Source organism: Talpa europaea (assembly GCF_964194135.1).
Source record: "Talpa europaea genome assembly, chromosome: 3".
Lineage (NCBI taxonomy): Eukaryota > Metazoa > Chordata > Mammalia > Eulipotyphla > Talpidae > Talpa > Talpa europaea.
Window position 1 is genome coordinate 52508442 of NC_140069.1, and position 72089 is coordinate 52580530.

The window sequence follows — 72089 nt, forward strand, 5'->3', positions numbered from 1 at the left end:
AAATCAAATATAAAAAATACGCAAAATTTATTGGTATTCTTCTGTGGATTGAATTGTGCACCTTCCCACACTCATATGTTGAAGTTCTTAATCCCAGTACCTCACACTATATTTGGATATGGGATCTTCAAAGAGATAATTGAGGTAAAATAAGGGTATATGTGTGTGCCCTAATCCTATATGACTGCTGTCTTTATAAGAACAGATTAAGGCACTGACAGGCTCAGGAAAAATTGACTATGCGAAGATATAGGGAAAAGATCTTCATCTGCAAACCAAGGAATCAGTTCTGGCAACACCTTGGTTGTAGGCTTTTAGCCTCCAGAACTGTGAGAAATTTGTTTTGTTTTGTTTCTATGTTTCTATGTTTTGTTTTATTTGTTTTGTTTTTTTGTTTTGTTTTTATACTATGAAGCAAAAATCAGAACTATAAAAAGGGATAAAGAAAGAAAAAAAAGGTTGGAAGTTGAATTTATGGTTGTAATTTAAACTAAAGGAAGAGCTGGAGCATATTAAGAGACCTTCCAGAAAATGAATCCCAAACAAAGAGTCCTAAGAGGAGTGAAAATAGATAACATAGAGAGCCAATCAAAGGAAAGCATCTTATAATAGAAGTCCCAGAAAGCAAGAACAGAGAAAATGGAGGAATTTTTACAGAACCAATGCAAGAGATTTCCTCACACTTTAAGAACTAGAATCTCCCAATTAGAATGAATAAATGAAAAAAGACCCAACACCAATGTAAATTTCAGAATATTAACAAAGATAAGATACTAAAATTGTGTAGGTAGAATAAGGGGATAAAAACAGGTGCTATAAAGAAATAAGAAATAGAATGACATTGGATTTCTTATCAGTAGCTCTGGATGATAAAAAACAAAGGAACACTACGTTGGAAGTTGAGGTTAAAGATTATGTTCAACCTGGAATTGTATACCTTGTTAATGTATCACTCAATTATCTGAATTAAAAATAAAATCATTTACAGAAGTTCATGAACTTGCAAAATATATCTATTGTACATCTTTTCTCAGAAATTTGTCTTTGGATGTGCTCTAGCAAAGGAATAAACTCTGTGATTATAGACAGTGGATTCAATTCAGAAAAGCAGAAAAAAGAAGTCTCAGGAAGAGAACTATGCATCAGATTTAGAAAGTGGCCAGTCTAAAAGCAAAAATTAGAGTGCTCAAGGAGAGAGGTCTTTTCACGAGGGGGAGGGCTTGATGGATTACACATCATGATTGAAACTCTGGAAAAAAATAGGGAATAAAATTAAGGCAGTAATTCTAGGATAAACCAAACTGGGACTATTAAAAAAAACAATTAGTAACTACAGGAGAGCAAAAACAGAATATGACTTTGTGCAGCAGAAAACAACTTTTAAGTAGTCAGTAATTTAAAACTATCTTGCTTTTTAACTTTTAGATCAATCTATAGTCAGAGCAAAAAAAAAACTTAATTAGAGTTATAAGAAGATTAAGACTGACAATCTCAATGTAAAAGTACAGATGAGAGAACATGGAAGTTCATAGGGCAGGAAATTGTGTGAAAAGTCAAAGGTACAATAATATTCTCATTGTACAATCTGGGGTTGAGTTACTGTTTATATTGAAAAGATCAGGAATGATTCTGTGGGTATATTACTTAAACGCAAAATGTACAAAGGTAAAATAAAGAAGAAGAAAAAACATGTTAGTTATTAACCATGCAGTTAATAAAATAGATGTCACTTGATATAGAAAAATGTTTTAGTTATTATTTTAAGTGAAGAAAAGTAGATTATAAAATTTTGGTTTGTTATCTTTTTAAATATGGATGATAAGTTTATAGGTGATTTTTCTATACTTCAATACATTTTCTATAGTTCAATTATTCAAAAGATTTCATGGATATCTATCATGTTGTAGCACTGTGCTAGGAACTGGAATAATGAATATAGCAGTTTATAAAGACAATCAAGTTTCTGTCATGCTGTTTACAATAAAGCAAGGAAGATACATGTTATACTGGTAACTATTATGTAAAATGTGAAGTTTATGATAGAAGGGATTCATGATGTTGGGAGAACATAAGGCATAGACCCTAAACCTAATCTAGGAATCTGGGAAAGATTCGTCCATTGAGGACTTTTAAGTTTTAAATAAGAGGTTTCTTAAAGCAGATTTTTACAATTAGTGACACAGTATTACCCCAATTATGTAAAATTAATTGTGAAAAACTCTCTAAGGAAACAAAATATTAACAGGAATTATTTTTAAATTCTGGAATCTGAGGAATTTTTATAGTTTTCTGATTTTCTCAAGTTTTCTAGGAGGATAAATAATCCTCCTTTGATAATCAGGAGAGATTAATAAAATAACTCTTACTGGTGAAGTAGTTTGATATTTGTGCTGTTTGAGATCCTTTCCCTCACTGTATCTATAGACATAGAAGGTAGTTACTAATTTAGCTGAAGCACATTTACAATTTCCAAACTACTTGTTCACCCTAGGCATTTTTGTTTTTAGTGGAGATTCATAAACTTGAATTTATTCAATATAAAACCTCATCATTTTTCATTAAAATCAGATAACATATGAATGAAGAATTTAAAATTTGAATTTATTAAATTTTCTTATCTGCAAAAGGTTTATTTTTCAGTATTTTACATCAATTAAACAAACTATTTTGAATTATTTTAAACATCTTTTTCATTCAATTACTATTATTTTATAGCATGGTATTTGATATGGAGGTATAGGATAACACACTTCAAGCATATGTTACCACACTACACCCACCACCAAGGCACCCATAGACCTTTACCGTACTCCTCTTCCATAGCCCATGTCAATCCTCCATACGTTGTTCATCCCTTTCTCACTCAAGTAGCCTCGGTTCTCAGTGAGATTGCTAATTTGAGATTGGTTTGGTTTTATCCGACCCTTTATATTGTTTCTCTATATTCCACATATAAGTAACACCATCCAGTATTTGTCTTTCTACCTCTTACTAATTTTTCCAGTGTAACCCCTTGCAGTTCTATAAGAAAGTGAAAATCAAAATCAACAAAAAACTATGAACCAGAGACACTTTTAGGGGGGCGGGAGGGGAGGGATTGGGGTCAGAATGGGGGGCTGCAATTGTATGGGGAATATAACAATAAAATTTATAAAAAAAAAAAAAAAAAAAGAAAAAACAAATAGCAAGAGTTCATCTTTCTTTCATAATTGAGCAATATTCCATTGTGTATATATGTCAAATCTTCTTATATTCACCGACCTATCTTTGGGCACTAAGATTGTTTCCACAAATTAGTTATTGTAAATAGTGCTTAAATTAACATAGGAGTGCATATGTCCTATGAATTGAATTATTGGGTTTATTTTTTATTCACGTTGGAGTTCATAGGTTTGTTTCAACAAATGTTTCAGTTAGCAAACTTGGAGACTATCTTTGTGATGACCTTAGCTAATAGAAGCACCTGAAGATACAAAAGCACAAGAAGATATAGGTGATGAGAATAAAACCATCAGTTATCTATTACGATATTTCTTTATTCATTAGACTGCTGTGCCATGTCTACTTTAACTTAACCATACCCTATACTATATTGTTATTGCAAATATGGTTTAAAACATGAAGTAACCCCTAATCCCTGTTTTTGTTCCCATGTTTCTTGGATTGTATTTCTCTGTTCTAAAAGAATTTAAATTGACTCTTCAATAAAAGTTATTCTTATATTTAAGATCCAATCTGGTGATTTTTATGGATTTGTATATTTAGTTTACTACACATATAAGTAGTATATTACTTTTCCAATTACATAGTAGTATCCTTATATTGAGATCCCTATCACTCTATAATATTTTATCCAAAGATTTCTTTTTCCCCAAGATAGGCTAAGGTGGAAAATCATATTAAGGCATATTAAGTTAGCAATGCATTTTACAACCTCATGTTATAGTTATGAGTCAGCCAAAAGGTAAATTGCAGTGTGTGTACTCAGCGACTAAAAATAAGCATTCACAGAAAACCTTAGGAAATTTATTGATATAAGGAACAAAGAAAAGGTACCTCAGGAGTGATAGGTGAATATGTTGATTTACCTAAATTAATCTTCTCAATTTAGCTTATTTGTGTGTGTCTGATAAAAAAAAGGAAGTTCAAAATTATATGACAGAATATAGACTGATAGTCAAAAGAACTGGGTTCTAATTCTTACTTATCACTAACTAGGTGAGTGACTTTATTTTATTTTTTTAAAAAGATTTATTTTTACTTATGCATACAAGAGCTGGGGTATAGGCCAGAGGTGTGTGTGTGGGGGGTGGTGAGAGGATTCACCAGAGACAGAGTGGGGAACAGAACAGGCAGTACACTGCTGAGGGGAGCAGCAGGCAAGACAGGAGAGGTCTGCTGTGCCATGTGGGTAGCTCCCTGGCCAGCCAGGGATCGAACTCATGCTGCAGAGACTGTGGACAGCTTCATAGTGCAGTGCTTAATTCCTTGTGCCACCAGGGAGGCCCTGATGAGTGACTTTAGATAAAACACTTAAACTCTCTGGTTCTCATTTGAACCAAATGATAATTTCTAACGTGAATATCCAGTAATTTGGTGAGATCTACCTTTGGATAATCTGTGGTAAGTAGGTGCTTTCTGCACAGTCCACCCTTGTCTGGAACCCAGGCTTTTGTTCCTCACCCCTAATCAGAGCCACTTTGTCCTCCACCAACTATCTATTTCAGGAAAGCCTCAGAGCTGGGATTCAGCAGTGAGGAGGGGGTTATATAAAACATCATATCCATTGATCCAATAAGGTAGAGACCTGAAGGGGTATGGGATTAGTCAGAGCCCAAAACATGTTATGGAGGACTCCCAGGCCTACTCTGCTAAACTCATCCTCTTATGCCTTTCCTAGTTCTCTGTATCCATTTACCTGAGCTTCCCCCGTATGAATCTGCTTCCATATAAAGATTAACATCCAAGTTGAAATCTGCCAATGAAGACAGAGAAGCAGTCATATCGGAAAGTAAGCAAAGAAAGTTGAGAACCATTCCAACTGAAAGGGAAAAAAAACCCACAATAACAAAAACTAAGGTTCTGTATGTCCCCTATTAACATAAAACACATCTTTCCTCAGGAACTCAACTATTTTCCATAATCATGATCTTTTATTAACAACTCACATCTTCCCAGAAGACACATTTATTTTTCTGTTCTCTTATGTCAAAATTATCTTCTGGGGGCCTCCCTGGTGGAGCAGGTGGTTGAGCGCGGTGCTGTGAAGCTGTTTGCAGCCTCTGCAGTGCCGGTTCAATCCCCACCGGCCTCGGAGCAACCCAGATGGTGCAGCAGAACTCTCCTGTCGTGTCCACTGCTCCCCTCAGCAGTGTACTTCTGTCCTTCTGCCTGTTCTGTTCCCCGCTCTGTCTCTGGTGAATCCTCTCACCCTCCCGCGCATCTGGCCTATACCCCCGTTCTTGTATAAATAAAATAAATCTTAAAAAAAACTTCTGATGTGAAATAATACAGATATGGGCTGACTTTTATGGAGACTGCCAGAATTTCTCTTTCTACCTTTGCTTTGTTTTTAAGAGCAGTTGGTTAGTATAGATCCAAAATAGGAGTTGAAATATGCAATGTTAGCTACAGAGGAAGCAGCAGGGGTAACAAGAAATGAGAAACAGGAAATGTCTGGTAAACAACTCTGATGGTTATCTAAAAGTTAAATTGAATCACAGACACTAGAAATTAGAATTGGATCTAGAATTGCAGACTTAAGGATAACTAACTGCCTCCAATCTATATCACAGTGTCAACTTAATTTGTAATTTTTATATGATGTTATTGGCATTCTATTCTGTGGTAGCACCGGAGAGCATTTATTTATTTATCATTCTCCCAGTGAGCACATTAAATTTGGAAAGAGAAATGATTAAGGCAAAAAGCCTATGTGCCCCTAGTATGTTTATTATCATGAACATTGATTGCATTTGGAATTAAAATGAATGAAGTTACCTTTTCATAGTCTTCATATTTATAAGTGAAAATGTGTAACTGATGAATTTTGCCCTATTATTGGGCAATTTAAACCTTTTCCAATATAGGATAGGAAATTAGAATGAATGTTTCTTTCATAGCATTTACATTATGTAGGCTAAATAAATTGATTAACTAACATACTTCTCACTGGCTCTTTGTCTAATTTGGGAATAGTAAAGTCCATAGTTAATTTCAGATTCTGAGAGGAGAGACAAAGGAGGAGCCGGTACAATTTAAATTGTTCTGCAACAATTAAAAATCTTTGCCACCTTCCTGTGCAACTCTGGTTTGTGCCCCTTTATCATGGGAGTAACTCTTGCCATCATTAAAAAACCTTGAGCCACATTTCAGGATACTTATTAGTGAGGCCTCTGCAGATTTCTGATCTCTTTATTCTTGGGGGGAAAACAAATAGAAACTTAAAAACTGGGTTCCTTGCACTCCCATCCCCTCGTTCTTCATTCATATCCAGAAAGGTGATGGGACACTATTTCTCTAGCAAAGGAATGTTTTCACATACTAGCGTGTTGTCAGAAACAACTGGTTAAAGAAGTTAAGGGGGGGGGGAAGGGAAGAGAGGAATCCAGATCTACCTCCTATAGCTGGTTGTTGCTTTCCCCACAGGCCTCTGCATTGATAGACCCCCCCACACACACGCATTTCCCCTTCCTCTCTCCTCACATCTGCTCTCTTTTCTGACTCCCTGCCCCCTAGTTTGGCCTCTCATAGTAAGAGGTCAATATGTGTTCACACTCGGGAAATCTCATTGAAGAATTTTTGTCAATGGACAAGTCATAAGAAGCCCTTCCATTTTAGGGCTTGTTGACGTCACCAAGGAGGCGATAAATATCTGTTGATATAATTGGATGTGAGATTCAGTGTTGAGATAGCAAAACTCTGCCCCTCGCTCCCTGGCAGGGCCCTATGATTTATGCAGGAGCAGAGGCAGCACGCAATCGAGCTGTCAAGAGAGCGTCAGCTTATTAGGCAAATGCTGCGTGGTTTCTGAAGAGGGTCGACGCTATAAAATCCCACTCCAGGCTCTGGTGTGGAGAAACTCAGAGCCCAAGTGAAGAGGAGAAGAAAGAGTAGAAGCAGAAAAGAGAAGGAAAGAAAAACCCTGAAAAAGCCCCGGGGACGTCCCTCTGCAGAGAGGCAGAAGTGCCCGCTCATCTGCAGAAGCGCCTCAGAAGGTAGGGAGCTCTTAGACGGAAACATGCCTCCAACTTTGCACTACTGAGCAGCGGCGGAGCCGGCTGTTCTTGTGCAACTGTGTGTGTGTGTGTGTGCGTGTGTGTGTGTGTGTAGATTCCGATAGTAGCTGGGATGTGACAGAAGTAAACTTAGACGGCTGCTCATTGCCATCTGAACTGCAAGTGCCAGTTACTCCTCGCCAGTTGAGTATATGAGCCCCCCCCCCAAGATTCCCCAACTGTCCGGACCCCCGAGAGAAGGTCGCAAGGACAGGGATGGAAAAGGAGGAGGCGAGAGCAGCTCTCAGTTTGGAGGAAATTGCTGAAATATCGGGAAAGGGGTGGAGGGGCGGTTAAAGCGACTGAGATCTTAAATTTGTAATTCTCTAGAGCTCGGGGAATCGGTTTGAGGAATCATTAGCAAGGGGACTCAGGGACCGTCCCTTCGAGGGCCTCGTAAAGAAAAGGTCCACTCCAGCCTGGCGAGGGAGACAGCTTTGGCGCCGAACCCTACAGGCGACCCTTTTTCGACTCTCCCTCTCTCTCCAACTCTAAAAGTCCGCGTACAGGGAGTTCAGCACCGCGGACAGCGACCACCCCCACCTCAGAGCCTCGTCCGTGTCCTGTGGGTAGACCCCATCCTACACCTCCCTGCAGAGCTAAATTCTCACCAATTCTTTCTTTCTCTCTCCTCTCGTTCCGCCCTCTGTTCACCTCTGTGCGGCAGCTAGAGCCCCTAACATGCGCTTGCCGCTGCTCGTGTCCGCGGGTGTCCTGCTGGTGGCTCTCCTGTCCTGCCCGCCATGCAGGGCCCTCCTCAACAGGGGGCCCGTCCAGGGAGCCCGTCAGGCCCCACAGCCCCTGGATTTCTTCCAGTCGCCGCCGCAGCCCCAGCAACCCCAGCAGCCGCAAGCTCGTCCCGTCCTGCTCCGCATGGGGGAGGAATACTTCCTTCGCCTGGGTAACCTGAACAAAAGCCCTGCTACTCCCTTCTCGCCGGTGTCTTCTCCTCTTGCCAGTGGTAGCGGTAGCGGCAGCAGCACCGGCAGCCGCCTCTCTACCGACGAGGCTGCCGCCAACTTTTTCCGCGCTTTGCTGCAGCAGCAGCAGCAGCAGCAGCAGCTGCTGCTGCCTCGGCGCCCGCTCGACAGCCCAACTGGTCCCACAGGGCGCGGAGCCGAGAACGCCCTCGGCGGCCGCCAGGAGGCACTGGAGAGGGAGAGGCGATCGGAGGAGCCGCCCATTTCGCTGGATCTCACCTTCCACCTCCTCCGAGAGGTCTTGGAAATGGCTAGGGCGGAGCAGTTAGCGCAGCAAGCTCACAGCAACAGAAAACTGATGGAGATTATTGGGAAATGAAACGGTTCGTTTGGCCCAAAAGATTCTGTATTTAGCGCACACACACACAAATAAAAAAATTACAGCATTCTGTACCATAGCGTTGCGCCTATACCATTTGTTTATTTTTATATAGCTTGAAGCGTAGGGGATGTACAGCAAGAGAAACTATACTCCTTAACTAGCATGCACAGAGTGTATTCACGTGCAGAAAAACAACAAAATGTTATTTGTATTGTCTACTTTTAGTTTCCATTTCCAGGTGTCTTTATTGGTGTTCTCAAGAGAGTATGGACCCGGGAGGAAATGTTGTGAAGAAACGGACAGAAGTCATACAATTGATTTTGTTGTGGTCTGAGCCAAAGAAAATGTCATTCTCTTGGGTGGGTGAGACAAAAATCTGTAAGCTCTTTGAATCAAGTTTTCTTGTAAACATGTCAGTAATAAAACATCTTTCCAATCCTTGGTCAATTTGGTTGTGCAACAGAATGTTGAATATTTATATTTTTAATAAAAGCTGCAAAGTTAATTATGATTTTATTTTCCTCTTTAATACTAGTAGGGGAAATACTCTTGGCTCCTGGATTCTTCTTGACTTCAGTAGACAGAACTCCTTGCATTTTATTTTCTATTAATAATACAAACACATGTCACTGGCCCACACAAGCCCTGCAATAGCCTGGGGCTTACCTCTGTACCTCTGATTAGTCTGAGGTTGAGTGAAATAATTTGAAAATAGTTGCTTGCAGCTGTAAGATCATAATTCTACAAATGAAAGATTGATTCATGTGGAAATGACATCTAACTCTAAGATGTAAAATAATAGAGAGGAATAGAGAAGGAGGAAAGGAAAAGAGAAGCTTTTGGCAGGGCATTCCTCTAAGCACACAGGGCCAAAATGCTGCATTTTTTTTTTTTCTGTGAGAAAGGACTGCTTTATGAAGTCACTACTTTGGTACCATAAAATATTTTTTCTAAATTACTTTCCAGTGCCTACTTTTAAAAGGAGAAGTGTAATAGCACCTCCACTTTAAACAACCAAATTTAGTTGCTATAATATGGCATGTGGGAAAATATTTCTTATAAAGAATACTTTGACTTTAATAATTTCACAAATACCCTCCTGATTTAAATCTATGCCAACACTAGTCACTTTCATTCTTAGCAATATAAATTACCTCTATTCACTTCTAAAATAAAAAACACATCTTATTAGTTTGCAATGCATTCACCTTTGGTAGTTTGGTTAGAACTTAAGCATTTCAATCAAATATTTAACATTTCTCCTGGGACCCTTTAAATACAGTTGACTAATAGATTAATAAGATAATATGAAAACATTGAATAAATCATTATAAGACTGAATTGTTAAAAACAGTCTTTATTTAAGAGTTTATACAGAGAAGTTATACTTATATTCTGAAGAAGATATTATGGCGTGACAAATAAAGTATTATTTAAATATTCATATATATTAATATATATGTTGCGTGTGTGTGTGTGTGTGTGTGTGTGTGTGTGTGTGTAAGAACAACATGGAGTTGTCCTTACTGGGTTGGTACCTCAGTATACACAATGAGAAAATAGATAGTTTCTGTCGGAAAATCTTTTTCAATGACAGTGACTGATATATGCATATCTAAAACGAGGATTAGAAAATATGTCACAAGAATGTCCCAAACCTGCAGTTTTCTGGACTGTGAAAGTGTCACCAGAGTCAAAACATTTCTAGTATGCCTTCAGCAACATCTATTATGGAAAAGGGAAAACCTTTATGAAACATTTCATACCTTTGGTCAATGATTTACCTTTTGTCCATATATTAAGAAATTAGTCACTTCTGAATAACAATGAATTTCACTGACCATCTGCACTGTTAATGAAGAAAGAAAACAAAAACTACTATGCTAGAATAATTAAAACAAGCGCCTATCTGAGGATAGCATAGTGCCTACTTTTTTCAACACTTGCCACTTGTCATTGACACATTCACACACATACCACACCTACACACCCTTCCTAATATTTTCCACACAATAAAAGATAAGCTCAAGTTTCTTTTTTCCAATGCTTTTTGCAACTATTTTCTCAAAGTATTATTTTCCCTCTTTGTGTTAGATAAATCATCTGGAATTAGAAGTTTCTTTGTCTGCTTTGAATAAATCCTGTTCAGCTGTCCCTTTTATCATCTGTATCATATTGATTTTATTTAGACTCCCTATTGCCTGTGTACATTTCAGCCAGGCAGACAGAGGGGCAACTGTTGGAATGAATGTCATTCACTCGGGGAGTTCAACCAGGAAAAGGAGAAGACGTGGCGACCTGGCTCCGAATCATCTCCATTCCCACTCCCTGAAGCTGCAGTCTGTCCCTGCAGGGGCGGGTCCTCAAATCCAATCTGCAACAGAAGAAAATTGATATCAGAGAAAGAAGAGACTTTTTCTTTGTGGCTAGGCTCAGTCACTTTTCTAGTGAGGAGAAAGGATAATAATAGTTATTATTCTAGAGGACATAATTAATAGTAGGGATAGAAAGCAAGCTCCAGTTATCTTGCCTATGGCTAAGAGCCATGATAGTAATTCACACTCATGATCCAAAAGGGGAATAGTAATACATGCGGTGAAGGAAAGCTCTTGGGAAAAGTCCCGGGCTATTCTAATTTTTTGAGTCTACTTGTACATGATTTACTGAGATGAAAATTGCATTGATGTTAACATGAATTTGGGTTTAGAAAAGACTGCACAATAAATAAAATCTTAATTTAAGTGATATTTCTACGTCACATGTCATTCATGTTATGTCATTTCTTAACCATGAGAATAAGAATTTCCATCAGAATATGTATATGTGTGTATATGTATATATACATACTTATACGTATATGTGTGTATATATATATACATATATATTTTTTTCAAAACTGCTGGCTTAATTTTGAGCAAATCATGATTGAGAGGACTTTTTTCTGTAAGTAATGAAATCTAATAAACATCAATACACTTTTCTAAAGAATTATCTATCCTTTGCATAGCTATCTCTATAAAATATATTTATAAATAACTGACAGATATAACTTGTCCTTTTGAAGCAAGTGATTAATGTAACCTCACAAGTAAAATTTATATTGTTTTGAAATAAAAAATAATAGTGGAATGAGGGAGAATCATAAAGAAGCCTCGCTGAAATGCAATTGACAGATAAACTCCTTACATTTAAAGGACCGTGACAAACACAGTTCTTCCTAAGAGGACTTCCAGAACATCATATTCTGATGACGCTCCTGATAAAATCATCCCACCACATTAGAATATTATTGATTTCAAAGCAATGAGGTAGGCACATGCATTCAACTCAGAAGCCCCAGGTGATGAAGCTGCTATCTGGATGGACAATTTCAGCACAGGCAAAGCAGAACTTTGGTAAGCATGTTGTTGCTGCTCAAAAAATTGTTTCTTGAAAATAAGTGACTGTCCTATGCCGCCAAATTTTATCCTAAATATGTGTTTAGGGGTTATGTTCCAGGTTCTCAAGTACTTGTGGGTTTGGACTTACCCTTCCCACTGCCATGTTGTTTCCTGATAGAAAGTTTTAAAAAGCCATGAAATCATATTTTGGTAATAGTAAAATAAAACCAAATGTGATGTTTTCTATGAAAGAATAGTTGAGATATCAAGTGAAATTGGACATTTTTTAAAGACTGCAATTAGATTCTGTTGGTAATGGGTTAAATACCCTAGTGTCCTTGAAGATGGGGTAGAAAAAACATCCTGACAGAATTCCTGTCTCTGTACACAACAAACTCTTTTCTTCCCCATCATGATCACTTTACTCTCAAGAATCCTAAAAAAAATAAAATAAAATAAAATAAAATAAAATAAAATAAAATAAAATAAAACCCACAACAACAAACAAACAAACAAACAAAAACAAGTTACCTGGGCTTATCGTTGATATGTAAAAAACTTTTTCATTCTTTTTTTTAATTGAGGTAATGTTGGCTTATGTTGCTGTTTTTATTTTGGAAGTATAGGACCCCCTCCCTTCTGGTTATTTTACCACAATGCTACCACCACCAAAGCACCCTCAGTCTCACCACCACAGTCGATTTTGTGCTCACCCTCTTCTTTTCCCCCTCTGAATGCTTCAATTCTAAAGTCTGCTTTCAAGAACTAACTTTTGAGTTTGGTTGTAAAAGTGTTTTTTCTAACCATTCTATAAGAGTGAATTCTTACTGGATGAATAGACCCTCAGGATCTGTAACTCATCTTCCTTGAAGGTAACTCCTAATCTAGAGGCAACTTCCATGAAAACTGTTCTGAAATAGTTAAGGATAAAACTAGTTGAGTAAGAAATTTTTAAAATTTATTTATGCATACAAGAACTGGGGTACAGGCCAGAGGTGTGGGGGTGAGAAGATTCACCAGAGACAGAGTGGGGAGCAGAACAGGTGGACTGACTGAAATACACTGCTGAGGGGAGCAGCGGGCAAGAGGTCTACTGCACCATGTGGGTAGCTCCCTGCCCAGGGATTGAACTCGTGCTGCAGTGGCTGCCAATAGTTTCATATGTTGCGCCTTAATCCCTTGCACCACCAGGGAGGCCCTGAGTAAGGTATTTTCTGTAAAAGATAAAATCTCGGTGAATCTGCTGGTGTCTAACAAACTATTGGAGATTACATTTAGAACAAGTGTATATTGTTGTGCTTTTCTGTACTTGAGATTAAAAATCTATCTTCTATTTAAAATATTTCTGCTGTTAGTACTGTACAGTCTTCAAAACTTGGTATTATACAGTTTGAGTTTGTTTCTTTTATATAACCCTGTTTTCAGGCAATTATTAGATTTTTCCTCCAAACAATATAGACCAATGCAGTCCTTCAGAGAAGAAAGGTCAGTTCCACCAGCTACCAAGAACAGAGATTATCCTTTATATCTTTAGATAACATACACCATCTCCTTGATCATGTTTATGTAAACTTTAAAATCACCAATTATCTTAGCAAGGAAGTACTGTGTAAAGAGGCTTAGCCTGGTTTTGAAGCCCAGACTGTTTATTAGCTTATTATAAGACTTGGCCAAGTCACATAACCTCTCTGAATATTGGTTATCTATTTTGTAAAAAGGAGATTATTTCAAGGACTGAATAAATAAAGATACCTAAAATATTTTGCACATGAATCACTTATATTAAGTATTTTATAAGTTTCCTTCCTTCCTTCCTTCCTTTCATCTTACGTTAGTGAAGATGTTCCTCGGCCATGCAGAATCACATGAGAACTGTTATGAAGAACTACACACAATAGCAATGACCTCCAGAAAGAAATATTGCATATGCAATGTTCATCTTTCCAGAACTGAACAGCACTTATTTGATATAATCATAATTATCCATGACCCTTGTCAGTATACCTCCAACTTTATTTGTGCCTCCTCATAAAGGAAGAATGAGTTAAAAATTTAGAAACCTCCTTTCAATGAGCACAACCCATTAAATCATAAACAGACATTTTTCTTATAGCCTTCCCTAAATGGAACTGTATATATGTATTCTTTAAATAGTTTTCCAAGTGCTGGCTGTCCTCACAGGAAGTGCTGAACAAAGGACAGAATAATAAGCACTGCCCTCTTGCACTTGCTTTTGAGTTTGTCTTACATTCCAGTTTAGTTGATGGTGTATTAAACATGAAAAAAAGATTTTTTTTTTTTTTTTTACTTAAACAGCAGATTTATTTCTCACAGTTCTGGAGGTTGGGATGTCCACGACCAAAATGGAAGGATTTTTATTCCAATATTATTTCTGAACTTCATATATTTTCCTCAGGAGTCAAAATAAACTAACAACCATTTAATACTGTGCTGTATCATAGTGGAGCTTCAGATAATATGAGAAATAAAAAGTTGTGTCAAAAATAAAACCAGGAAATAGAATAGATAACTGTGAGACCCAAGTCAGTTAAGATCCACAAAGACTAGCAGACAAGAGTGATATACTTTTGCTTGGAGGAAGGACTTTTTCTCCAAGATGAATTTGATAAGAATATCTGGATATTCACAAAACAGACGCACTTGGAAACATAAAATCTTTTGATTTCTGTGCTTTTGCTATCAAATTTGTTTTGCAAAGGGAAAAATTACCAGATTATGAAACTCGTTATTGTTTCATTCCACAGAAGAGCAAGGTGATGAGTGACCCTTCCACCCAGAGCTGTGTGAAGTACAAACATCATCCTTGACAGGTTACAGTATCCAGAATCATTTTTTGTTGATGGAGACTAAGGAGCTTATGGACTCTGGTTCTGGGAGCTCTCAGGACAGGTCTAGTATAGGCCGTCTTGGCTGACTTAAACTGTGTATATGGTATTTTGAAAAAAAAATCTTGAATTAGTTGCAAACATTAAAATATCAGGAGCAAGAATGTAGAGAAATATTGTCCACTGTTGGTGAGAATACAAAATGGTGTAACCAATGAGGAAAATGTGGAGATTCTTCAAAAAATTAAACCCAGGATGACCATATGATTCAACAATTCAACTTTTGGGTATATGCCAAATGCATTGAAAGCAGAGACACACAGGCAGTTGCACAGCCATGTTAATGGCAGCACTGGCTGAATAACCAAGACGCAGAAGCAACTTGTGTGCTCAATAATGGATGAATGGATAAGCAAAACGTGGTATGTACATATAATGGAATATATTCAACCCAGGAAGGAAATTCTGAGACATGCTATAACCTTGGTGAATCTTTGGCTTAGTGACATAGCTGGTCACCAAAAAACAAAGACTTGTAGACTTGTAGGAGGTAGCTACAGTAGTCAAATTCATAGGAACAGAAAATGGAATGGTAATTTTCAGTGACAGGGTGGGGGTAGGGGAGAGGAAAATGGCAAGTACAGGGTTTCATTTTAACAAAATGAAAAATTCTGGAGATTGCACAGAATAATGAATACAATTAATACTACTAAACAGCTTAGAAATGGTTAGGATGGTAATTTTTTATGTTATGTATTTTTTAACCACAATTAAAAATTTAATTAGCAGATTTCACACTAAAATCTGAATTTGCAGCTTCCCTTGACAAAATAGACTTTAGCAACCCAGAGCTTGTATGGACAATTGAGCAGCAGAGCTCCTTTTTCCTCTTCTGCGGCGGGGTTCAAAGGCCACATGTCATTGTGCTTGTAGAGCTGTTATGCTCACAATAAAGAAGCAGCAAATGTTATCTTGTATTTATGCTTCTATCAACATTTTTCTTTTTACTTGGCCTGCCTTTTTATTAATGTTACATTCTTGGTGTCTAAAGGCATATAAATTCGTTGCTTTTAACAGAAGGTTAGCTTTTATATAGGAAGGTGTGAAAAAAGAGTAAAATGTCCAGTGCAGACTTTGGTTGGATTTATGCTAAATGTGATGATTTCTTCAAAAAGTCAACATGCTTCTGTGGCAAGATATTTGACCAAAGTATGAAACTGCTTTCAATGTTCAGTTGAGGTCAGATGTTTCTCTGGGTACTTGTTATAGGAAATATAGCTGGGGGTAATCTGGTGAACATGCTTTGGTTTGGGCTTGGGGAAATACCATAACCCCTTTTCCTAAGTGCATCTTGCCCCATGTGATTCCCTGACTGAGCAAAACCAAACAGATTCTTTTCTGATATTTACTCTGGCACAAATCTGGATAGTCATTTATGAGGGAAATTATTTTTCAGCTAGTCCAAAATAATTGAATGAGATCTGCATCTATGCTTTCAGGGCCTCTTTAAGGCCCCAGCCACAATCCTTCCCCAAATGATCTCTCTCTATGCCCAGAATTCTGATCCATTAAAATTTACCAGCATCATGCTCCAATCCCTCAGTTTTATCCAAATGATAGTGATAGATTTGATTGCCGAATTGCAACTAAGAAACTAGTGGAGGATGATGGCTTAATGGACATCCCTGAAAGATAAGATTTTACCTAGAATGACCATGCCTTATCCTGAAGGATGACTGCTTTGAATATGTTACCTACTGTGCCAGACACTTTAGGGGACTTGGGGGGCAGTGAGAAAATTTGTATCCAGGTCCCTACACCTCTCTCTGCTGTAGTGAATGCCAATTACAAATTCATTCTGACAGAAGACTCTAATTACCACTGCATGTTAAATGCCAGTCCTTCTAGACCAATTGAGAAGAACTCTTGCCCATTATAATAAAATCCATTTGCGTTAAAGGAATGTGGGTAGGAGGGGTAAGGCTAGACTTGATGCTGCTGAGTGGGCAAACACCCAACAGCTATCTTGCACCTGCTAGGCTGGGTCATAGAATCAAAGCCAGATGCTGGAAACAGGTGTGAGTAGGAATGCTGAGATCAGGTTTAGAATGTTTATTCAGAAAGACTAAATCCAAGCATTGGCTTATGTACCTACTTCGCATTCCTGAACCTCAGACTCTTAAATGGTTTAAGCACTATGGAATCCAGGCCAGAAAGGAGAGTAAGTGAAGAACATGAGCCAATCATCAATGACTGAAAAAGTAACTGAGACATGATCTGTGACTCCCAGCAAGGGTATAAGCCTTAGAAACCTGTTGGGCAGGTCTGTCTTCATGGGATTTGTTTCACAGAAATGAGGACATTTCTGCTTGGGGCAGAGCACCAAGATATGTTGGGAATGAAGCACAGAGCTGTGAAAATACACCACATTCTCCATGAATGTTAGCGAGAAAAGAAAATAGTTGCCTTGCCTCCCTCAAAGAAAAAAAAAAGACCCTCAGAAAGAAAACTTTCACTAGAATCATTTTTTCCTTGGGAGGAGTTACAGATGCACACAGTAAGTGATTGTAAGAGATGGGTAAAGGACGTTGATTTGGGGACTCACTGCCATTAACTACTTTCTTTGTGCCAAGAGAAGATCAGAAGCCAGAATAATTTCTTCAGACTTTTGGAAAAAGAAAAAATTAAGCTCACTTTTCCTTAACCTGGAGGAAGAGAAATGGTATATATTTTTTGGTTTGTCTTAAAAATTGGTGTCTAGGTATTGATAGGGTCAGGTTGGAGAACAGGAAAGAGAAACTAAAACATCGCTATCACTGCCTGGCAAAAACAAAGCCAGCCTGGTTCTCAGAAATGGGCATAATGATTGTGTGTCCAGTATAGAGTGTGTGTGTTCTCAGCCTTTCTGAAAGGAGAGCTGAATTACAAAGAAGTGCTAATTAGATCATTGATTGCTCCTTGACAGCAGCATCCTGTCTTTGCCTGTTGTTAAGCAAAAAGGACTAAGATTCTCCTCAGGAGCCAGGGGAAGTCAATAGCATTATTATGCCTAATTTATGGACAAGAAAACGCAGGCTCAGGAAGGTTGAGGAACTTGCTCAAAGTAACTGTAAGTATAAAGTTCTGAGAGTGTGTTAAAAGTGACCACAAGTCCAAAGAGGAAAGAGTAGCTAGTGCTTCTGAAATTATGAGGTGCAGGCAACAGGGCTGACTCCACCACTGATAGTCAGGGAGAGGTAAGTTGGTCAGCAGCAAGGGGTCCGACTAAAGGATTGGTGTGCTGTCATTGGCAATGAGCATACACATCCCTGCAAGGACTGGAGGCCTAGAAACAATCTCTCTGTGCTCTGCCAGGCTGTGCCAATGTGTCATGAGCTGTGAGTCAAAGCAGGGAGGCCTTGATCTCACTGTTTTTTCATTGGTCACATCGGCCAAATAAAGTGGGGATTCACTCACTTCCTCCATGGTGTGACCTGAACACACACACTCTGTGGTGGAGGACAAGGACTCACTAGACACCAAGTTCCCAGCTGCTCTGTGACTTTCAGCAAGTCATACATCCTCTAGGATCCTCCACTACAACATGGAAAAGTTTCATAACTCCTCCTGTACACGGTTACTGTGAGATTTCAATGAAAGAATGTCTATGAAAGAATGTGTAGTGATAGATCAATGCATGTACATTAGTTGCAGTCAGTGCCATGTGGTTTTTTAGATGCACTACATGATGGTGGATTACTTCTTTGCCTTGTGGGCTCTAGTGGAGAAAAGGCATTTTGTGGAAATCACTGAGATACATAAAGACAGAAAAAAATACTCAGAATGTACACCACTACCAAGGGTCTTAGGTTAAATCAGTAAAATAAACAATTTGATAACATAGGAAGCAAAACTCAACAAGTTAGGTCAACTCAACCAGAAAGCTTTCTCTAGTTCCTGCATTGCTTTCTCCAGTTCCTGCATTGCTGTTTTCAAGGGCCCAGGTTGCCAGGCAAAATGAATTCATTGCACTGCTCACACATGATTTACATTATATTTGTCTCTTTAAAATGCATACAGCCATTTTTGCTTCCATTAAAGTGATATCTACCAAGGATGCTATTATATCCTAAGACATATAGTTTACAATTTTAGTATAGATTTTTTTTACCTTTTAGAAAAGCCCCCAAATTGACAATTATTGGGATATCACTTTCCTAGCAGGAAAAAAATCCCCCAAAAAGAAAACTGCAATTGTAGGATACAAATGAAAAAACATCAATAATGTTAATGTAATGGCCTCATTAAGACTTGTTAAAGAAAAACCTTGCTCTCCTACAACTTTTAAATGTAAAAATGCCTGCATTTCATTATCACATAATTTCCAAAATTATTAAGCCCTGGAAACTGTTATGCAGTAAATATAGGCCAGCTCTGAACATTGATCAGTTTTCCTTTTTTTTTACCAACTTGAAATTCCAGCAGAGTCAGGGCTCCTGGCATATCAGCGATTTGTAAACTTGAATCTCCTAATTTGTAACATAAGCAATCACTCTCAGTAGGGATTTCTGTTTGAAAATAATTTGATACCCTGGATCCCTCAATTAAATTTAGAGAACATAGTTAAGTTTTCATTCATTTTAGTTTGTTTTGGAAAATTAAATAGACCATTTCAAAGAACACAGGACTTATAGTCACACTCATGGGAAATCATGTTCTTGGTCTCCTGCTTTATTTTTTAAAAAAATGTTCTGTAATACCTTGTGAAATTAATCTCACAGAGAAAAGAAGCTTTCTTGCTCTCTAGCCTCTAGGATCTCTCACTGCTTAGTATCTAAGGGCAGATAGAGTTGATATTTGCCCTTGAAATCAGAATGAATGGTTAGGTCTGAAAGGTCATCTGTATGAGAATAATTTAATCTTTTTGTCTGTGATACCTTATTGAAACCCAGGGATCCTTATGGCTGCTTCTACATAGAACTTTGGTTTATTGTTCAGCTAGCTTTGGGGAAATATGAATTATCAAGGGGACTTAATCTGGGGATGCAAAATTTGATAAGGTCTCAGATCTGGGGGCACATGTATTGGTTTCTGTGAGCCTAGGAAATAACTCCTGGCATTCCAGAGAAGACTCTTTGCTAGCTCTCATTTATCTTTTTAACCACTTAAATCATCAATTTGACCTCCTTCCTTTCTTCCATTGTTTTTATTTATTCATTTTTTATTTTTTACTTAGGTAACATTGTTTCACAACATCCTATGTGACTCAGGGACACAGGATCACACCTTCTCAAATGGATATCCTCATACTCTTTCATTATTTTATGAAATGTTTTTTATTTTTCTCTGGAGACATCTTTTTAACTTCACATAACAACATATAGAGCCAAAGCTTGGTACTAAGAACTGGCCATGAACTGGTTTCCTTTAGTCATAGTTTCCCCATTAGCCTTGACCTGTGTATATCCCTTATGATATTTTAGGTTATGAGTTGAAAGTTGTGGGTTTTCCTGAGGTTCTGTCTCTAAGCTTATGATATGCTAGACAGGGAGGATCTGGGATCACTTGGAATAGGAGAAGGGACCATCTTCAACGTCTCATCAACAACTGCGTTGACAACCTCATATCTTTTCAGGCAAGGGAATAAAAGACCAGTGCTGGAAGTCCTACCCATTACGGGGTGACGTCTACTGTTCTGTAGCAAGTGGTTAGACAGAACAGGAGTGTGTCATGAAAATGTACAGAAATATTGACTCATAAAGTAATTCATATCAAAACCAAAATTAGGGCCCCACACATCACTGACAACTAATAGGTTATAAAATTTAATCTAGTCACTTAAATATACCAGACACGTCATTGATTCTGGTCTTTGCATACTTGGCTCTGTGTGTGGCTAGGGGAGGAAGGGGAACCAAGCTTCTTGGACTTAGGCCATGAGGCCTTGCCCATGCCAGCCATTTGGAATGCCTTAAAGACTGTCAGCACCTTCTTCCCCACTTGCCCCCTAACTTTTCAAAACTACTTTAAAGATACTATATGTGAAATAGAGCCCTCTCTGTACCCATTTAGACAGGCAGAAACAAAAAGATAAACAGAAAATAGCTTTTTTGTTTTAACAGGTATCTTGAGATATATGATTCAAGAAAATATAATAATGTTCAATGTGATTACATCTACACAGGGTTTCAAAATACATGAGGCCAAAACTGATAGAACTGCAGGGTAAATGTTAAAATCCACAATTACAGTCAGATATCTCAAAATTCCTCTCTCAGAAGTTAATGAAGCAAGTAAACAGAAAATCAACTGACCTAATTATCACTTATAGAACACTCCACCCAAAAACAACAGAAAAACAAAGTTTTCCATTGCACATGGAACATATTCCAAGTTAGATCATATTTTGGCCATAAAAATCTTAATATTTTTGAAAGGATTAGAAGAAACATGTAAAAAATGTTCTCTCTTCTCAGTAGTCTCAAACCAGAAATCAATATGAAAATTACCTGAAAAGTATCCAAATATCTGAAAGTTAGGCGCCACTCATGTAAATAATCCATGGGACAAAGAATGAATCACAAAGTAAACTCAAAAATAATTTGAATTAAATTAAAACAAAAATATAAGTCAGTAGTATTTCAAATCTTATAGGATGCAGCTAAAGCAGTGAATAGAAGAAAAATTATAGCATTGAATGCTTATATTAGAAAATAAGAAATATTTCAAATCAACAATCCCAGTTTTTACCCTAAGAAGCTAGAAAGAGAAAAGAAAATTAAACTCAAAATAAGTATAAGGATGAAAATAATAAAGAGCAGAAATTAATAAAATAGAAAGTAGACAAAAATAGAGAGGGCAGTGGGTAAAATAGAGAAAACAAATAAAACCAATAAAGTCAAGGTTTTACATTACGTGACTTAGAAACTTCTATAAAAATCAAGGCAGTGTGGTATTGACAATATATACCATATATAAAGATATAGATATACACAAACATCCTATCAATAGAGTCCAGGCATAGCCCCATACATGCATGGTCATCTGAATTTCTACAAAGGCATCAAGATAATTCTCTGAGGTAAAGGTTAGTTTTTTCAACAAATAGTACTGGAACAACTGAATATCTACGTGGGGAAAAAAAAAATAACCATAAAACAAAACCTTGGGACTTACCTCATATATACAAAAGTTAACTTAAAATGACCTTAGATATTTTAAGAGTTAAAACTATAAAAATACGGAAGAAAACATGGGAGAGAATTTTTGTGATTTTGAGTTAAGCAAAGATGTCTTAAATAGAACATAAGAAAACAAATCATAAAGGAAAAATTGACAAATTGAACTTCTACAAAACTAAAAAGTTTGCTTTTCATAACACACAGTTAAGAAAATGAAAAGGCAAACAAAACACATGGGCAAAATATTTGCAAAAAACATCAGATAAGGGAGTATTATCAAAATACATGAAGACTCTCTAAGAAGATAAACAACCCAACCAAAAAAGTGAGCAAAGTGTGTGAACAGATACTTTATCAAATAAAATATAATGACTGATAAACACTTAAAATACGCTAAATATCATTAGTAATCTGGAAAATGTAAATTAAAACAACAAAATATACCATGTACACCCATTAGAAAGATTAAATATGAAAAAATGACCTAATACCAAGGGTCAGTTAGGATGTGGAATAACTAGAACACGCTAATATTTTTGGTGGAAACACAAAAAGAATAGCCACTATGGAAATCTTTGACAGTTTCTTATGAAGTATAGCATGAACTTAGCATACAATTCAACAATTCTACACCTAGGTATTTACTCAAGACAAATGAAAACATGCATTCACTTCTAGAAGACATATGTGAATGTTCGCAGCAGCTTGTGCTAACACAAGCATACAGCAAGTGATGAATAGATACACTGTGATATAGACATGCAATGGCATACTACTTGGGAATAAAAAGAAAGGGGGCTACTGATAGATACAACAAAATGTATCCATCAAAAAAAGCATTATTCTAAGTTAAGAAGGACAATCACAAAAATCTTACTACAGCTTATCATTTATGAGACCTTCTAAAATTGGTAAAACTACAATGATAAGCAAACATCAGCTGGGATAGAGGGAAAAATTAACTGCAAAGGTACATGACAGAATTTTTTTGGAGAGATGGAAATATTTGAAGTCTTAATTGTAGTAGTGGCTATATAATGCTACATATTTGTCAAAACTTACTGAATTGATGAAACAGGTAAATTCACAAAATCACAAATCTTTCATCTCTCTTCATTATTCTAATATTATGTGGCTGCCCCTGATGTGTACATTCTAAGTCTTTGTTCTATTGGGCAACAAGATCTTTAGAAGGTCTGAGTACCTTTGAGAAGGACTTCAGAATTGAGCCAACATGGATTTTATGGAGTTTATTGCACTTAAAGTGATAATGGCAGCTGTGTAAACATTCAGCTAAATGAGTGCCCAGGAAGAGATTTGGAATACAGTTTGGGATGTGGAGATTTATGTAAGAACTTCTTGGCAAGACATATTTTGAGAAATGCAATGGATTATCTATTTCAATGAGAATCTATTATTTTTGTCACTCAGAATGATTTATGTCAGGCCTCAGTCCATAATCCTCCTAATGAAAGCATCCTGAAACAAATTATAAGGTTCTTTGTACTAGATTTTTTTACTCTCTATTTTTGTGTAAATAAATGAATCTTTCATATTTGATTCATTTGATCAATGCGAAAACTGAGGCTCAAATAAATTAAGCATCCAGAGTCAGATGTACAAGAGACAGGACCAGAACAAAGTCCTTTCATTTAATTACATCAAATCTTTCCAGTGTCCTAAGCCTTAGCAGAACTTCTACTCAACTTGTCTGTTTTCAGATTTGAAGACTGGAATGTGAAAAGTAGGTAGTCTCGTCTTGAAACAATAAATAGTTATTATATGGTAAAGTTTTTAGGGACTTTTACAACTAATGCTCTAGTGAAATAATTTGAATTGTGGTTCTTTATAGAGGCAGAAATTACAAATATTTTAATGTCCAAGTTCCCTCATCCAAAGCAATTGGTTCTCATTAGTTGGGAAATAATAAAAGCAGGGGAGAGGGGGCCCTCTGACCTCGAAGCAGCTGCCATGGTTCAGCTCAAATATCAGCCAGAGCAGCTGCCACATTAGTCCCCCAACAGGGAGACTTTTCTCTAGAAATCCCTGTTCCCTAAACAGCACCCATGAAATGGTTTGGACAAATTCTTCCACATGAGGCCATCAAGTCTCATTTGGAAAAGGAGAAGGAAAAAGGAAGGGACTTTTATTATTGCTGTTTATACTGGGAAAATCTGATTACCACATATATTCCCAATAAAATACCAGTTGTCCATGGGGGTAGGGGTGGGGATGATTCGTGCATAATTAATCCCCAAATATAATTTGCTTGCAAGTATTACAGGAAAAGAAGGGATGGATGGAAACAAATTAGACAGGGGAATGACACAGGAGGACTCCCCAGGAGATGATGCTCAGAGATAGCTTTCTAAAGGCTGCTATTCTAGGTCCTTTTTCTTCACTTTATTTTAGCCCTGTCATCTGAGATTGACTAGGGTATAATGTAACTTTGTCAAAATAAATTTAAAAATTGCCACATGAAGTTGACCAAATTTTGTTTCCATCAAACTCTTTTTGCATTAACTGAGCATACAGCAGACATGGCCTAGCAGGGTGGAAACTTAGAGGGTGATTTTGTGTTAAAGACCAGGGATGCATAGGGGTTTTGCTCAGTATGATTTATGATGTCTTTCACAACGTTTTCTGGGAAAGATGGTATATGACTGGATTCAAAATACATCCTACAGAAATGAGTGGGAGCCAGGAGGTGAAATTTGATGTAGGACTGAGTTCAAATCTTTTTTTTTTAAAAGATTTATTTATTTATTTATACAAGCACTGGGTAGAGTCAGAAGCACGGGAGGGTGAGAGAATTCACCAGAGCCAGAGCGGGGAATAGAACAGGCAGACTGACAAAATACACTGCTGAGGGGAGCAGCAGGCATGGCAGGAGAGATCTGTGGTGCCATGTGGGACCCTCGCTGGTGGCCGGGGATAGAACCAGCGCTGCAGAAGCTGAGGGCAGCTTCACAGCCCAGCGCTCAACTGCTGTGCCACCAGGGGAGGCCCCTGAGTTCAAATCTTATTGGGAAATTATTTTCTCTTTGACAAGTAGGCTGGGGATGCAGCAATGATACTCTGATCTAATAAAAAGCCAGAATCTCCATTAACCACTGGTGGAGAGAGGTGATGTCTGGTTTTTGCCATGACCAGTTAATAAAAAAGAATCTGCCTATGTGACTAAGTGAACAGAGAAGAAAAATAATAAAACAGAGATTAGATAGCATCAAAAATCACAGTCATCAAAAGAAAGGGCAGGTTTCACTATATGAATAGCTACAAGGAAAGCACCCTGAAATAGAGCATTTATCTTAAAAGATTTGTGTTTCCAAAACCAACAAGCAACTATAAACCAGAGACATACAACAGGGGGGTGGGAGGGAGAAGGGAGTAGGATCAAAACAATGGTGGTGGGAATTGTGTGGCGACTATAACCAAGATGAAAATGCATACATTGTGCAAAAAATGAAAAATGATGTAAAAATATGTAAAATTAAAAAATAAAAAATGAAAAAAAAAGACTACAAAAAAAAAGAAAGATTTGTGTTTCCACTTATGGTGGCCGAAGTGGGTTTACAGTTCAGCAAGTGAGCCTCAGATGTTTATGAGCTTTTAAGGCAATCTTATTCCCTGCCATGGGACCACAGTTAATGAATCAAGGAGAACTTCTGTGTTACATCCTAAATGTTCAGAGAAAGACTAAGGATGAAGTGTGAAATTCCAACAAGGTAACCTTGTATTTGACACATATTAGATTAGTGCATTGTATTCTTAGATGATAAAGGGGAATCAGGCCTGTAAAAAGAATCACAGAGGCCAGGAATTTGATACTATGAGTAGGTCTCTATAGATCTATCCATGTCCCCTTTCAGGGATCAAAAATTGGTACTCTGTCATGAATGGATTTATTTCTCTATGTGAAAGTCCCTTTCTCAAACACTGAGAACTATACCAGCAAGTTTCTTTGAATATTGAAGATCCATCCATCCTACCCCACCACAATTGTCTCAGCTTCATCTTACCAGGTTGCCAGATGAATGTGAGCGCACATTACATGGGCTCAGTAAATGACAGACAAGAAGCATGACTCCCCTTTCAGCCTCAGAGAAGCATTGCAAGGACATGTGGTGACAAAGCCCCAAACCTAAATTTTCCAAATGTAAACTGAACTCTTCAAACAATTATTCATATCCACAATTAGGATATTCCACTAAAGCATGGAGTTTGCTCTCTTCCCACTTGCCCCACCAAATTCATAGCCAGTACATCCTTCTACTGCTCTTCATCACAAATAATGATAGGAGGAGGAGTTATGCACCTGAGCAGACTATAAGGACCCTCAAAAACTCTAGGATACACAGGTTATTGGCTGACTATTAGACACTGGGGGCAGGTCTCACTCCCCTAAAATTACAGACATGACAAGGACCTGTGGAGGTCCCACCACCATCACTGAATAGTTAATGAGGCAGAAAGGAACTATATGTCCAGTCAAAAAAATGGGCACAAGAACTTAAAAGACACTTCTCCAAAGAGGGAATGCAAATGGCCAGCAGTCTTTTGAAAAAATGTTCAACATCCCTGCTCTGTCTCTGGTAAATCCTCTCACCCTCCTGTATATCTGGTCTGTACCCTGGTTCTTGTATAAATAAATAAATAAATCTTAAAAAAAAAAACCACAATAAGACACCACTTTACACCAGGAAGATTGGCACATATTTAAAAACTAGCAACAAGAAATGTTGGTGAGGATGTGGTGAAAAAGAACTCTCCTACACTGCTGTTGGGAATGCAAACTGGTCCAACCACTATGGAAAGCGGTGTGGAGGTTCCTTAGACTACTAAAAATGAAACTACCATATATCCCAGCAATTCCACTCATAGGGATCTACCCAAAGGACACAAAAACATTAATTCAGAAGACTGTTTGCACCCCTATTTTTATTGCAGCACTATTTATAATAGGTAAGATTTGGAAACAAACAAAATGCCCCAAAATAGATGACTGAATCAAGAAGATGTGATATATATACAAAATGGAATACTATTCAGCAATCAAAAAAGATAAACTAATGCCATTCTCAGGAATATGGGTTGATCTAGAAGGGATTATGTTCAGTGAGATACATCAGAAGGAAAAAGAAAAATATCAGATGGTTTCACTTATAGGAGGAATATAGGGGAACCAAATAAGATCAGGGAGAAAAATAATAACAATAAAAACCACAACAAAACAAAACAAAAATAGCAGACACTATAAATCAGAGACATTCTGCAGGGGAGGGGGAGGGAGAAGGATCAAAATAAAGGCAGAAAGAGCACAAGTGACTATGGTGATGGAGCATGGGTGAACTGGTGGTGGAAATTCTATGGGAACTACAGCTGAGAAAAGAAAGCAAACACCAAACAAATATGAGCAATGATGCAAAATATATATAAATAGATTTTAAAAAATGAAAGGAACTGTATGGTGCAAGCTTCAAGAAAAGTCAATGTCAATCCAGAGAAAAGTCAATGAGCCAGAAATAGCCAAAGCCTTTCAGCATCAGTCACTCTGAATTGCTTCTCAGCTAAAGGCACAGGGAGCTGGGTCTCAAGTCCAGCAGGGTCTTTTACTCAAATGTACTTGGGGCTTGAATTTTTTAAAAACTATTAATTAAACTGATAATATTCAAATGTTATTAAAAGAGTATGAAGTCAGTTTGTAAGCAAGATTCATAACACTAAACAAGAAAAGGCTTGACTATGATAAATGTGACTCAAAAATAATATGCAGGGGTTGTTTGTTGACTTTGTAACCTTGCTTTGCTTTGACTTTCTTAAGGCTCCTAGATGAACCCTGATCTTTTGACTGTTAATTCATTCAGAGTTCAACTGACTACAACTGCCCTGATGTTTCTGTACACAGGCAACTTCCTCCTTTCTCAAGAGAGACTCTGAGGGTCTTGAGGGCTGAAAAAGAATTTACCAACCTACCAACGCAAAAACCGCCTACAACAGTATCCTTGAATGGGATCATCAGACCACTCCCTAGGAAATTCTGGAGTGAGCAGATGAAATGCTGCTACCAAATCTGCAGAAATCCTACATATTCCTGAGTGAGTCCTTTGCTGCTCCTCTTTATACATTAAGAGTAGGGAAACCTCACACTATATGAACACCTTTACAAACTGGCATGCCCTTATAACCATTATAATGAGTTTCCTCCAACTGGATTGCTGAATAATTGCCCACTGAGTCACTGTTGTGAGTCAGGAGTCCCCTCCATGCAGGATTAGATAATTGAGCAAGTCTCCTCCAGGAAGGTGTCTTGAGGCAATTGCATTGTCAGGGGCTTGAGGCCATGAGATTTGTCTAGGATCTTGGTTCATTTTAGATGGCTGAGGCTCAAGGTTGGGGAGAAATTCATCTCTGGGCCTACAGAAGAGGAACATTATGGAAGAAACTACATGAAATGTTAGTCAATGGAAAAGAAAATATTTCCTACCCATTAAAGTAAAAATCAAGCACTGAATCTGATGCCAGATGTGAAGTATAAGAAAAGCCAAAAGCGCTAGGCAGATTGCTAACTCCTGTGAGAAAACAAGAAGAAAACTTCACTGATATTATCACAAATAATTTTTCCAACATCATTTAGATGGACTTTGTATTTTGACTCAGAGCCTTATTACATGTTCCTCTGTGTTCAACTTTCATCAGCTATGTGGTCTTTTTAGAAATAACCTGTCTACTCCATTTTTCTAACTTAAAATATTTCTTCAAATCTTTCTTCAAATGTTTCCTCACACCATTTATTTTCAACTAGTTAGCACAAAACCCTATTACTTTTAATTTTCCAAAAGCCATTTCCTTTTATTACCTCAAGAAATTGAAATTCACTTGAGTAATTATCCAATTTCTGAAAAAAAAGTTTGTTGTTCATAATCACCTGATGACCCAGGAGTAGGGAATTAGAATATTTCTTTGACAGCACCTTGTTTGGGCAACACTCACACACACACAGCATTTAAGAATGCTCATGGGTATGGAGTGACCATGAACATTTTCCCTTGTGAAGAAGTCATAGATTTCTGCTATGGGATCTTCAAGTCATGCAAATATCTGCCCAGTGTTAGGAAGAAGACATTGACTTCAAACGTTCGTTATAAGAAGGAAAAATAAAAAGGTATTGAGTTTCCCTTCAAAAAAGTGAAGAAAACCTGTGCTTTTCTCAGCTTTTCCCAGGAACACATGCTTAGGAAGCATCAGTTTAATCAAGCCCAAACTGCCTTTGCCTAGCTACAGCCAGCACACTCCCCAGATCCATGAATCAGAGGTTATTTTCCAGAGCAGACTTAAAATTCAATTCAAACGTGCTCCTTGGGGGTTGCTGGGAATGACACAAAAGCAGGTGATTAGTCTTTGAAGCCCAAGGAGGAGCAAGGGCAAGTAGCCATTGCAAAGGACAACCGGAGACAGCAGCCAATCGCCACAGACAAACCAGATTTCAGTTGCATGCCTCAGGGCCAGGCTTGCTTGCACCCACTCCGCAGAAGTCAGGTGTGAGGTCACCGCACATGGGCACAGTGAATTTAAATTTGGTTTTCAATTTTTCTTTTATATATGGCTTAAACAACAAGCCAGCCTGAGGTGAGGAGGGATTTGAGTTGTTTCTGTGTTTTTCCCAAGGACATGGTTCCTCTCTGCCCCTCTGAGAGCCCTTCTTTCTTGCTGTGATTCCAACAGGACCCTAGGCAGCACGGGGAAGCATCCAGACACAAGAGCATCAACACTAACCTGAGAAGTAGCTGCAGGTGAACTAGTTTCCTTACCACTCACTGCTGCCCTCTCACTGGCTGCGGCTTCTGCCACTTCTGCCTTCTGCACATTCGACTCCTCAGCGTCTGGAGGCCCTATTTGCCCCAGACCTTGGCTCCCTGGGGTGGTAGGTGGGTTGGTAGTGGCTTTCCGAGTTTGGCCTTTATACCAACTAGGGTAAAATAAGGGATCCGCAGTGTCCGTTGCTGCAGGGACTGGAGTTTCAGACTCTGTGGTCTGCTGAGAGTCAGTGGGCACAACCTCCCCCTTAATCAGGACAGATAAATTCAAAAGTAAAAAAAAAAGGAAGAAGAAAAGCAATCGATTTTAGTTTCCTTCAGGTTTGAAAACTGTGAGCTCTCTGTCTGCAGTGCCTAATGTAGTGTATGTTTTAGCTCATCCCACCCTGGCCAGTGCTGCAGGAAGCGATGCTGACCCAGCCCTCTCCCCAATCCCCCCACCCCAGGGGCAGCCCCATGTGCCCCTCTTCTTTTCTGGGCTTGTCTTTTACTACCTGGTAGCCCAAGAAGTCAGAGCAGAAGCCCAAAATGAAAGTGGCTAATCAAATATCAGCTATAGAAGGTCAAACTATTGACCTGAATTAATTTTTGACATTATTTGTGGACCCCCTAAGCCTCTTTTCTGAAGCCCCAGATTGATCTTATTCACCAAATCCAACTCTCATTTGCTAACCACGCCTTTTTCAGTTTAAGAGCAATTGATTATTCCCAGAATTTCAAGATCCTAACAATTGCAGATAGTATTTTAACCTGGTTTCTTATAGAAAAAAGACTATAATTCCATAGTCTTCTCAGAGGAAGTCTCCCTCTGAGCCTTGTTTCTATAAATCATTTCAGTCCTCTCTCAAGGTAGGGGCAAAACCAGGTCTTCTTTTGATAAGTCTATAATGCGCATAAAATCAACAGGTTAGGACCTGTCTGCTGTAGGTATCACGGAGTCAACACAAAGGCTTGAAAACTGGACTGTGACATCTTAGAAGACAAGGTCAATCAGTCAGGTACAGCATCTGGGATGAACTAATTTCCTAGAAATTTTTGAAACAATTCTGTCAACATAATTTCATCAAGTGACAGTCCCATGCTAGGCTTCATTTGTTTTTCCAATGAGTGAAACATATAATTATATTTCAGGGTAAGTAAGAAGGACATAAACTATTGCCACTTCAATTCTTAAAGTATAATCATTTTTATTTTTTACTCAATACCTTATATCCATTTTCAGCTCATACCTAATCCACATACAACTTCACACACACACACTTTCCAGACAAAGATTGCTTCAGATTGCTGGGCACGTTATCTTAAACTAAGTTCTTGCCAGTCAGTTACATAACAACAAACTTGTTGAATTATCTAAAAGGCTTTTCTCCCTGACCCAGCACTGCTCTGAAATCTTTTGTCTTCCACATATGAAAGTCTGGCATATAGTTATCTTTTTCTTAAGGTAGAATAAATTGTTTAGGCTATTCAGCCAAGAAGCACATCTGCATCTCTTATAGGAAGGAACTCACAAATGGTTACCTGTGCCACTAGGGCATCTGCAGCAGGAGGCTCCGGAGAGGAAACTGGCTGTGCCCCCGAGGCAGCCTGGAGCTCGGTGGCCAGCTGCGAGGGCTCCAAGCCTTCCTCTGGATGCTCATCTTCTCCTGATGACTCTGTTCGAATATTTTCTACCTCTTCTGTTTCTATGATTTCTCCTTCTTCTATTTCTCCTCCTTCACCATCTTGTTCTCCTTCTCCTTCTCCTTCTTCATCTTCATCTTCTGGTAAGGTAATGTGTTTTTCAAATTATTATAATTACTACTGCAGCCATAGAAACAATTAATGGCCAGTGCTTATAACCCAGATTAAAGTCAAGGCTAGAAAAATCCTCTCCAACAAATGCTGGACCCACGTTGGGACTTTGTGCTTCTAGTTAAATGTGGACAGCACAGTGTGAAGGTGAACACAATCATCACCACCCTCTGCTCCCCTTCTCAGTGCAATGTGCGGTCTCCCCACTGCTGGGACCATCTCCCCACCCCCATACACATTTTTAAATGCTCTGTCACTTCTGCAAGCTTCTAGAGGGCTGGGGTTGTCATTTAATTATCTCTGTCAAATTAAACGGAAATGCAATCCTTTCCTTCTCAGAAAACATCCAAAAGGCTCGTCTTATTTTAATTTATCACCTTTGTTCAGTGAATGCTCAATTTTGACACTATTAATGCCATGCCTCTTTTCCTGACCCATCAGTCTTAATATTTACACAGGCAATTATGGACAGACAACATTATATAATTTTTTTTTTCAAAAAGATCCATCCTGAAGGTCCCCTTCTATAATTACATCTGTGGACATTGATGCAGCTTCCTGCCACTGCGAGCGGCCTGGCTGAGGAGTTGTGTCACATCGATCAGATGGGTTAGGGTGAATCAGGAGATCAAAGTTTTGATTAGTTCCAGGGTTACTTTTCTCTTTTCAATTATTTCATCAGGATAAATGTCCAGGAGTGGGACTTCTGGGCCAAATGGCAGAGGGATGTTTATAACTTCTGGAGTATATCTGGTTACATAGAACTGGCTTTATTTCCAATTTGTGACTTTTTTCTGACTCATTACTCTTCTTGCCCTCTAAAATTTAAGCGGGTATCTACAATATTTACCCAAGTGGCTTTTATGTTTTATTTTTAGTGCATCCTTAACTTTGCATCTGATGATACTTTACATCATTATGGCTAACCCCTTGCGTAGGGTTGAAGCTGAGATAGCTCTTCATCACCGTCAGTTATTATTTCACTACCCAGAGTCAAATGCTCCAAATGATGGCAGTAGAATAGACACTATGATATGAAAAGCTAAATAAACACAGCCAACAAACTTATGATTCTGTAATGAAATAGAGCTTCACATTGGATTATGTTCCTTGTAAAATTGTCGACATCCATTCTGGAGGTGATTCTGAATCCCCCTTTCCTCCCACTGAATCCTTCTGCAGCTTTCACACACCTGCAATTTTTGCCCAATGGTCACAAGAATAACAAACCTCTGTAAAAATCAATTTCACGTATTATTTTTTCTTCTCTATTGAGGTTGACTGTGAAGTGGTTCATGTTCTCATAACCATGTTCTATTTTCTCCATCTGAAATGCCTTTGATGCTTCAGAAATTCTGCAACAAAGACAAGTTGCCACTTTCTGTCACTGTTTAAAGTTTGATAACCTCAGATAAAAATGAAAAGTATGCAATTTTTATGAAATGAAAATTACTTACTTTTGTAACAGGGTTTTGGCATTCTGTGAAAGTAAACAAAAGACAGGCCTACTTAAATTCTTTTCATCAAAGACGGTATTGAGACTTAATTCTTTGCTGACTCTGAAAATCTCATAGCTTAGTTTTTAAATGCCATAAATAACTGCTGTTTTATACCAGAACTCTCTTATACTTAAGTGATGTCATAGTCCCTTAAATATATGCTTATGGAATTGTTTAAACAGATGGAGATAAAAACTCCTAACACATTTATATTTAAGTTAGTAAAATAGATCAAAATAAGATAAGCAAAATAATAAAAATATGATGACAATGACTTCTCCAGCACCCACCTTCTTGGCTAGTTCCCTCTGGTGCCAAAAGGAGGCTTACCTGCAAAAACACTGCCATTTCTGGCTCATCCATGAACTGGATTCCTGATTCTACCAACTTTGATACATTCTCCAAATGATCAGAATACTTTTTGATCAGAGCACGGACATGATCCAGTTTCTCCTCTTGGGTTCGAGTAATGACTTGGGCCATTTCATTCTTCCTCTCCTCCAGAATGCCATACAGGTAGTCAAACTTCTCACAAAGCTCCTGCTTCTGTTTTCTGCAACATTCCTGTTAGTTGGGTTACCACTGTTAGAAAGTGTTTGAAAGGACTTAGAAAAATCACTGGAACATTTTGGGGGACAATAAAATTAACTTATTATAGGATTCCTTCCCCTTTAGGACATACAATGTGTTGATGCTTTGAAAAATCCCATTTTTATCAAACTTGTTAATTGATAAGCCAGAAATCAATCAAATTTGCTAAATGCATCAGTAACTTTTCAATCTTCTATTCACTATAATTGAAGACTTTCAGAAGAATAAGAAAGGGTTTGTGTTAAGTTACATATAGATTTTATAGCTTATAGGTTTATATATTTTTTAGGAGTGTATGTGTGTGTGTGTGTGTGTTTGTGAGTGTAAGGAAAACACTATGGTACTTCTTGTTTGCCCAGTCTCTCTGCTCCACCGTTACTGCCACTGACCTAGTTTCATCCACCAATGTAGAGTATGAAACTTCCCAATAAACGCTTCTCTGGGGTTACCCCCTTCAAGGCAACTCACATATTGCAGCCAAATTCACTTACTTGAAGTACAATACTTTTTCTCTTCTATGACTCCCTGTTGTCCCATTTAACCTTTCAAGCCCCTTCATGATCTGGTTCCATCTTTCCTTCATGTTATTCTACTATTCTCCATCACATAACTTGTGTCTACCAAAAACAACCAATTACTTTCTTTGCTCATGCTCTCCCTCCTCTTTAGATTGTTCTTCACCAGTGCACATTGCAAACTCTAAGCTACCTAAGACATTGTTGAAATATCACTTGTATAATGCTTTTCTTGATCTCTGGCTGAATGTCATCTTTCAATCTTTTGAAATCCCATAATATTGATAGTTACCATGTACAGTAAATACGTGGAACGACCCTGCTCTCTATTTATTCAGTACTGCCTTAAAGGGGAAATCTGGATCTAGACTTTGATTCCTGAAGAGAAAGGCAGTGTGGAAAGTCAGGTCTCTGTATTTGCACTGTGCGACTAAAGCATTTCCAGTAACATCCAGTTCTGTTTCCTCTGTGTCCGTGTCTAAATCATAATTAAAGGGTTTTCAAGATCTAATAAGTTTGGTGTATGATATGCTAGTGTCCTTGGACATGACCATGTCTAGGTCTAGGACCTTATAGATGAGAGCAGGTTTTAAGCTATGATGATCCAATCTAGCTCTCCTGCCTGGTGGGGACTTCTTGGGAATTCTGGCCAACTTAGCCTCTGATCTTTGTATTATTCTTATTACATGTTCTTTCAGGTAAACATTGATCTTGGGTGTCAGGTATTGCTTTTTTCTCTTATGAATGCTTCTTAAATATCTTAACTACAGTGTTTTTGATGATAAATGCTCCATCTGTCTAGGATTCATAGCACTATGGACAATAAATGTTTAGTAATGATATTGATATGTTGAATGGATTTTTAAGAATTATGTTTCATTTTCCCCCAATTTCTCCACTATTCTCAGGGAAGGGGGAATAAAGGATGACAAACCAAATTGTTGATTTTAAAGATACTCCACAGATGTGCAAGAGCTTCACCCCTCATTTCACTGCCCTGTTTGGAACATAGTCAATTTTCGCCACATTTTCTAACCAAACTATAATGCAGGGAGGAGATCCAATGATTCAAACTATTTTAATAGCAAATGCCAGTTATTGCTGTCATCTACCCATCTAGCCATTCAACAAAAACATCTTACGCATGTTATTTGTGTCAGGCACTCTGGGAACCCATCAATGAACGAAACATAGTTCCTCTTCTCAAACTGCTCACAGTTCACTGAATGAAAAAGACTATGGGCCAATAATGTAATGCAACCTAGTAGGCTGGATAATACAAATAATGTTTGAAATTTACACAAGATATACATATTGTATGGGGAGAGAACATTTGTGGGTGTGGGAGGAGGTGGGTGTGTGTTGACTCGGGGAAATCTTCTTAGAGGAAGTGGTACCCAAGTTTGGCCATAAAGAATGAGTAGAGGACATCCCCTGGTGGCACAGCGGTTGAGCGCTGGGCTGCGAAGCTGCGCGCAGCCTCTGCAGCGCCAGTTAGATCCCGGAGAATGGTGAGGGTCCCACATGGCGACAGACCTCTCCTGCCACGCCCACTGCTCCCCTCAGCAATGTATTTCATCAGTCTGCCTGTTCTGTTCCCCACTCTGGCTCTGGTGAATCCTCTCACCCTCCCCACGCTTCTGATTATACCCAGCGCTTGTATAAATAAATAAATCTTTTAAAAAATTAATTAATTAATTAAAAAAGAATGAGTAGAAGCAGAGAAGATGCAGGGAGGGGATGAAAATATGTGGAGCCTCTGCAGTTGTCAATATAATAAGACAAGGATTCACACACTATGTCCAGACATGGAATTCACTGAACTTGCCAAATTTCTGTCCATTTTTATCTTTCTAGCTTGAGATTTTGACTATTACAAGGCCTAGAAATTGAAGCCTCTTAGTATCTTCCCAATCAAATTTCCTTCTCCTTTCACTGTATTACTTTCTGTTCTAGGCTTACAGGCAAATATGTGCCCACTGCTTTACTGTTTACTGTGGAATGCACAATGGTTTTTAGCTTATTTTTCTAAAATGAATTGTGCACTGGAAACATTTATAATGAATTTTATATTAAAATGTGATACCGACTTGTTTCACAAGTTTTCTTCTACATGATTTAATAAGTGTGAGGACATTCAAATTTATGAAAAACAAATTACATACAATGATACACTGATGTGAAGTCATGTGTCATGGTTGGTATATTCTCTCAAGTCAGATAAAGATAAGATCACATATATCAGCCATGTCATTTTTATTTAGTATTTTAAATGAAATGAATACTTTATTCTTATGTTATTTTCAATTCCAAGTATTATTTTATTTCTATTCTTTTTTAATGATTTGTATTATGTTGAATTTTAATAAAATTACTATCATTTTAATAGTAATATCATTTACTTATAATTTACAGTATAGGAAAATTAATTATGCATGCATAGTTAATGCTTAATTATTATTATTGCATGATCACATACCGTGTAAAGCACCTATAAAATTACCTGGCACACAACAGGTACTATATCAGTGCTTATTAAATTTAGACCCAATTTTCCTTAATTTGAATTATTCAGATGTGGAATTTTGAAGCTGCTGGGAATATTAGAATTAACCTGCTCCAAATCAATCACTCCACCTATAAAGACTCTGAAACTCAGCAGAGTTAAGTCAAGTTTTTCACGCTATTCTGCTATTTATTTATTGTTGGTGCCCTGCCTTGAAACAAGGTCTTTGAACTTTTGGGTCATTGCTACTCTTACCATACTCAACTCTGACATACTTTTAAATATATGACCTTTAACAAACTAGTATCCTGTGAGTCAACTTTAAGAGGTAAGAAACTTCAAGTGGTTTCAGTATTATATTCATTAGTTCTTTCCTCCAACAAAATTCACTAAGTGCATACTATGTACTAGACATTATAAGATTTTAAAACTTGCCATGATTTTCCACTGTTCAGGGGAATGGTACAGAAATTATTTTATTTTCTAATTTCTAAAAAAACCCAAAAAACCTCATTTCTTTTTTTTTCTCTGCTTAATGTGGCTTTAATATAATTCTATGCATAATGTAAGAGTTAGACAAATCTGTTCCTGAAATATGAAAAAAGCACATGCCTTTTGCTGGGAATTTTGCAATTAGTCCTTACAAACTTAAAAAATGAACTTAAGATAATCAGGTGAACTTACCAGCAGATTTTAGATTCAAACAAGAAATAATCCATGGAAATGAAATTTTTCCATTTTTTTATATTCTCTGAAGTAGAAGCAACACATCAGAGATGAATGTATGTAACCTTTAACCTTTCTTGGCTATAAGACCTTCAAAGTGCTGTAAACTCAATGTACAACGAACACCTCAGTTGATCAGCTCATCCTCTGAGGTAATCGCCAAAAGGTATATGCCATCAAAGAAAAAAACAAAACTCTCAGAGGCCACCTCACTAGTGATTGTGATTATTTTAAACTTTGGTATCTACTGTGCCTTTGCAAATGTGGGCCTGAAATGTTTCAACATTGAGTTTCTGAAAAATGGAATGGGAAAAAAGTCAATGGCATTATCAAAACAGCTGCAGATAACATGCTGTAAAGGATAATTGTTACCTGCAAAAAAAGCATGGTAGCAACCATGTTTATCGCCATGCCACAAAAACTTGCTCACCTCAGAGATTTCTCCTTGCTTTTAATATGCAATCTTTGGAAACCATTTAGTCTCAGGGCAGTTTTCTTAACCTGTACAATAAGGGATGTGATTGGATGATTGCTAAGGCCCCTTTTGACTCCACAATGCCAAGACTCTATTTCAGGTAAATGTGGCAATATTTCCATCTTCAGCCTATAAAATGCCTCTCCATTCTTGGAAAGTTCAGAATGGTCATCTGCAGTACTAAGACATAAATTAGATGCTCTCCCCTGCAATGTCAGGCCAGCTTGGAAATGTGCCAAGATCATGACAGGAAAAACCTAACACGATTGGGCCATTGTTCTTACCATCTAAGGAGCACGGCTGTGTAACTGAAATAGAGCCAAAGATAAGCTCGCAGCCCTGCGCTTGTCGCTGAGCAACTGCGGCTCTACCGGCACATTCATATCTCCACCGCATTCCTCCAACGTTCATCAAGACTCCCTTGTTCCAAGCTGTCTGGAAGTGCCCACTCAGCTTCCTTTGAAATACAGACCTTCAGATTCTCCTTCATAAAGTCAAACAGGATGTCCTTTGCCCACCACCAATCTCCTCCATCCCACAAAAGAAAAAGAGAAAGCAGACAGTAGATTAACTATGCTGAAGAAAAACTAAATCAAGGTAGGAAGGCTATCTTGAGAAAATCAAGCTAACTCTTCACTCAAAAAGCTCCAGTTCCTTGGAAGAAATCTCATGTGGGCAGATTAGGATGAGAACCTAGGTTTCTGCTGGCCTAGATCAGAACAGGAACAGAAATATTAGAAACACACTGTAGCTCCCTGCACCCCTGCTGGAGTCCAGCCCTAACCCCAGACCCCAGCCAGGCCCTTTGTGTGGTGCTCAGCGAAACAACTCTTCACTGGCTCTGGTCTCAGGACACCCATCTTATGCTCTTTTCTCCCAGCTCAGGTTGCCACCCGCTTCATAGTTGAAGAATAATGATGTTATAATTTACGGGATTTCTAATGCTAATTCCTGGGAGTTTTGGCAAAATGGGTTTTCTGTATTAGTGCAGAACATTTACAAGCTCCTTGAGTAAATCCCCCCAAGACCAAGAGTCAAACAAGTCATCTTGCCTTGAGCCCCGTACAGTGGCAGCGACAAGGCTGTGCAGGCTGAGCAGCTGTGAATTCGTTGCTGTCTGCTGTGATGGTTGGCATGTTTATCAGAAGAGGCTTAGCCTCCCTTGGTTGCCAATATTTCCAGTTATCACAAAGCCTCTTTAGATAAAGAATAGAGCTAATAATATCCACTCCCATTCATTTTCATTTTTTCCCTCGGCAGGCATCATATTTGTACAAGAAACGGATATATCTTATTCTGACACCATTTTAAAGATGCTTTAGTTCAAATGATTATCAGCACCATTAGAGTAAGTGTTGCTCTTCCCAAGCTGGCTCTGAGAATGATACAAGGTGTCGCTTATGACTTAGTCTGCACACTGACAACATGAAGGGGTATTACTATCCCCATTGTACCACTGAGGAAGCTGAGGGACAGAGAACTTAAGGGACTTCCCCAAAGTCAAACAATTAAGTGGCAGCACTAAAACTCAAAACTCTGAAACCTGTTCTTTTAAGTATATGTAAATTGCTTTAAAAATATTGCCTTGAAAGTCCTTGCATGTCCATTGAAATGATTCTTATATTCATACTTCATATTTGTAAATGCATGGACAATATCTCAGAGCTACTTGGTAAATTCACTATTTTGGAAATACATTATTTGTTTTCATTGCAAAATCACTGGGAAACTTTATGAAAGTTGTCATTTTTCAGATATTGGAAATGTTCAAGAGCAAATATTTATTATTCAAGTGGTAGCTGTTCCCCATGTAAAATAGAATTATTTCTACTCCTCCCTAACTTGGGGCAGCTAGAAACAATAGCCTGCTTCTTGATTATCCACTGACATAGGATAAGTGACATTCATTAAAACTACAAGAGGGGGCCTCCCTCTCCCTGGTGGTTCTAGGGATTAAGTCTCAGCACTGTGAAGCTATCCACAGCCACTGCAGCATGAGTTTGATCCCTGGCCAGGGAGCTACCCACATAGCTCAGCAGACCCCTCCTGACTTGCCTGCTGCTCCCCTCAGCAGTGTATTTTAGTAGATCCCCTTGTTCAGTAGATCCCACTCTGTCTCTGGTGAATCCTCTCACCCCCAGCCCCATCACACACACACACTCCTCTGGCCCAAAATATGTCTTTAAAAATAAACAAAAACAAACCCAAAAAAACTACAAGAGGGAGGTTGTTTTTTTTTTTAACGATTTATTTATTTATTTTGTGCATCAAAGAACTGGGGTATAGACCAGAGTCGGGGAGGTGAGAGGATTCACCAGACATAGAGTGGGTTGCAGAACAGGTGGATTTACTGAAATACACTGCTGAGGGAAGCAGCGGGTGAGACAGGAGAAGTCTGCAACACCATATGTGTATTATGCTCCCCGGCTGGGGATCAAACTCAGGTCATAGCGGTGATAGCACTAAGACTTAACCCTGAGGCCCCAAGAGGTTATGTTTTCTAGGAATTAAAGTCAATCACATTTTTCTGGAAGCAGAGAGCTCCAGAGTAGTGCACTTCTCCATTCCTAAAGTTCCCTACTCAGTCTCAACCTGCTCCAGGACTAGAAAGGTATAGGCAGCTCCAGACCATACTGGGGTCACCTTGAACAGCCTGCAATCCAGAGCTCTGGAAACTTCTCAGGCTGTCACTCTCAGCCAACTCTCAGCCAGCTAAAGAGTCTGAAGGTTTCTTTACTTACCATTTACCCACAGTGAAAAGGGAGAATGCCACTTTCCCCTTCAACACATTTACCCTGCTCTTTCGTGACTGGTGTACCTCTCAAAGCAGCCCTCATCATCACTGTGAATTCACATCAACGACATGCTTTATTTTTAAAGGACAACAAGGAGTCACAGTGTGATGCACCCTAAGCTCAGCAGCTCTCGAAGGCTGATCCTGGGCCAGACCTGCCAAGATCTGCCCACACTACATGATTAGTGACAAAATTAGAAACATGCAAGGATGGCTACTACATCAGCACAGGCCAGGTGTCAGGCCCCAAGTGGGGAAGGCAAGGTAATTAGGAAGGACAGTGCTCACCCCAGGGACTACTCCATTTCCCATCCCTTGGGGGCACATCACCAATCAGAAAAGAGAATTCTATAACAGCAACTCTCCACCCCTTGGCCCAGAGCCTTCAAAGACTTCTCAAAAACAAAACAACCACCCCAGCAGAACAGAAGTTCCAGGAGCTCTGTAATCCAGACCCTGGTACCACATTCACCTGCTCGGCAAGGCAGGGCCACTTCACCAAGACAAGGACCTGCTGTGTGCTCCCCTGCAGGCTGGTGCAAAGGGGACAGCTGCTGTTTCACCCACTGACATAGTCCTGGCTGTTCAGAAGATCACCTTAGTAATTACAGGCGAAAGGTATGGCCACTTGTGGCAGTGTCTGTCCTCAGGCCTTGTCAAGTGGAGGATATTTGAACTAAGCAGGATTCATAAAATAAGAGATCCCTTTGGGGCCCTGAGCTAATAATTCCTACATTTCCGGATGAGCCGACTAAATTAGTTCGAAAGAACTGTGCTTATCAGCCATATTTGTTCAGTCATTTATTACTTATTTTATTGGTTATTAAAAATGCCATGCTTTGCTTTTGAAAAATGGGAAATACAGGAATTTATAAGGAAGGTATTAAAAGTCACCTGTAGCTCCACTATATACTGTTCTAAACCTTTTGATTTGGAGTTTTTTTCTCCTTATAAATGTAGTTGGGAGTTATTTATGAATATATGCATTCCATATTTTTTGGTATACTTACTTTTCATCTTACTTCCTTAAAGTAAAATCCCAGAAGTGAAATAAACAGGTAAGTGTTGATGCTTGTAAGACTCCTGCCCATGTGCAATCTTTTTTAAAAAATTCAATCTTTTTAATTTTATTTTTTAAATACTTTTTCAAATTCTTTTTTTAATTTAATATTTTAAATTGGGGTAATATTAGGATACTCCTGTCAGGTATTGCCACCAAATCACCCACTGTCCTCTACCATAGTCCACTGTGCATCCTTGCCTCTTTGTTCTTACCCTCTGCCCACCCACCCCCCTCTCCGGATGCTCAGTTTTGTAGTCGCCTCTCAAGGGTTGAATTTTAAGCTCTGCAGGAAACGATTATATACCCTATTCTAGTGACCTGTTGGAATACGTATTAAAGTATGTCATTTCAACAGATGATTTGGTCAATAATAGTAGTGGTAATAATCCTGACCTTGACTGTGAGTAAGTTCTTCCTAATATCTGCATTAGAAAGTTCTTCCTAATCCCTTTGGCTGGACTTAGCTTCAAAACTGTTCCTCCTTGTCTTGTTCTCTGAAAGAATAAACAGCTGCTTCCTATCACTCCCCTGACCCACCTCCGGGAAGAAACCCAACTGTCAAGTCTCTCGTTGCCTGCTCAGTGTCCTCTGATGCTGGCAAATGGAGCCCAAGATATTTGCATTTGCTCAAGTCAAACATAACCTCCAAGACTTTTTGTCTGTGTGTTCTCTAGCCTTCCTGTCCCCACAGAAAGTCTGTTCACCTAACAGGTCTCTGATGAAACCAGACCAGAGACCAAGATAGAGATTACCTCACTTGCCCACAAACAACACACTCCTATTAATACTCTGAGGACTCAGTGTGGCAGAGCACTGGCGTGTTGATTCATGACTTAATGAATAAGTTACATTTCCCCTTTAGTGTAAATAAGTCAACAGGAAAAATTTATATTGTCTATTCCAGGATCTCTTTAGGCTCTTCATCAAGAGAAAACTTTCCTCTAGAAGTGGATCCCAGATTTATCATGGGTCTTTGGGGACTATGAATATGGAGAAGAAAGGAGATTTATTTTAATGAATATAAATCTTAAATGAGATGATGATGGTCAGTGTCTTCATGTCATTATGTAGGACTGGCCTTTGACTTTTTACAGAATTTGCCTTTCCAGTCATAAAATAATAAGACTAGTGCATTTATTGGTGGTACTCACCATATGCCAAGCAGTGTGATCAGCATTTTGCTTATCTTTATTTATTTAATTCCTCATAGTAACTCTAGAAGGTGGGTACTCTGCCCCATCCTTATAGAAGAAGAAAATTGATGGATTGAATGTACATGTGAATGGATCTTAAAAACATAATGTTTTGTTAAAAAAAAAAAGGTACAAAGCAAAAAGAGAAGCACAAGAATCCCTTGAAAGATGTGCATATAAAAATACATATTTTGTAAGAATACAGGTTAATGGAGCATCAAACAACTAGAATGGTTACCTATGGCGAGGAGAACAGGAGTAGGAAGTAGGGAATAAAGTGCAAAAATATATAACAAGAGTGGCCTCGCACACGGCGAAGAGGACAATACGCCATGAACTGAGCAGTACAGTGCCTCAACTCTCTGTACTTGAACTCCAAACAAAAACAAAAGGCAACCCTAATGCTTACAGCAGAGAGGTAGGAATAAACTGCCCCAAGTTAGAGAACTGGACTCAAATCCAGATGTCTGGCATGTGTGCCCCTGCAGCATGGCTTAACTAGCATGGGAATCTTCAATTCTTGAGCAGATATCCACTACATAGCTAAACCACTTTAGGTTTCAGTGTTTCGTCTTCAGCAATTGCATAGTTCTATATTTCAACTTGAGAAAAAAGGATTCATAGTGTTTCATACATGCCAAACCTAAGTATGAGTTAAAGATCCAGTTAGTAATCCACCATTTATTTATCAGATTTTTATTGAGTGTTTATTATGTGTCAGTCACTAGGCCAAGCAGAAGGCAGAGATGAAGGAGCCAGAGGTCTGACCTGCCTGAGCTCCCAGCTATCCAATGATTCTCTGACCACAGGCAGGTCTTTCTCTTCCTGCTGGCCTTTTTTTGCAGCACTGCTCTAGAGCTCAGCTGTACAGCCAAACCTGACTCCATAGCACTAACTAGCACTTGTTAAGACCTGGTGGATTTCCTCAAAGGAATTGGGTTATCATGGTGGACAACAATCATTTTCATTACTGGAAATTGATTTTTCTTGTAGCTTATCTCACAGGATGGGTTGACCAAGAAAGAACACAGGTAACAGCAACTCTAGTAAATGTGGTGAAATCTGCCTCATTGACTCACGTGGTAACATTTCTTTCTGTGCCAAGAGGTGAATATTTTAGAAACATGTGAGGATGGAAGTCATTCTATAAGAAAGATCAAGATGCTGGATTGGTAGTGAGAGAAGCTCAAAGCCCATTTGGAGTCTCTTTGACATACCTCGATTGTTTTACAGGTGTCTTCCAGCTGGGTGATCACTCCCTGGACTCGATCGTTGCTCCCCACGAGGACGGCAATGCCATCACTGAGTTCAGACTAAGGAAGACAGAAGGGCACAAGCTCTTATGGGCTTTCTAGACAGCACTGAATGTGGATTAATTGTGGTATTGTCCTCATGGGTACTTAATCTAAGGTCCATGGAACTCCAAAAGGCTAACAGTGAAGCTGGGAAATATCAAGATCTTGTAAATAATTTTCTGTATGAATATGTACATAAATGCATTTGTCTTGGAAGAGCCTCATAATTTTCATCAAATTCTTAATGGAGACTGTGTCCCTATTAAAAACATTAAGAACACTGAGTTATTGGCTATAAAGAACAGTCTAAAGAATGCCTTTTTATAAATTGAACAGTGTCTAATATGTGACTTCAGGGACCCAGAATGAGTTATTTTCCTAATGTAACTCAGGGTTTGTTTTACTAAGAAAATTTTCATAGTAAATATTTACTTATTCAACATGTTATTCAGTTTTGATGTGATAGACACGCAAAAACTCACATACTAGACTAAGTCATTGCAAATTTGAAACTTACATTTGGTTCTTTCTAAGGGAGAAATTTCAATTTGACCCAAATAAATCTCATTGTTTGTATTTACCCCCACCCCAGGCTGGCCCACAGAGCACCAGGGACCACAGAATGGGACTTAGGAGCCATTAGTGTTTGCACCAATTCTGCCTTTAACTTCTCTATGATGTTGGATAAACATGAAATTAATTGGGACCTTATTAGGATTAAACTAGTGGTTGTAAACATTCTAAAGCTGCAGAACACTTTCTTCAAATGAAAGCACATATGGAATCCCAACAGGTAAAAGTGAAGCTGCTTTGGTCAAACAGAAATGGGATGGAAGTCCTGCCAGTCTGTCCTTCTGTCCATCCTACATGACTCCCCTGGGCTCTGAAGGGATGTGTGAAACAGGTACTAATCAATTCTAACTGATTAGTTAGAGGGGTGGAAGAAAAATGGAATATAAATCATAAGTGGATTAAAAAATAAATAGTATGGTTTTCTTATGAAATCCATATTTAGTGGTTAAAAATCACTGGTTGTTGCCCAAAAGTTTGGTTTCCAAATTTGATTCCAACTCTGATTGCATGTTCAAACACTGACCAAATGTGAAACTATGATTCTTTCAGAAAGAAACTGAGATGTGGAGCTGCTCAAATTCTAGGTGCCTGGAAGTACTGCACCTTAACTCTGCATTTATCCTCATCAAATGGATAATTTCCCACTTGTGGGGTGACACCAAGTTGTCAGGGTAGTGGTAAGCTGGGGGACCACTGTATTTGGTCAAAATGAAGGGGCTAAGGCTGAGGTCCTATGGTGAGGGGCAGGTGCACACTCATAGGAGGCCTAGGTTGAAAGACTAGGAGCCCAGTTTAACCTAACCTTCAGGGATAACCACAAGTAATGTCTGAAAGTTGTTTCTTAACTAAATCCCATTCACAATAACTCTCACCTACTAGGGGAGCCATCCACTCTGAGGGGGAGAGATTAAGCCTTAAGGAAGGAATGGGGGGGCATTGGCAAAGTATTCTGTGACTGGAGTAAAAAGTTACCCTTTTCTTATCTATAGTCTGAACTTCAGTAATGCTTGAGCTCAGATAATATCCCCAAACACTGATCCCCTTGAGCATCCTCTACAGGGTACAAAAACAGTGACCCTTCCCTTCTGCACCCCTTTCTGACCCTCAGCAACCCTCTCCTGCCCTCTTTCAGGGAAACTGCATGAGGACAGCCATGAACCCACCACCAGCATCCCTTCTGGTTCCACCCTCCATGTCCAGGCCCTACATGCTTAGCTGGCCCTCCTTGCAGGTAGGATCCAATCACCAATCTTTCCAACTTGTGCAAACAACTGAGGAGGAGGGACCAGAAGGGAGCTTACCTTCTGTCTCTGAAACACATGAGTGAGGGGGGCCACCTGGCAATCCTTGTGTGCCCCAAAGACTTTGCACAGAGAGCAGGTGGGCACTTCACAGTTCAGACAGTAGATGTTGATTCGCTCTTCTTCATGCTCCTCACACATGGGCTGGTCTGACTTCTTTTCTGGCCTGGGAGGAGGTGGGCAGATAAATGTGTCAGTTCCCAGTGGGCACAGTGTGTAGAGCAGAGAGGGATGATCAGCATCACAAACCCTAGCTCCCCCGTATCCCCCCAGCAACCCTGTTCCAAAACACTCCCAAAGTACTTCTCATGTGCTTAGAGCCCTCCACATTCAGATTCCCAGGTTTAGCAGTGGTTTGTTTCCAAATCTCCAACAACCAGCCTAGGGTGGAGCTGGGACGTGGAGACTCTGATCTGTAGTATTTGCTCACTTCCATGGTGTGAGTATTCCTAACACAACGAGTTTCAAATTATTGAAGGTTTAAAATTGAGCTAGTGCAACTCCTGAAAGTTGAACCCTGATCCTTTTGGAAGGAGGATGCTTAGCTCTGTCTCCACATGCCCACAAGTTTCTCAAGAGATACTTTCCAATTAAAATGGAAAGCAAATCAAAGGTGAAGAAAGGGAAGCTGATGATAAACTAAATCTTGAGTTTGCACCAGCATTAAGAAGGCACTAGATCCCATCCCCAGCAAACACATTTCCCACCAAAGGAAATGATGATGAGGGTGGGATTGGGCAAGCCCAAATCTCTGATTACTCATCTAGACACTGGTTGGAAGTAACTCTGTATAAGAGAGAAAATATCAGCATATGCTTTATTAACTGCTTTGGGTCTCCTGCTGTCATTGATACAGAAAATCCAATGTAATAACTTCCTGAAAACTTAGCTATGATTAAGAATGGTCAGTATACTCTCAGTGAGTGTGAATAGTGTGAATAATTATATTAAGTACTTTAGGCAAGAAGAAAAATGCAGAATGCTATTCTCAGACATGGTGGTAATTGGGAGGTGTATCACAGATAACATGCAAGTTCCTGTTTTCTCAATGGGTCGGCACCAACCAAAACTTTTCAGAACTGCAGCAGGTAATAATGGACTATAGGATTTGCATGTGCTAGTGAGATATGATCAAGCAAGGAAGGATCAAAAACATAAGGGAGAGAGTGGCAAGTCATTGCTACTGAAAAATAATTTGCTAACCATGTAAATTATTTTCAACCCATGGTATATGGGTTGAGTTTTCAACCCATGGTATATTCCCATGGCTTTGGGGTAAGAATCAAAGCAAAATTATGCCAAATTGCGGTACTTCAGATTCCCATGGAGAACATACTGGGAGACGTGGGTATATCCTACTTAAACAAAACCCTGGAATTTGATGTAGCCTATCTCTAAAGACTGAGGCTCTTAACAATTTTCAGAAGTATTTGAAAAATTTAAATCATACCCAAAATCTGTCCGCATGTTCTCAAACATATGGTTATTTAGATTATCTCAGATTTGGCACTGCATATTTTTAGTTATTTTCCGGATCCACTTTTAAAAACTGCAGGATTTTATGGACCATGAACAAAAAATTATCTATCTATCTATCTATCTATCTATCTATCTATCTATCTATCTATCTATCTATCTATCTATCTCCATACTTCCATGTTTGAAAATCATTAATACTGATGTATGGTATCATATAGCTGCAGCCCCCAGAACTGAAGAGCAAGAGAGAGAGGCAGAAAATGTGCTGTTTTAGATCTCTAAGTCACTAGGTGGAAATCAAATTGTTGGGCTAACTGTTGAGAAAATTCTTGAACCTGGTGAGAAAACTGTATGAACTTTCAGCTGAAAGATTTTGGAATCTAAGTTCTGCAAAAGAAATTTTTGCCTGGACTATGATTTCCATAAAGTCTATGTTCTCCTGACTTGATTTCTGCCATATGCTTGGAAAGTGAACTCTTCATCTGAGAAAATGATCCCGCCTCCCATTATCTGTCTGTTGCTTTCCCCAGAAAGAAGCTTCAGGAAGGTAAGGCCATGCTCTGTCTTCATTTTTACTGGCTTCTCAGTGTCCAGAACAATGCCTAGCCCACAGTGGGAGCTCAGCAAATGTGTGTTGAATAAATAAGTGAGAAATAAAAGGGAATTTGCCAGATTAAGGAAGAGTATTTCCTGGGCACTAACATAAAACCACTCGTCTGAAGGAGGCATGGAACTATGGGGAAAGCCTCAGGTTACTTGGCACTCTAAGTGGAAAGGAGAAGACTAGTCAGCAGCCTGAGGGTTCCATTTACAACTGACAAAGCCCTCTGGGGCTTAGTTAGTGATTAGAAATGGTGATTTGGTCTTAGTTTGATCAAAAGCTTCTCCACCTCTAAACCCCTCCTTCCCTTGTATCTCTGCCTTGTAATAAAGGTCAAGCAGGAGACTGGAGCACCTTTATTGGAAAATGGCCCAAGTGGCACTACTGCAATGCCTCTGCCTTCGCACTTCCTGAGGGCGGCCTGCATTCTGGTGCTGCTGTGTTCAAATCTCTGAGCTCTGTACCAGGCCCTGGTATAGAGCTCAGGCAGGCAGAGTTTGCAAACTGTGGCAATATGAAAACAGCCATAAGTCTCTTCACTTCATTTTTGACTGATTATTTACATTTTCATAATATAGACTGAACTACTTGCCAGTATCCTTATTAGCTGTTTCTTATTTGGGTGGCAACACAGGTCTACAAGTACTCCCCCTCCCCCAGTTATAAATGGGTGTAAGTTTAAAGAAAGCTCTCAGACAAGTTAAAACATAACAGACCAGGGGCCAACATGGTGTGTAGAATGATGTGCGTCCATTTTTGTGAGGTGAGAGTGGCCAAACTCTCAGTTATGGTTCAGGGCTGTGTCAAATGCTGACGGTGGCTCCCAAGCCATTCAGGGCCGGTTGGGAGCAAGGAGTCTGTGTCTGTTCTCTCTGGCCTCTGATGTTGCTGGGATTACCCTAGCGTTTCCTGAAGGGCAGGCAATTTTTCTTGGTGAGGCATTTTGGCAATACTTTTATAATCAAACTGATTTTAAAGCTTGACTCTAGCTGGGCTTCTCTGCCCCATGACTGTGTGGCCTTAGCAAGTTCACTTCTGTCGGACTCAGCACTTACTTATAGCTAAAATTCGGACTAAGTCTTTTTGTTAAACATGGCAGAATGAACACATGCACCTACCTATTTGTTTCTTCCTGATATTCCAATAAAACGAGAGTAAGGAAATAAAAAGGTATAAGCCATGATGGACAAAAATTGAGCAGGATACAGAGGGTAAGAGATGTGAATGTATTGGAAAGGGGGAACATGTGGATGAAAGGTGACTTATTTGAGGTGCATCTTAGTTCTGCTATGTGCCTGCAGGGGAGAAGCCCACAAGAAACAAGCTGACTTGAACTGTGGAAGCCCGGGAAGGCTCTGGAACTGCAGAAGCTGTGAAGGCTGGAGTGTGGGGCAGGCTGAGAAGAGGAGAACTTTTTCATACATCTTAGGAACTGCATGAGAATGTGCTCCACAAAGACAGTAGAGTAAACCAATAAAGAGGAAGATGTGGGATCCAGGAAGCAAAGTGTTCAACTTGGGACAATAAAGGTCAAGCAGAAGAAGCCTAACCTCATGAGGGCACAGTCCTACTCATCCATAGTGAAGTCAGTGACATCTAAAATTGAGAAATCAAAAAGCAGAATCATGCTGGTAGCATACACATGTCCCTGGGTGACAAACAGCAGAAAAACAGCTGAAAGAATTAGGAGTGGTTGACTGTGAGCCTCCCTGGTGGCGTAGGGGTTAAGTGACAGCGGTATCATGTTATCACGCAATAACCCATGGCTGAGGTCTGAGTTTGATCCCCGGCCAGGGAGCTAATCCACATAGAGCATCAGACCTTTCCTGTCTTGCCTGCTGCTCCCCTCAGCAGTGTATTTCAGTAGATCCACCTGTTCTGCTCCCTGCTCTGTCACTGGCAAATCCTCTCACCCCTCCACCCCACTTCTGGCCTATACCCCAGTTCTTGTATCCATAAATAAATGAAAAAAAAAAAAAAAGAAGTGGTTGATTGATTCTGGGAAGTGAGACTTAGAGGTAAAGAGGGAGAAGGTGGAAAATTCCACTCTCATTAGCGAGCATTTGATGCTTAGAATTACGTATTTGAGTTACTTTGAGTAAAATATGAAAAGTTTTAATATAGTAATCATAAATGCCACCTCAGGATTGTTGTAAGAATTAAAGAATTACACACAATTCATATAAGGCACCCTGAACAGTGAACTCAATACATACTAGTGTTACTATATTTTAAAGTTTATGATGTTCATTATTAATGTTAGGAAAACTAGTTTCTTCTCTTGTCATTTCTGCCCAGCTATGGCTAGTTCAGCACCATGCAGAATTCCAGAAAAGTAGCCCGGGTTTTCTGGAGACTACAATCTCAAGTCTTTGTGTGGGAGGTCAGGGTTAACCAGCCCCTCCTCCCTCTGGTCCCTAGACCAATTGCTGCGGGACCGAGCTAGAGTCATCTCATTCAGTATATCCAAGATTATTTCAAGGCTGTCTAATACCCCGAGGCTTAGGGTTTGGCCTGGTAGGATTGCCTGTCTCCAGGGAAGAACTGGGTTTATGTTCAAACACATATCCAAGCTCTCTGAGCAATTTGTGGTCTTGCCATCAAGTAAAAATGTCCCAAAGGAAAGTCACAAGTTTAACAACTTGAGCTTAACAACAGCATAAGAATTTGATGATCAGAAAAACACCACTAGTTCATTCAGCTATGAGCTTCGATGCTGGAAATTTGATTCATTGCCTTTATGCAATTTGCTCACTTGGGCAGATGCACCAGACAGACTTTACAAAGTCAGGTGTGTCTTATAGTTTTACTAACACTATAATTTTTAGCATCTCCTCTTTCTGGATTTCATAGACATTATTATTTCATATGTTTCAAGCTATGTCTATGGCAAATAGTAAAACTTAAAATTATTGCAATAAATAGAGCATAAAATGTTTATTCAGCTGATTCATATGGGCAACTATTCTGTGTAAGGCACTGTACTAGGCACTGAATCAGTTTTTATATAAACTTCCTTAATAATTGATCAGTTATTAGTTGGTTTTTTTTTTTTTAGAGTCAATGTGTTACTTGCATTTTAATGTAATGTGATATAATGAGAGCAGCTCTGTGAAGCAATAACTTTACAGCTTTACTTCTCAAAGACCTTGAAAGTGAGGAAAATTGCCAACTCCGTATGTCTGTCATATGCCATCAGCAAGTTTTTTTCTTCCCCAAATCTATCTATATTCTGGCACTAATTTAGTTTTGAATCTTAGGCAAAATACTAATAGCCACAATGATTATAATGATTATTTGTTAGATTTGTAGGAAGCTTTCCTTCTAAGAATGCAAGGCTCTTAAAGCCCTATATATGTTCTATAAATACATGTCTCCTCGTGAGAATCACAATGAGGTCATTTCTAGTTGGTCTCAATAATGCTGTCAAGCTTTGTGGACTAGACTGACCTGTGCACAATTGAAAAAGGGCTGTTCACACCATGCCTTCTAGGAATGAACTCCCCTAGTGTTTCAGGAAAGCAACTCCATAGCCAATGTGATATGAAGAGTAAGAAGCCTTTTTCTTTTAATGAATGGATGTTTATAATAACAAATGGATGGAACAATCAATCAAGAGGTGAATGCTAAGATTATGCAGTAAACATGATCTAGGAAATAAAACCTGACCTCTATCTTTTTTTCCCTCCTATGTCTCTTAATTTTAAGTTGCTAAAGGCTAAGACCAAGCCTTGCTTTGTAACTCCCCAGAGTTAATATCACAACTCCCCAGAGTTAATATCACAACTAAGTACATTAGAGGATTTTAGGTTTTTTTAATCATCATTCAGATCATTTTAAGGTAAGACTGTTTGAACTAGGAACTGGACTATTGTGGGAGATGTCATTTCTGTTAATTTTTCTATAAAGTGTTATACTATAATTTTCTAGCTCTGTGGAATATGAAACTACAAAGGATCTGTGAAGTATAGAAATATCTAAAACATATCTAATGCAAGACCTAAAGGGGTAGGCCTCTTCCATCATCACCATCTGAAATAGTGTCCATGAGTTACTTCATTCTTAAATTAGTAATAATAATTTTTAAATAGCATGGACGCTTACTCCTTTTTCTCCTCCCATGAGTACCTCATACTCCCACTGGGAAGGACTGACTGAGCTGGAAAAATATTTTCTATGTAACAATTTGCTCATGGTTTGTAAATAAGCATTCCGTGTTATAATACATTAGAACAGATAGAAACAGCTTCAAATGAGTTTGACACATGAAGACCAATACCTGGTGGACTCCTGCTTGTATATGTCAATGATATTCTCCACCAGCAGGTTTCTCTGAAGTCCATATATCCCGTGTCTGTCCAAAACCACTTCATGTCTACAGGAAGGGCAGCGAAATCGGCCTCCCGATGCCACTGTGGTGCCGCCTCTTGTAGGCAAATATGGGTTAGAGGCCTGTTCTTGCCAAGTAAGAAAAGAGAAATTGAAAAATGCCTCAGGCAGCTTTTTTGAGACATCACTTCACTCTCTGGTAGTACAAATAATATCAACTTCTACGCTAAGCTGGCCTTAAAATAATCCCTTCAGGCTTTATCAGCAGTGTCCAAAACCACAGTCCGGCCCTTAATCTACAGTGAACTGCAACATATCAGTGTCGGCAGGAGGCACTTCTCCAACCTGGGGTTTCATAACCAAAAGTTCCAGCCAGAAACTCCCAACGTTAATGTCTTGGGCAGTGATTCATTTACAATTTTGAAACGGATTCAGTATTTTTTTTAAATAAATGTGATTCCTAGTATTGAAATACAACTAGATTTAGGAGTAAGGAGGCTGACAGTAAAATACAAAGCAAATCATTTAAAATTTTTCTTTTTCTTGATAATGAAGGTAGCCTTTAAAAATTATGTAAAGGAATTTATCTCTAAGTTAAAAACATGACTAGAGAAGAGGGAGTCTTTTCCACCCCTAATTTCCAAACAAACCTACCTGGAAAATATCACTGGCACATTTCCTACACAGGTTATGCTGACAGGGGAGAATGACCACAGGTTTCGTGAACATCTCTAAGCAGATAGGACAGATGAGTTGCTTCTCCAAGTTATCCATGGTCTGCTGCTCTTTGGAAAAAGACTTGTAATTCAAGGATGCGCTCATCTCCTGGCCGTCCCTGTGAGCACTGCCAGGGGAAGGGTCCTCTGAATGGTTTCTGCAAGTGTTTCCTGGAAATAATTCCAAGGATTGTGTGATCAAGTGTCCTTTATGTTTCTGTCGGTGGAGGACATTGTTTCAGGACCAGGTTCAGAGCGGGTGCCAGGGCTGTTTTTAGCAGCGGGGTCACGTGACAGCTGGCTGACTTGTCCATATAAGCCTGTGACAGGAAGATGGATTCCGACAGGTGACAGAGAACAGGAGCCAACATTCCTGCCCCAGGGAGTGAAGACAGTGGGTGGGAAGGAGGTTTATAAACCCCATTTAGACTGGGTTGTGGGGAGGAGGTCAAAGTTCACAGTTGTCAACAACAAATGCAAATATGGGTGCCTAGTCGTGGAGACATGCCCTCTGTGAGAACTCAATAAAAACTTGCTGATGGGTTTCTCCAAAACTGGGGTGTATTGGCCTGAGTCTCACTGTATAACGGATGTCATTTCTAACTTGAGACTGTAAGAAGTGAGTCACCAAAGGTAGCGTGAACATAGATGAAAATAAACAAAACATGCCTTGAAAATCATTACCCTGGCTTGCTTGACATGAAATATTTCATCTTCTGAAGGGTGTGGTTTAGAAAAAAAATCCAACTTAAAAACTTATTTCAAATCTTTTCACCATAGGAGGATACAGACACACACACACACACACACACACACACACACACACACACACCCCCAAATGCCAGTTGATGACCCAGTTACATTTTTTAAGTTGTATAATACAACAAAACACATACATAGCCCAAAACACAATTTGACTATCTTTTAAAATTTTAATTTAGGTTGCAACAATAATCAGTAATGACTTAGTATCTGGCATGTGGGGAGGCAGGCCCATTACTTCATTTTGCCATTGAGCAGGGGACAGATATCAGTGCCACTGCCAACTGGAGTGAAAACGGAGTCCTGCTTCCATACTTGTGTTTCATCTGCTCTAAAATACTCACACCCTTCCAAAACATTGATTTTTTTAAATGATAGTTTTCCTGGTCATTTCTGATATATTTGGTCTGTTTTTGAGTCATAAATATTAATTCTGATATTTGATGGGATTTTGTGAAACCAATATTTTATCAATATATGTTGCACTTAAAATTTTTAATCAGATAAAATGAAAAAGAAATACGTGTCTGATTTTTGTGATGAATTAGCAGCTTCATTTCTCTTGATTTAAAAAAAAAACTTAAACAATGAACACATTTTGTGGATGTCGCTGGTGTGCACTTAATCATCAATGAAGAGTAGCTCCGTGTGACTGGTTAAGCGCAGTGTTATGTGCTGTATGTCCTGAGAGTTTATTGAGAATCTAATAAAATCCATTAACTAATAGTAAGGTATATGTATTCAGAAACATTTTTGGCATCTTTTGAGAATTTTAAAATTCCTTTCAATATCTATTTAGCAACAGCAGTGAAGAAAGGAATTGGTGAACCTTTTTTAATGAGTTAATTCAGTTCACCTAGTTACAGAATTATGGAAATCTGAGAGCAATATGTGATTTATTTTCTAAGAAAGAACATTTCTACTATAAAAGATCTTGCAAACTAAGGAAAAGCTCTTAAATAATTAATATACATTGTAGCTGAGTTTATTCTTATAAGAGGAATTCATTCTTCCAAAATACATTATCCAGTGCTTATCACGGTCTCCATTGTGCTTGCTTGGTGGGGGGGGGGATTGGAAAACAAGACAGGTCATTGTCCTCAAGGTGCTCAGTCTAATGGTAGAGATAAGATATGCACATACAGTACCACAGTACAAAGCAAAATGTGGCAAAGAGCTTCAGAATTTCAGTTAGAGGAATCAGAGGGCTTCATGGGTGGAGTAGCATTTGAATTGACCCACTGAGGAATGTGGACAGATGGCCCTGTCAGTTGGGATATAGGCGGGGCTGCCCAAGAAAAGGCACAGAAGCAAATACAGTGAGCCTCAGGAGTGCAGAGAATGCTCAGAGCTAGCGTGCTTTGGGCTGGAGCGCAGAGCATGCTGCTGGCATCCTGGCAGGCCATGAACATTGGGCTCGAGAGTTTTTAACACTTAATAAATTAGGCAACAGGAAGTTGTTAAAAGTTTCTCACAGTGACTTTTCAGCGAGAGCTGTGCGTTGATTAGATTAGTGTCTCCATGGTGGTTGGGCTAGATTAGAGTGAAAGAAGCCTGGCTAAGGACCAGAGAGAGGGTTGTTGCCAAGATCCTAGGTGAGAGGTCACTATGCCTTGGCCCAGGGCAGTGGCAGTGGGGAAGGAAAGGAGGAAATGGACTCTGGGGCGGCTACGGCTATGAAATTAGAATTTGCAGAGGTGACTCTGATGCTCTGAGTCTGAGGAACTGCCAGTGACATGTGAGAGGCTATACAGTGGGTCAGGAGACAGGCCTGCTGGTTTTGATGTCCACTTCATGTCATGGTTGTGGGAACTGATCTCACCTCACTAGACTTCAGTTCTTTTATCTGCAAGTGAGTGGTATGTGTAACCTATTTTATTTGTATGTATAGGAGGAAAATTCCCAAACCTTTGAAAGATCATCAATTTGTCATTGAAAATGCCCAGTTTGATTGTTTGGTATTTCCCTCTGTTCCTTCTTGCTCTCTGCCTTGCATTTTTTTCTTAGAACGCACCCTGAAGGCTGCATGGGAAATTAGCAAGAATTCAAGAGTAAGCCAAGTTGATGGATAACAGTCATTTTTCCCTCTTCATCCTCTTTTCACCATTTCTTGCTCCTCCCACTCTCAGAGAACAGCAATCTACAGGTTGAGTATGTGACCAGGAGAGGGATGTGTGAGTAGCACTCAGCTCTAGGGGGAACCAAATAAGTAAAATAACTTAAAAAGTACTTAACAGATGCTAACACTGTGGCATTTCTTTCATTAGTTTGCAAACTTCTTGCTGAATGCTTTTTTTTTCAACTTGATAATTACTCCTCCAGATCCGTTGTTTATAAATTTTACTTCATCATAAATATTTCTGAGAAAATGTTAGAAAACTAACATATTGGGCTATCCCTGAACATTTCTTGGCACATATCACATGCTAGAAATGAACAGTGACAGTCCCAACTAGGAGCAAATACTTTAGCTTAAGGCCTTCCTGCTGGCCTTGTCTGAACCTTTCCTTAGGTCAAGGCCCTCCTTAACTCCGCCCTCATCACACACAAGTCCCTCCCCCATTTCTCCTACACCCTAGTCCCCCAATTGATTTACGTGAATTTGCTCTTGCCTTCTGTTAGTCTGTTTCTCATGGCTTCACTGCCAATTTAAATGTCATTAATATTCATATTACCCTCAGAAAAAACACTAATTCTTACGGTGCTCTCTGTTGCCTGACATGATTTGGCCCCTGCCAACCTCTCTGATCTGCCTTGTCCAATAGAAATAAGACGTAGGTGGCAAATATGTCATACATATTATTTAAAACTTTTAGTAGCACACTGAAAAGCAGAAATATTAATTGAATGAAATTAATTTTAATATATTTTAACCTCAAACATATAAACTATTACAATTTCAGCATGTAATTAATATTTTTAAAAAGCTCCTGTAAATAGAAATAGTTTTACAATGTCTTTTCTATTCTGAAGTTCTTTTTTTTTCCCCTTGCTTTATTGCACTCTGAAGTTACCATCCTCGCTTTGTTCCTAATGTTGAGAGGAAAGTGTTTTGTCTTTTACTGTTGAGAATATTGTTAACGGTATGTTTTTCATTGATTCTCTTTATTAGGTCAAGTGAGTTTCCCTCCCTTCCAAGTTTGTTGACATTTTTTAAAAAATCAGAAACAGATGTTGAATTTGTTCAAGTGCTTTTTCTGCATTCACTGAAATGATCATGTGGATTTTTTCTTTAGTTTACATACTACGATGAATTATGTTGATTTTTGACAGTTGAACCATCTTGTATTTTTGGAATAAATCCCACCTGGTAATGATGTATTTTTCTTTTTATATATTATTGGATTTAATTGACTAAAATTTTGTTAATATTCTTTGTATCTGTTTTCATGAAGGATATTGGTCTGTATTATTCTTTTCTTCTGATGTTCCTTGCCTGGTTTTGGGTTCAGGGTAATATTGGCTTCATAGATAGGATAGACAATAACTACCTCTTCAGTTTTTTTGACATTTATGTATTATTGGTACTATTTTTTCCTCATATCTTTGGTAGAAGTTACTCATTGAAGCCATTTGGGCCTAGTGTTTTCTTTACCAGAGAACAAATGAAATACATATGATATAACTAGAATTGTGTTCCTCTCATAGGAAATGCTGAATAACAGTTGTTAATCACTTTAATTAACAATGTAATATTAAATTAATATTTTCAGTTAAAAGTAGTGTTTACTGAAGAAAACATTAAAAATATTTTCAAATTTTAAGGAGGAAAAAATTCATAGTAATCTTACTCTCCAGAGGTGACTACTAGAATTATAATGCACATTTTAGTTTTTTCTGTTGATAATTTGTGCTTGTGAATATTGTTATTGTTTGTTGTATTTCTGTGTCTACCTTGTTTTATTACAAATAAATCATTTTGAACAATAATATTTAATTACAATAGTGATTCAAAGTCATATATTCAAATTTTCTCTGTACCCTCTTTATTCATTTAACATTTGATTATTAACATTTCCCATATCAACAGAAGTCTTAATAAAAATAAATTCAATGGCTAAACATATTACATTAAATATTTATACCATAATTTATTTAACCGTCCTTTTGTGGTTTTAGAATTATTCTACTTTCCCTGCACAGTAAATCTACTTCCATAATTATTGGTCAAAACATATATTCAGGGGCCTCCCTGTTGTCACAGGGGTTGGAGTCTCAGGCTGTCAAGCTACTGCCAGTCAGAGCAGTGTGGGTTGCTTCCCCACCAGGGAGCTGCCCACATGGCGCAGCAGACCTCTCCTGTCTTGTCTGCTGCTCCCCTCAGCAGTGTGTTTCAGTGGATCTGCCTGTTCTGCTTCCCACTCTGTCACTGGTGGATCCTTTCATCCCCTCACCTCTGCCTCTGGCCTATACCCCAGTTCTTGTATGCATAAATAAATAAAAATAAATCTTAAAAAAATAAAAATAAACATATATACAAACCCTCAAAATATTCTTTCTAGGCCTTCCCTTTGTGGTATGCTGATAACATGCAGTAACATACTAAAGTTTATTATATATTTACTTTGTACCAGATACTGTAATAAGGGCTTTACATGTTATACCTTAAGTAGATACCATTATCATTCCTGTTTTACAAATGAGGCAAACAAAATACCAAGATGTCAAATAACTTGCCCAAGGCCACCCAGGAAGGGAATAAAAAAGCCAAGGAAGGCCATCAGGTTTCCTAACACTATCAGCTAAGCTATATAGTTTCTGGATTTACACCTTTAGACATTTTATGTAAATTCCATTCCACCTCTGAGTTGCTGAGACCTTGAGATCTTGCTCACCTCACCTGCCACAAACAAGAGTTGTCCACCTGGGTTTTGAGTGTATTTCTTTCTATTCCTTTGATTATTACTGATTTCTTGTTCTTCTGGCCATTGATAGTTTTACTGCTAACTCCTTTCAACTAGTTGAAAGACCCATAATTCCAACAGGAAATTGAGACCTATTATCTGATAAAAAGATTCTTTTTCGAACTTTGTAAATTTGTTTTTACAAAAATGATATATTTTAAGTGAAGCACAATACATTCAATTAAAAGACATATTTGAAAAGAATAAAATGAAGATAAAAGCTGGCATAGAAAATGAAAGACATAGCAACAAAACATAGCCATTCGTTCATTTTGGTAATGAAAACTGTACAGGTAGCCTAGAACCCTAATAGTGGACATGGGATACAAGAATCATTTAGTAGTTGTAAGTTTAAAAAAAATATATCATATCACTTTCTTTGGCTGGAAGATTAATACATCCCGCTGAGAAACGCATGTGCCATTCCAACTGCTGTTCGGTTTTGTTTTTGTGGTTGTATTCTAGAAACTTAGGATAGGGGGAATTTAGTACAGAAAAGCCTTTGTGTGTCCTGCTCAATCGCTGAACCTTTTAGTGTGTTTGGTTTGTTTTTCTCTTGACAAAATAAACTACACTCCTGAGCAGTCCTAGGTGGAAATTTTGTCCAGTTTTGTCCTTAGTGCTAAACAATTCACTGCTCCTTCCCTGGAAGAAAATGTCTTTAGAACCCTGCTCCAACAGCAAGCCCCTGGGTCCAGGGCCTTTCTCCACCTCCTCACCTCTCCTCAGGTGCCCTTGCCTTATCCCACCCTTTTCAGGTAGGCCCAGAGCCCGCACTGAACGCAGCTGAGATGGAGCAGAACGTTCAGCCCTTGCTTCCTCGGTGCAACATAAGTTTAAAGTAATCACTAGCGTCCACTTCCAAGTTTTCTGGTTTTTTTTTTTTGTTATCCCGTCTGTCAGTTCACCGACTACGTGTCTCTGGAAGTGACACTTAGTGATAATCACAAAATACAAAGGAATCAGTGACAACAGCAGCGACTGCACTCTCGCCAATTTTTTAAGAGGGGGAAAAAATGCCAATTTTGTGTACTTCTCAAAGTAAACGGCTCTAAAATATTACAATTAGAAAATTAAACTGCCCCAGCACGATATGCCTTGTCTGGGAAGTTATGCATATAATTAAGCCTCCCCGCCTCTGATTTTCAGCTCCAATTTCACTTGAGAAAAATGAAAGAAAAAAATGGACACAACACAGCCGCCGATGGGGAAAAAACTGGAGGATGCGGGCATCGATCCCGCTACCTCTCGCATGCTAAGCGAGCGCTCTACCATTTGAGCTAATCCCCCACCGCTGGGCACGGCTGGTTATCTCTTCCCCTAGAGAAGGGTCAGAGCGTTTAGAAAGACGATAAATTTTCTCAATCTTGTCCCGCAGCTGAAACCAAAGTAATGAAACCAAAATGTGCGTCCTTCGAGCCGGAGTCGAACCAGCGACCTAAGGATCCCCTCAGACTTGTGCCTACAGTCCTCCGCTCTACCAGCTGAGCTATCGAAGGGCACGAGGGGGCTTTGTGTCTACTTGTCATCATAACTTGTAGTCATTGCGCTTCAGGTACTTTGTTTTCTTCCTGATGCTCAGACCCCTTGATCCTTCTCACAAACTTCCCACCAGTCCGCGGCAGCGGGAGCGGAGCACTCGCCTCGCCGAACCGGGCCGTGGCTCGGAGTGGAAGGGCGGAGACCCGGCCGCGGAGGGCGGGCGGCCGGCCCAGGACGCGGTGTGGCGGCGCGGGCGTCTGAGGGCCTCCGGGGGCTCCGAAACGCCGCCGACGCTGGAAAGCGGCAGACGCCGCGACCCGGCAGCCGTCCGGCCTGGCGCGGCCTCCCCGCCTAGCGCGCGCGCTCGGGCCGCGCTTACGCACCGGCTTCCGAAATTCGCAAAAGATTTCTCGCGGGGAGGTCGCCCCAGGCCCGGCCTGGAGCACGGAACAAGGATTTTCAACTACACGCGGCGGTGTGTGGTGGGAAGAGCCATAAATCATAGGAAGTTGGGGGGAAAAAAAAAAAAAATGCGACAGTCTCCTTCGAGCCGGAATCGAACCAGCGACCTAAGGATCCCTTTATAGTTGGGAACTAACTACAGTCCTCCGCTCTACCAGCTGAGCTATCGAAGGGACGGGCAGGCCCCTCTCCCTCTGGAGAGTCAATTCCTAAGAGCCAGAACGCGCCCGGCCGTTAGCCGGGTATCACATTGAGCATGCGCAATCCCAGAGGCCGAGAGAGGGGGCGCTAGCTGCCTGCGAGTTGTTTTACGCACGCGCAGAAAAATACAAACAAACGGGGCTCTGACTCCAGGGAATCTCACCTGGGAAAAGACCCCCAACTTTTACCTCAACTGCTGTGTCCAGGGCGCCTGGTGCCAAAATTTAGGATTCCCACACTCTCCTCATGCTGGTAGCACTTTTCCTTTACTCCCTCGTGTTGGGGTGACATCAGGTGTGGCCTAAACCTCTATAATTCTTATTTCGCCTCAGTTAGCGCCCCGAGTAAGGGGCCAGTGGCGCAATGGATAACGCGTCTGACTACGGATCAGAAGATTGTAGGTTCGACTCCTGCCTGGCTCGGACTTTTGACACCCCCCACCCCCGCTTAGGTTTTAGAGCTCTGCTTCTTCCGAGTTCTCCAAACTATTAATGTAGTCTTCGCTTCATGGCAAGTTTCCAGCGAAAGGTTGGGGAGGACTAACCAGAGATCCAGGTCCCCCGGGCGCCCGCCCACCCCGGAGTAGGAGGGGGCAGAGGGCGGAGCGGCTGGAACCGAGACTGCGAGCGTTTCTCGGGTGGCGGCTGGATGAGATGCCCCTGCGCTCACAGCGCACCTCATCGGACCTTGTAAGACATTTCACTAGCGAAAGCATCCCCCACACAATGTAGAGAGGGGAAAAAAAGTGAAGCTTATTTACAATCTTTTTTTTTCTTTTCTTTTTTTCTTTTTTTAATATATTTTTTTACATCATTTTTCATTTTTGCACAATGTATACATTTTCATCTTGGTTATAGTCCCCACAGAACACCCCCCCACCCCCTCCGTGTGTCTCTGGTTTAGAGTTGCTTCTGGATTTTGATTTTTACTTTATTAGAATTAGGGTTTTTCCTGGTCCCTAATTTAGGTTTTCTAAATTCCTGCTATTGTTAGGGGGAAAAGGATGTCCTAAAGCTAATTCCATACAGGCTTTGTGGACTCCACCCCCACCCCAGGCCAAAGCCAAAGACACTGGGAACTCCAAATCCCATCACCACCAAAGGGAAGGTGGCTGGGACCTGAGGGTGGGGTTAAGCAGCCAGGTTGGTATAAAGCCAGACACGTGGGCTTTGGAGCCCCCCCCCACCACCACCATTTTGACTCTCCACCAGCTCCCAGCACCAGGCCAGCTCTCAGAGAGTGCTTTTTGGGTTTCCAGGTCAGCGGATTGGGTAGGACGCATTAAAGACTTTATTTTCCCTATTTTCTCCCTGAGTTGTACATTTTCCTTATTTCCTTTTCCCTTGTAAATAAGCCTTTTATTAACCTTTTGTGTGTGCCTGTAGTGGAGTATTGATAAGTCCCTTGTAAGTGTGCGGGTGAGGACCAACAGCCAGGCAACCCGTTCAATATAGGGGCTGCACTATAACAACTGGCGCCCAACGTGGTTTCCATGCTTCACCCGTGGTTGACCAGCCCAAAGTAATTTTTCTTGCGTTGGTCACCATAAAGCACACTAGGTCTGCAGGACTCGCAATGAGTGAGACCATCGGTGTTTTTCTTTTTCTTTCTGGCTTATTTCGCTGAGCATGATCCCTTCCAGCTCCATCCATGTTGCTGCAAATTGCACGAGTTTATCTTTTTTTGATTCCATTCTGTATATGTACCACAGCTTCTTGATCCAGTCATCTATTTTTGGGCAGTTGGGTTGTTTCCATAGCTTAGCTATTGTAATTATTTACAGTCTCTTTTTGATCATTTTTCTGTTTAACGTTTACACGTTTAACAAAGGTATTGAGCCTGTCCTCAGTTGTAAGCAGGGTAAAACCCATCAGTTGTAAGCAGGGTAAAAACCATCTAATGAAAAAAAAGCATCTAACGACTTGGCTTCTGCCCTCAGGTGTCTGTTAATCAAGAAAGTATAATATTGGTTTCTGCAAACTGAGTTTTTATTTTAAAGTTATTAATTTTGGGGGCCTCCCTGGTGAGCACAGTGCTGTGAAGCTGTCCTTACCCTCTACAGTGTGGATTTGATTCTTGGCCCTCCAGGGAGATCCCCACATGGCGCGGCAGACCTCTCCTGTCTCCCTCACTGCTCCCCTCAGCAGTGCTTTTTGTCTGCCTGCCTGCTCTGCTCCCCACTCTGTCTCTGGTGATCCTCTCACCTCCCACACCTCTGGCCTGTACCCTAGTTCTTGTATAAAAATAAATAAATCTTAAAAAAAAAGTTATTAATTTTATTTGTGGAGTAGTGTTTGGAATTATTTCTTAACTCTTCCCCAAAAACAGGCCAGCTCCCCAAAGTAAAAGCTTTAATAAAATGTGAAGTTCAGGAAGAGATAAGTCTGGGGAAAGAAAATGTGAAATTAGGAAAAGGGGCTAGTTTTTAAGTGGAAAACTGCTTTCCCAAAGGCTACATAAACGTGGTTAAAAGAAATAAAAAATTTCCGGGCGTGGGTTTTTTGGTTCCTAATGAACATTTTGCCTTTTTCGCATGTAACAAGCTGACATAGCGTTAAAATTAGTTTCTGAGAATTAAAAAAATAGTATGTCCGTGGGATGTTAAGGAGACATATTACACCCTTCCCAGCAAGTTTATGGTCAGAACCTTGAAACAGGGCGCGCTTCCAACTTTATTCGTACCTTATTCTCATTTTACACGGGTGGCAAATAAAGTGTTTATTGTCTGCAGAAGTCACGGTCTTGGCTATCCCTACACTGTGGCAGAAACTCTGGTCCTTTGGTGTTGCACCTTCTGGATGCACCCTTTAACAGCCACCAGACCAGAGTAAAACAGTCCAGAAGGCCAGATGGTGTATGATTCCTGACTCTCTTGTGACAGAAATTCATCCAGAGCTAGTGTAAGAAAGACAGCATTTATGTAATGGTATAGGATCTCCCAAGAATGAAATGTAACTGGACTTTCTTAGGGTTTTTCTCACCATGCCCCTCAGGCCCTCTCTATGCTGCTCTAAGGCACACAGTTGGAAACATGGTGCTAGTTCCTCCCCCACCCCCAATGTTCCTCATCGTGATCTTCCCGCCACCTTATTACTGTAGTTTGAATGTTTGTTCCCCTTCCCACCCAATTCTTACGCTGAAAATCCCCAACGTGAAGATATTAGGAGGAGGGGTCTGTGGGAGGTGCTTAGGTCTTGACAGTGGAGCCCTCAGGAATTTTGTGAGACAGACACCCCAGAGCAGAGACCTCTCATGCTGTGTGAGTTCAGCACTCTGCAGATAGGAATAGGAACTTGGTCAGAACCTCCTGGTTCTGATCTTGGACTTCAGTCTCCAGAACTGCGAGAAATAAACTTATGTTAATAAGCCAGCCAGTCTGTGGTATTTTGTTACAGCAACCTGAATGTACTAAGAAATCTATCAACCAGAGACTCATTTTCTTTACCTTTGCTGACTGCAAGCTTCATGGTTCTGGCCTCTTACAAGGGATCAGATTACATGCAGCTGTCAGTCAGATTGGTTCACCTCTAGCAGATGGATAGGCGCATAAATTTGTAGTCCCTTCTTCCCAGGACCCCAATGAAAAGAGAATAAAGATATACAAAAGAAAAAGTATTGCAGCATGGGAAAAAAAAAAAAGGCAGGTACAATCAACTCACCTGAGATTTGGAATTTGGAATGTGGAAAGTAAATGAGATTGTATTGATGCATAGCTTAGAGCCGGGAAAACCACAACTCAGAATACACATTCTAGGAACTAACAGAGGCAGAATTATTCTCTCCAAGAGGCACAGAACAGGGTGTGAAAGTCCCCAATACTCTGTAGCTCCAGCTGCTTATGTCCCCAGCTGGAAATGGCTGAAGAACTGCTTAAGTAAAGTATTTTGCTTTTACAATTCAGGGATATAATGGGCTGGAGAGAGAAAGGCCGAGTAAAATCTAATAATAAACATGGAGAGAAAGAAAGGCCACTCAGTTCCTCTCTCTGAGGGAGTCACTCCTCGTGAGTTTCTCTTTCAATCTTCCCATCCTAACCTCCCTCTCTCCTTCCTCCTCTTTCCCCCATCCCTTGTAAAGAAACCTTTAAAAAAAAATTTCTGTGCACCTGCCTTGGATTTTGTCCCTTGTTCTACAGCACAGGGGTAAGGACAGACAACTAGGGTCACCTTCATTACTCTCTGCATTGCCCTTTAACAAGATTTTCTTCAGAGATTCTTATTTATTCCTTTCACAAAAACTTACTTAGTTTCTACTCGGAACAGTGCGAGGAACTGTTCAAGCACAGTAAGAGCAGTAAGCAAAACAAGAAAATCTCTGATAGAGCACATACTGCGAAGGAGCAGAGAGGTAATAAATTGACAATGTATATAACGGTTTGGTAGTGACGAGTGCCCAAGGGAAAAATAAAATGCAGGATCCAGAATGTGAAGGGTACTGTGCTTCTCACAATGGCAAATTGACAGAGACCCAAAGGAAAGAAATTGCTACTGAATATATACATATATTTGTATACATACGCACACCCTCCCATATACTTGTATACATACACACACCCCAGATTCACATTTATTTTAAGTGGTGGCAGATATTAAACTCCCTTAGAAAAGTTAGTCTGTAAAACAGGGGCTATTAAAGCTGCTATTACTTGTACTATATGTGGTTATAACAAAGGAATGTATAAATATAAAATATATTAACTCTTAGGGCAGTGTCAGATACTAAGCACTGTGGCTATTGGTTATTATAGTTCATTGGACATATTTATTTTTATGAAAGAATAAATTGCTTTTTTAAAATAGAAATTTGTGATGCTAAAAGCCAATACTGCCTGCCTCTCAAATCCTTTAGTTTGGGGTATGGAAGGTGCTGGAAAGAGTTAAGAGAGAGCTATGAAAAAAGAGACAAGCCGGGAAATGAATCATTTTTATTTTGTATTAAAATTTCATCCTCTTACTCAAGATAACATAGATCTTTTGGGTTTGGTTAACTAAAAATTTAAATTTTTAGTATGCCCTATATTGAGTTAAAAATAAACCCCACACTAAATAATAGCTTTTGAAATGAACTATATAAAACTTTTACGCTACAAATATATATATTAACTTGTTATTTTTTTATTGTCTGGTGGCTTTCATTCATTAGTTTTAAATATTGCTTTCTGCAATTATAATCCTGAAAAGTCCCAGTTTAGTAAATAGTTAATATATACTTGCCCAAATAGACCATTCTGAATGTTTACATGTCCAAGTGGGTCATTCGAAACAATTTAAGAAAATGCTAGCATTTCATTCTGTAGGGTAAAGAAAATGTCAGGCTTTTCTGCCCTCCCGCCATCAGGATAGATGATGGATCCTTGAAGTCCTGAATGCATGCCTGATGGCGGGCACCTGGAGTAGGGTGTGGGCATAGGTAGATGGGATTCACCTGGGCTAAGACTGGGCTTTTAAGGGTGGCGTCACGGGGACTCCAGCAGCAGCAGCAGAAGCCAAAAGAGCAGAAGTAGAAGCCAAGAAGCCGAGAGAGAAGCAAAGAAGCAGAAGCAGAGATCACCAGAGAGACCAGATAGAGTAAAGATTTGCTGGGGGCTGGGAGGTCTGCCAGCCTCCCGGCCCCCCAGCACCCCTGCCTGCCATATGCCTGGTGAACCCCAATAAAAGACCTGCAAAAAACCACTGAGGACTCTGACTCCTCCTTTACCCGGTCTGCATGGGATCAGAAAACCTGCACTTTGGTCCGTTCCTGACCCTACACATTCCTAAAGTGAAAATCTGCACTAAAAAATTTCCCCTGATTGTTTTCCACCAGCAAAGAAAGTATATTGCAGACAAAACTTCATCTGAGGAGAGGAATCTGAACAGCATTCCAGATGGATGGAGATAGCTGGGTACGTAAGCAAAAGCCAAAGCCCAGGCTAGATAGGATTCCTTCTTGCTGATCTTTGTAGAAGGATGACCTGAGGCGTCTCAAGTACTGGGGAGGCTAAAATCAGATTTGCAACACAGAAAACTCAGTTGGTAGGCCAGCAGAGAGCAGAGAGCCAGAGAGCCCTAGCTGTTCTAGGAATTTGATTCTGCTGGTTTGATTCTAGGAATTTAGTTTTACTTCTTGGGGATGGCCCTGGAACAGCATGAAAGTACCAGAAAGTTGTATCACACTTATCTATTCATTGGCACTGAGTTAAAGTTTAGATCTCCTTTTGGAGAAATGTTTTCTCAGAAATAGTGTAGATTATGAGAATTAATCAACAGTATTTCTGGCCTTTTGTGGTCTAGAACTGCACATGAATGACATAAAAATGAATATTACATAGGTGCTTAAGAGGACTACGGGCTGTAAAAAGGTGTTTTGGAAAGGAAGATTGTTCTTGAAAGGTTTTTCTCTGCACGGAGAAGGACTAGTGCCCTGAAAATGCACATTTGCCTTCATACCGATGAGGAGTAAGGGAAGGCAGGCTGCTGGGATGTTTAAAGAAGATAACTCTGTGTCAGAGACTTGATTGAGAGCCAAAGTAACATATTTTCATTATGTCAATTAATTAATTTGGCGAACTGATATGCAATAAATTAATGTGCTGAGCCTCACCCAAAACTAAGGACCGTGGCTGGCAGCTTTTGCATTTTCAGCAGGTAGGCATTTCTCTAGTCTAAATATTTATTAATTTAACAAATATCATCCCCTCCCCAGTTCACCATGTCAGGCACTGTTTCAAGCACTGGAAATTCAGCAGGACACAAAACAAAAAATTTTTTTCCTGTGTAGTATGGGAGACACACTAATCAAGATTAAAAAGCATGCTGGTGAAAGGTACTAAAGAGAAAAGGGAGAAAGATGTTGTGTGCAGGGTGGTCTGAGGCCTACACACATTTGACAAAAAAAACTGGGGAGTCTCTTCATACTCTATATAGTGTATGTTCAAAAATCAACCTAAATCTGACTCAGAGTTGCAGCTTCACAGAGTAGGAAGCAACTACATTTCAGCCAGGTTTTGAGAGTCTCTCCTCTTCTGAGGGCCATAAGGGTCTGCCGGTGTTTATGTTTTGGTCTTTGTAGGGTAAATGATTGTCAGGCTTTTCTGCCCTCCCGCCATTAGGATTGATGATGGATCCTTGCGGCCCTGAATGCATGCCTGATGGTGGGCACCTGGAGTGGGATGTGGGCATGCGTAGGTGGTGTCACCTGGGCTGAGAGACTGGACTCAAAAGGGTGGCGTCACTGGATGCCAGAGCAGCAGAAACACCAGAAGAGAATGACAGCCCAGAAAGAGCGAAGACTTGTTGGGGGCTGGGAGGCCTGTCAGCCTCCCGGCCCCCCAGCACCCCTGCCTGCCGTGTACCTGGTAAACTCAATAAAAGCCTGAAAGTCACCAAGGGCTACAGGATTCCTCCACCCATCTGCTCGAATCGTAGGGATCCTGAACTGTGCTCTTTCTTGTACTACTGTCTTCCAAGTAAGTTTCCAACCCCTTATCTTGCTCCAGGCTTCTTTGAGGTCTCACTGTCCAGCCCATCAGTCCTTGAGGTCCCAATGTGAGCACAAAATTCTTTTTATTATGACTGTGAAGCTATGACTTAATTTTGTCATCCATCAGGCAAGTGCTATCTCAGCACAGAGACTCTGCCCCTGGGGACAGAGTCTACTCTAGGAACTCCCAAACCCATCTTTAGTCTAGGGGCCCCTCAGGATGGGGCTACTTCTCTTTCTCAAAATTTAGCATGCACTTTTCTGACAGTCCCTCTGGAGGGGCAGGACAGGCCACTGAGCAGGTTTTCTATGATCCCATGCAGACCAGGTAAAGGAGGAGTCAGAGTCCTCAGTGGCTTTTGCGGGTCTTTTATTTAGATTTACCAGGTATATGGCAGGCAGGGGTGCTGGGGGGCCGGGAGGCTGGCAGTCCTCCCAGCCCCCAGCAAATCCTCACTCTATCTGGGCTCTCTCCAGCCTTCTCTCTGCTTCTCTTCTTCTCTCGGCTTCCACTCGTTCTTGGCTTCTGCTGGTGTCCCCGTGATGCCGCCCCTAAAGGCCCAGTCTTAGCCCAGGTGAATCCCATCTACCTATGCCCACACCCTACTCCAGGTGCCTGCCATCAGGCATGCATTCAGGACTGCAAGGATCCATCATCTATCCTGATGGCGGGAGGGCAGAAAAGCCTGATACTTTCACCTTACCCTACACCCTCTAACAGCCTAAGCTCTCAAACCCAATCTGCCAAAATTGGATTTGTCGGTTTCTTTTCCCTCTAGTTGTTTAATTATCTTTGTTTTTAACCTCTTTGGTTATAGTAGCAAGGGAAAGACCTTTCTAAGATGAAACTCAGGCAAGCCTCATTCCCTGGAGTCACCTAAAGTGATAAAGTAAACTTACTGTCTCAATAAATTACCTTATCATTACATTTAAATAATATTATGGTCTTTATAAATTGTTAGTCAATACAATCAGAGAATTGTCTAAAAAATACTTTTCTTTCCCCTCTGTCTACTAACATTGTGATCGTTTGTGCTTAAAGTTAGGGGTAAAAGACATTCCTTTAAGAGTATTCTGTTTACTCAAACTATTTCCCTCCCTTACCAGTTGGAATAAATTCATAATACTGCAGTTTATCTAAAAGACTAGAAAATGGGGTCTCCCTGGTGGTTCAGGGGTTAAAGACTAGAAAATGGGGTCTCCCTGGTGGTGCAGGGGTTAAAGTCTCAGCACTATCAAGCTAGCACCAGCCATTGCAGCATGAGTTCCAGTTCCATCTGGGCCAGGAGCTAACCCACTTGGCACAGCAGACCTCTCCTGTCTGGTGACTGCTCGCCTCAGCAGTGCTTTTCAGTAGATCCGCCTGTTCTGTTCCCCGCTCTGTCTCAAGTGAATCCTCTCACTCCCTGCACCTCTGGCCTACACCTCAGTTCTTGTATGCATAAATAAATACAAATAAGAAGACTAGTAAATGTAATGTATAGAGTTTTCGGGTGGGGATGGGAGTGGAGGTGAGGGGTAGGATAGAGGAGAGTTTAGGGCATTAAAACAGAGAAATGAATATCAAATGAAAGAAAAGGAGAAGTGGGAGAAGACTAGGGAAGAAGATGGAGTACTGAGAAACAGGGAGGAGAAGGGACAAAGAAGAAAGTTAAAGTTAAAGATGTCACTGGGCTGATATCAAGGTGTTGCAAGTGCTATTTTTTTCTGGAGTCTCTCTAGGAGAATCCATTTCTTTGAGTTTTGCAGCTTTTAGAAGCTACCTGCAATATATGGTGATTTGTACCCTCCTTCTTCATCTTCAAATCATTCTTTGATTTGCAGTTGTCGCTGACAATTCTTCTGTAGCCCACCTCCCTCCCTCCCCATCCCCCAATAACCAGGAAAGTTTCTCATTTATAACTTCCCATGTGATTATATTGGGTCTACTTGAGAATCCAGGATAATTTCCCTATCCCAAGGTCCTTAACACTCACACCTACAAAATACCTTTTGCCATGAAAGGTAATATATTCATGGGTTCTTAGAAATAGGATGGCAGAGTCTGTTGACTCCCACATGATGCTTAAGTAGCCTCTTCTCATGAAGTGTTGATTCTGTTTCTTTGTAGCTAAGAATTCTGTAGAATGTGTTCCCTCTAGATGTTCATGTCCTTGTATTTATCACACATCATTGTAACTGGAAACGACCCTTTTGTGGGGAACATTGGCTAGGACCCCTTCAGGAACTTAATCCCACTGTCTAATTCTTATTCAAGCCCTGTTCTCATCTTAACCACTCTTTTATCAGCTCTGTGGACAGTTTGGGAGTGGAAGTAAAAAAAAAAATAAACCCGAGAAAGAAAAATGAGGTCTGGAGAGAAAATGAGGGTGAGTTATGTGATTTGCTATACAAAAGTACGCCTGACCTTTTGCTTAAAGAAACCTCAGGAAGGAAATTATACATGGGTGAGGGTGGGGCTGTTCATCTATTGTTCCCTTCAAATGGAAAGTAGCATTTGTTTGTTGAGTACAGTGCTGAGTACTTGTTGGCATCTGGGGCTGTTAGTACTGGGCACCTTCATGGGTCTTAATGGGTGAGAGAGTTTATATACCCAAGTAATCACATTACCTTGGCTATGTATCAACATATACATATACATTGGCCATGTGTATCAACATGTACATATAAATTCATGTGAAAACATCTTACATTTGCTAAACACTCGACTTCATAATTCTTTCACCTCAGCTACTTTATGTGGTCTCACAGCAATGCAGAAAGAAGACAGAGTGAAAACAAAGTCAGAGATTAGCCATACTGTTGTCATCTCACCTGGTCACAAGGCTAGTTAGTGAGAGCTTAGTTTAGAAGCAGGTTTCATAACTTTCAAACCAGAGTGCTTCCTAGTGATTATGTTGATTAAAAAGAAATTCCAGTAACTCAACAGTTTTAATGTAGAGTTTTAATGATATCAGACCTGTCAGAGCAATAACACCAATTCTCGTTTACAAGATATATTTAGCCTCAATTGACTATAATTTGGTGTTGGTGGGAATAAGTAACAAAGAAAAAGAAAATGGCATTTCATAGAATATTATATAAAAACATAACAAGATCTTGAAAATGCAACATTATATAAAGAACTAAGAAAAACCTAGGAAAAAACAAGCACTTGCTGTTGTACTATTTTAGAAATTGTACATGGTTTTGAACACATGGTGAATATAAGGATCAGACAAGCAAATGCAGAGACCACTGATTTAAATATTCAATATGCAATGTAATTAATCCACAAAATGGGTAAGCGCTAGGTCTTTACATTTAAACCATAGAATTTAGAATTCTGCCCTTGTTTTCTTTCCTTTGTCTAATTTAGGTCAGTTGTATAAAATTTTTTTTAACTTAAAAATGATCAACATATTGTTGGGGGCTGGTTTGTGCACAGAATGATTTTCTTGACCATGTTTAACATTTAAATAGGCTAAAGTTTTGTTTTTGCTTTTAATTACAGCCTGAAGTACACACAGCACATGTTTCTTCCTGGTTTTACTTGTCAATTTTCAGTAATGCCATTTATAATCTTTCAAAAATATATTTTAAAAT

The 72089-nt window shown here is 39.6% G+C and overlaps 2 protein-coding genes across 4 annotated transcripts; one reads left to right on the plus strand and one right to left on the minus strand.

Moving 5' to 3' along the window:
* Positions 1 to 7958: 7958 nt before the first annotated feature.
* CRH (corticotropin releasing hormone) lies at positions 7959 to 8576 on the plus strand (the record flags this gene model as incomplete). Its single annotated transcript, XM_084229520.1, has 1 exon — positions 7959 to 8576. One exon carries the CDS (start codon positions 7959 to 7961, stop codon positions 8574 to 8576), a length of 618 nt encoding a protein of 205 aa, XP_084085646.1.
* A 2254-nt stretch (positions 8577 to 10830) lies between these two features.
* Positions 10831 to 53338, minus strand: TRIM55 (tripartite motif containing 55; the record flags this gene model as incomplete). 3 transcript variants are annotated; one of them, XM_084229854.1, is made up of 10 exons in its annotated part: positions 10831 to 10953; positions 29742 to 30029; positions 31304 to 31545; positions 32807 to 32931; positions 33034 to 33056; positions 33406 to 33639; positions 44156 to 44251; positions 46108 to 46273; positions 52467 to 52639; positions 53171 to 53338. In XM_084229854.1, 10 exons carry the CDS (start codon positions 53336 to 53338, stop codon positions 10831 to 10833), a joined length of 1638 nt encoding a protein of 545 aa, XP_084085980.1. The 3 variants fall into 3 exon arrangements, with proteins under 3 accessions (XP_084085980.1, XP_084085981.1, XP_084085982.1); XM_084229855.1 differs by lacking the exon at positions 29742 to 30029; XM_084229856.1 differs by lacking the exons at positions 29742 to 30029; positions 31304 to 31545; positions 32807 to 32931; positions 33034 to 33056; positions 33406 to 33639.
* Between the last annotated feature and the right edge of the window lie 18751 nt (positions 53339 to 72089).